The following is a 67,004-nucleotide window of genomic DNA, read 5'->3' on the forward strand; positions in this document are numbered from 1 at the left end:
CTCCCACCGTCTGCAGGTCAAGTTTCCAGGGATTTTACCCAATACATTTTGAGAAATTTAAAGTGGACATCAGCCAAAACGTCATTATGGCATTAATAACTTTCACCTTTGAAATATTATTTAAAAATATCCTCAAGAGGTGACAAAGAGTTTTCATCTCACTCATGTTCATGGTGACTCGCACTGTCTACAGGTCAAGGGGTCAATTCCTTGCCATAATACAAATAGAGCTATATTTTAATTTTGTTTTGGAAAAACATTTATATAATATTCCATTTCATGATACCTGTTTGTGTCCTATGTGAAAATGCAAACTTATTGTATCAAACGTCAATAATAAGTGATGTTTGTTTCCAGGCCTTTCTTTCTGCCCCTGGCACCTGTACCCTATTATGACGTCAGCTAAACGCGACCACTTCCGGGTCTGAAAGCAAATAATTGATCAATATTCCTCCCGTCACTTAAATATGTCTACTTGTTTTCACTCTATCTTTCTTACCTTGCGCCTCCACTTTCTACTCGGGGTCTATTTGACTCTAAAGTTTGTAAAGTGCGCCATCTTGTGATGCTAGTGCGAGTTCCGCGGTGTGTTTCCCTCTCTGGCCAATCAGCGGGAGGAATACTAACGCTTCACAAGATGAACCAATGATCGCCCACGTCTTTCACAACAACAATACCGTACCTTGCATTGTGAAGCGCATGAGAGTCAAACGGTGAAGGAGCTGCAGAAACAAGGCAAACAGGTAAAATGTCGCTGTGACGCGGTGCTACTGGAGTTTATCTGCATTTCTGTGGCATTTGGGGGATTTTCCCGCAGCCGGCAGGACGACTGTACTTGAATCTATGGGTGAATGACGTCGGAAGCTAACGGCTAGCCAAAGAGCTAATGACTAATGTAAAAGAATGACAGGCTTAACTGAGTGGCGCATAAAAGTTACCATGATATAAGTGCAATGGCTGCATGGCTGAACATTATATGTGTTCCCAACGTGTTGCTGTGTTGTAGCAGGATGAAGGTGGTCAACCTGAAGCAAGCCATCCTGCAGGCATGGAAGGAGCGGTGGAGTGACTACCAGTGGGCGATCAACATCAAGAAGAACTTCCCTAAGGGAGCTACATGGGACTATCTGAACCTCGCAGGTTAGTGAGGAGAACAGCTTGGTTTTATATATCCCATATGCACAAATCCAAATGAATAAGGTGCGATATTATCTGCCCTGAACAAGAGTGAGGACAAACTACACTATACAAACACGTTGGAACTTAGTAGAGAGCCACAAGTAAGGGATCCATATCTGAGGACTGACAGAAGTGCAATAGATGTCACATCAATCAAATCACAATATTTATGACAATCATGTGAAATGTATTTATGCCAAAGAAAATCTATGACTGAGACTTCAAGAGCAGCAATGACAGTTGAAATGTTAGCATATCTGAGTAGGCATATTGTATATCTCAACAATCTAGTGGTAATCTAAATCCACAATCGGCTTCCACCACAATTACAGTTTGTGATCCTGGATCTGCAATGATAAAGCCTGTGGACTCTGGGGAAGAAGTCACCTCATTAACATGTATTGATTAAGGATATGAATAGGGAGAGGAGGAGGAGAGAGAGAGAAGCCTATAGCAGAATAACTAAGAGATGGTTTTAGCTCTTACTAAAAACTTTATCAAAAAGAAAGGTTTTAAATCTACTCTTAAACCTAGAGAGGGTGTCTGCCACCCGAACTGAAACTGGGAGATGATTCTACTGGAGAGGAGCTTGATAGCTTGTTGCTCCTATATTTGAATTCTGAGAGGGCAGTGATCTAGTGGGGTTATTTTTTAATGCTGATTATTTGACACTTGTCTTTCTGTCACCTTTAATGTGACTATTTATGTTTCTATTCCAGAAGCCCTGATGGAGCAAGCGATGATCGGTCCCTCCCCTAATCCCCTTATTTTGTCTTACCTCAAATATGCTATAAGTTCACAGGTAAGGCAAAACATTATGTAGCTGTGTCAAACCGTTTTCATGTTATTTTGGCACTTGTGAACATGACCCACTCTCTCCCCAGATGGTGTCTTATTCCAGCGTCCTCTTAGCCATCAGCAAGGTAATTTATGCTTGATGAGAATGATAGTAGCGTGCACTTTACTCTAAAATACCAGACATTTTCCTTACATTTTCATTTTTGTTCTGTTAGTTTGATGATTTTTCTCGGGAGCTGTGTGTCACTTCACTTTTGGAGATCATGGACATGTTCTGCCACCGTCTCAGGTATGTGAAATTATCCATGGTGGTTGTTACTATTTAAAATTGCCAACAGGGAAATCTACTTTTTGTATGTTAGTTGACACGAATTCAGAACTAAACCTGTTTCAGTTGCACAAATGGTATTTTCATTACACTTTAAATTACATAATATTTTTACAAACACAGTAAAAACATAGTTGACTGAATACATGAAACATAAATTTGCATTTTTAAACTGATAAACAAATTCATAATATTCAGTCTAAAAACCTCTCATACTATGCAGTAGGGAATCTGCTTTGTCCTTGGTCAAACTGGAAAACCTGAAGTATCTAATTGCATAATAAACAGGTTGCATTGTATATACAGTACATGTAAATACACTGCTGAAAAAAGTTAAGGGAACACTTAATCATCCCAGTTAAGACAGGGCTCTGCCCCCCTCTGCAGTTGCTCCCTGTACAGTGTTGTGTTCAATGAACAGCGTTGCCATTTTACAAAATACTTTTATATTTTTAACCGACCACCTCTCCATTCTGACTCTGAAGCTGTCACGGGAAAGCAGAGGAATGCATCGGACTGTGTCGGGCTGTGCTGGGAGTGATGCTGTGGCTGCTGCACGGCTGCGCCTGGTACTGTGAGAGGCTGAGAGAACTGGGCCCCTCGGCCAGCACAGAGGCCAGTCTGAGAGCCTGCCAGGAGAGGCTTCACCGTCTGATGACCAGCAACAAGAACAGAGCCCTGGTCCACATTGCCCGGCTCGAGGAACAAGGTGACAGGATTGTATTCGAACACGATGTTCAAGATTCTCTCCCTGTCTCGACTTTACGAAATCAATCAGTAAACCTGCTACTTGTCCTCCACAGGATCCTGGAGCAGTGTAGAGCAAGCGATTCAGAAAGTGACAGATGGCCTCGGCAGCGTACCTAACCAGACACTGAGGACTAAACTAGAGGAGAGCTTGTCACTAGTGAAAGGGTGAAGATTCCAATCTCATTCCTTATTTGTGCATGATGGTTCTTTAAAGACCTTCCCAGTCAATCTTCCTCTTTCTAACTCTTCCGTGTCTCCTCAGTGTTCCCCTGATGTTGTCAGAGCAGAGTGACCCTCCGGTCCACGCGGCCTTTCCTTCAGTCCACGCATTCATCATGCTAGAAGGGACCATGAACTTGACGGGCGAGACGCAGCCGCTAGTGGAGCAGTTGATGATGATCAAGAGAATGCAGGTGAACATTTTAGTTTCAGATAAATGGATTGTTAAATCTACTGAACATCTTTTCAAGCTAGCAGATCACAATGATAAAGATGTATAAGAGATGAAAAAGAGTTATCATTATTATGTCAATTTTATCCGAGTGGACAGCTAATAGAGAAATATTAAAAGATCTAACATAAGAGAAGTTCAAAGCCGTGAGATCTGTGTTCAAAGTTCAAGTTCAAAGTGTTTCATTTGTCATATATACATTCCTGTACAATTAAATTCTTACTTTGCCTTCTGCTACAAAAAATGTGCTTTTAGAGTTATAAAAAGTAAAAAATGTAATATATATACATCAACATTACAGTATACATATGTGCAATCAAACATCCTTGAATAGACAGTAACGATGTCGTAAATTTGCCATAACACTTGGTAATGGAACTTATACAACCAAGTTTTCTCTGGGACATTGTTTCAATAGCATGTCACTGAAAACACTTCAAATAAATCTTCAAGGTGCGTTGTATATTTGCACAGTTTCCGCGCTTCACTGGCCAGATGAAAGGGTGCTGTCAGTTTTTTCCATATGTTTTACTTTATTAACTGCAGATGTCTCAAACTGTTTGTCCTCCTTAGCAAATTCCTACTCCTCATTTTGTCCTGGAGGTCTGGAAGGCTTGCTTCACCGGCCTCATCGAGTCACCAGAGGGCACAGAGGAGCTCAAATGGACTGCGTTCACATTCCTCAAGGTGAGATCTTTTCTGCTTGGTCTGTGACATTAACTAAATGGTAAAAATCAATAATAAATCGTTGAGGGGAAACATATCGTTTTACTTGATTCTGTTATAGCTTCTTTTTTTCTTTCCCTTAACTGTTTTTCTTTCTGTATGCAGTAATCGCTTTAGTGTACAAGGTGAAATAAGTTCAACTGATCAACTATCTGACCACACTTGTATGGGTGAACATTTCTTTTCTCTTCATCCCAGATCCCACAAGTTTTACTGCGACTAAAGAAGTATCCACAAGGTGATAAAGGACAGGTACAACAATTGAGTATCCTATAACTTTCCAACAAATGAACAAACTGACTTTATCAAAGGTTTTAACTACTGCCAAGTAAACATTCTAATAAAGCCATTACTCTTGGTATGTTTTTAATTGTAATACGTAATCCTTCACCCCCACTTTTCAATTTATTTTCCAGGACTTCATGGAGGATGTAAATATTGCATTTCAGTACTTACTCCAGCTCACTCCACTGCTGGACAAAGCTGACCAGAGATGCAAGTGAGCAATGTTGCTACAAGCATATTTACTGTCTGATGCGTTATCGTAAGACATTACCAGATTAGAAAGCTATCTTTAAAATGCCATCACCTGGACCCTTATGTTTCCATACCTCTTGTGCGTCTCTACATAGTTGTGACTGTCTCGGCATGCTGCTACAGGAGTGCAACAAGCTTGGGCTGCTGTCAGATTCGAATACAACCAACCTCACTGCCAAACGGTACGGTTTGCCATCTCAAAAGGAACACATATGATGCAGAGCATTTCAGGAACAGGACTTTCATCGAGAATTAAATGCACCAGAAATCCTGTTTTCTGACCTTTTTTTTCTTTGTTTTTGAACATGGATGGATTTATTCAGCATATTCACACAATATCACACCCTCCATATCCCCTCAACCCCTCCACTCTGCCTGTCTGTCTCTTGCCCTCTCTCTCTTTCTCTCCCTCTCTCCTCTTTCCCTCTCCCCTTGCACATTTGATTCAGGGCCGAGGACAGGGAGTTCTCCCCAAGGCCAAAGACAGCAGAAAATGCTAACATCCAGCCTAACCCAGGACTTATCCTGAGAGCTGAGCCCACTGTCACCAATATTCTCAAGGTAGAGAACTGCAACCTGATCTTAACTGTACAGGGAATCCATGATTTGTTACAGTGTTGATGTGGAGCATATAGTCTCTCTTACATTCAGCGTTTACACATAAACATACCCAAGATGATGGTAAGGATTTTGGGATCTGATGTTGATGCCAATATTCGGAGCACAAAGAAAAACTCAAGTACAAACAAATATATAAAACTTGGATGAGGAATGTCAGAAATAGTCATATCAGCCGATATTATTTGCAAACCGATATTGGTTGCGCTTTAATATATATATATATATATATATATATATATATACAATTTACCAAAGACACATGCTGATAACCTGTCAGTCGATGAAAGTGGTTCTTAAAGCATATTCTCTGGTCAATACATCTCGGGTAAAAATTACCGCTTAGCATAACCTGTTTATTCTTGTTCATTAGACTGTAGATGCAGACCACTCCAAGTCCCCTGAGGGCCTTTTAGGGGTCCTGGGACACATGCTGTCTGGGAAGAGCCTTGATCTCCTCTTGGCGGCAGCAGCAGCTACTGGGAAACTCAAATCGTTTGCCCGAAAGTTTATTAAGTGAGTAAATGCTAAACAGTTGACGTCCCCAGAATCATGAATCGCATAATCAGATGCCAAGTTACAGCTGTATTTGAATGGTTGTCAGATTTTTAATGTTTCATGTCATATTAATATTATATTTCTTTTGTCTTTTGTTTAAGGCTCAATGAGTTTCCCAAGCACATTAGTGGTGAAGGATGTAAGTTCAAACACTTGAGGGACATGTTTCAATGCGGGAATTCATTTCTTCATTGACCATTTGATGAATGAACCATATTAACCCTGTGGATTTACCCCTCCTCTCTCTCAGCTAAATCTGCGTCAGTACGGGCCCTGCTCTTTGACATCTCCTTCCTCATGCTCTGCCATGTGGTGCAGACATACGGCTCAGAGGTTAGTAAAGGATAAATTCAAGCTTGCTCTACGTTAAATCAGCCTGCTTTTTCAGTGCAAGACCACAAGATGTCCACAGAGTGCTGTGCATTACAGCCCTAACGTTATCTCCATTATTTTCAGGAACAACTGAATATTCTAGATTGATTGGGTCTGTGTCATTTGTCTGTCTTGGTAGATTCAGCCTTGTTTGATTCAAACTGTGCATGGCTGCCTCATGTTTCCCATCTGCAGGTGATCCTGTCAGACCCCAGTCCTTCAGGGGAGACCCCTTTCTTTGAAACCTGGCTGCAGACGTGTATGCCTGAAGAGGGCAAGACTCTGAACCCAGACCACCCTTGCTTCAGACCCGAGCCTGGAAAAGTGGAGAGCCTGGTGACCCTGCTGAACAACTCCTCAGAGATGAAACTAGTGTGAGTTGCAGACAAATGTAAAGTTAATTTGTACCACCGCTAACAAGGCCTAAGAATACCTGAAACAGAGAAGTGTCTCCCCTCCAAAGAACTGTTTCTATTTGTTTCAGTGAGAAATGGAAAATAAATTTCCACGTTTTTAAAACCGCAACACTTAAGGTTGTATGTTATATATGTATAATTCATAAATAAACATGTTATAAATTATTAAAAACGTGATTATATACTTGTAAGAACTTAAAAAATACGATTCCATCTGTGGACAAATCAGTTTTTCAATACTCAGGAATCAGATACAGGACAGTTATAACTTGCACTTCTTTGGTTTTTCATTTCAGTTATGTTTCTGTAATGGAAATTTCGTAAGCATGACAAGTCATCCTCTAAATATGGAAGTTCCTCTGACGTTTACTTATTATCACAGTCAGGTCAAATGGCACGAAATTTGCCTCAGCACTCCTGCGGCCATCCTGGAAGTACTGAATGCGTGGGAGAATGGGGTGCTGTCTGTTGAGGCAGTCCAGGTATGTCATACATATTTTTTATTTGCCTTCCTGTAACTGAGAAATCGTCTTTCCAGATGGTTGTTGCTAATCTTGTAAGCCCCCTGCCCATCCCACAATAGGAATGTCTAGGAATTTTACTTTTCAGACTTTTCCTTGTAATTTGACTCATTGATCAAGTGGGCATGATTCACAAATGTGGGTCATTGCAGCAACAGTGACATCACAAATTTCAGATGTTTCGTTTTTGTCATTCCTTCCCTATTCCATTCGTTTTTTTGTACTACATGTTTTAGTCAGAATCTTGTCTCCTTCCTTCCTCTTTTCTTTCTGCTGTCATCTCTCTCTCTCTGAGTGTAGAAGATCACTGACAACATTAAGGGGAAGGTGTGCAGTATGGCCATATGCGCTGTGGCCTGGCTGGTCGCCCACGTCAGGATGCTGGGGCGAGACGAGAGGGAGAAGCCGCAGACGATGATACGACAGCTTGTGACTCCGCTGTACGGGGAGAACACGCTGCAGTTTTACAATGAACGGTACAAGTCTGTCTGAAACACACACTAACTCCCCCTCGCATGTACGTGTTGCTTTAACTCTCGATGGAAATCGTGCCTGCGATCCCCATAATCAACACAAACAATCAATGTTTTGTTTTGTGCTTACATGCCCTGCCAAGAGAAGTACCTGAGTGATAAAGTCCACAACAATGGGCCTCATTTACAAACCTTTTACAACCATCTCAGGCAAAAGTTGGGATTTATAACAGCAAACTTGACGGGAGAACGTGTGCCCTTCCACGCAAACTCTGACTCGTGTGTACAAACAATTTGGAGATGGGGAAAGTGGCGATGCAGACGTGAGGTGGTGAACTGAAGCCAGATTAATGATCCACTTCATCACTCTGCTTTAGTTGTACTCACGTTCCATAAGAACCTTCATTCGAAAAAGATATAAAACAACAAATTACGTTCAGATAATAATAAACAGCGGAGTTACAGAGCCGAGTCATTCCTAGTTTTCAATAATATCCTCTAACCTTGTGCGTGTATCATCCATGACAAGTGTGTGTAAAATCACTGACTGTGCCATCAGGTGCACTGGAGATCACTCATACAAATAAAGAAAAACCACTGATGTGAGGTAATCGGTCAATTGCTCTAAATATATAAATACTGCAGTGACCCCCGTGTGTGTAATGCTGTGTGATGTTGAGGTGATGAAAATACAAACAGTTGATTCAACAAATTCTCCTACATTCTGACAGTGTGAAGCAAGTATTTGTTTAAGTCCACCTTTTAAATTGGATATTTTTTCTTATTCCAGGCTCCGTTCTCTCTATCGTCCTCACTGTCACTCACAGTATGAACAGCAGCAGCAGCAGAGTATCAGTGCATTTCCTTTATTAGTGAGATTACTGCTGTCTCATTAAATCGCTCTTCACCTCAGTAACAAACACATCGATGTCAGTGTCAGAGAGTTTCGCTTCCTATTCTCTTCGCTTCAAGACGTAACTACCCGTGGTGATTGCACCAGGTTCACCAGCTGTGACACTGCCTCCTCTCTCCCGGTTCATTTTGACATTTGATGTTTGATTGCTTTGCATGACGTCTGAAAAGCTGGCCTTTTGTGAACTTCTGCCCACGCGCATGTCTGGGTGCTTCGTAAGAATTCACATTGTCCCCCTCTGTCCATTATAACATGGAATAACGATTACATTATCTCCCCATGCTCTCACCAGCGTCATCATCATGAGTTCCATCATGGAGCACATGTGCGCCGATGTCTTCCAACAGACAGCTGCGACTCTGCGGCCCCCGATGGAGGGCCAGGAGCCGATACCCTACCGCAACCTGCTGCCCGCCAAAGAGCCCATCCACAAGGCCCTCAGCGTGCAGTTCCAGACGGTGCTGCGCAAAGGCTGGGTGGACAGCCGCGCCCTGCATCTGTTCGAGAGTCTTCTGAACATGGGAGGGGTCTTCTGGTTCACCAACAATCTGGTCAAGGTAAGAGGGTGAAGTAAAGGTGCTGATCTCTCAATGATCAACGTTAACAACTCCTGCTGTTTTTAAAGGCTTCAGATTTCATTATCTTCCAGTTGTTGTCATGATTAATCACTTTAATTTACTTATCCTTATCTGGGCTTGGACACCAATTTTGAAATCAACCTTCTGATCATTTAATCGATTAAATCAATTTGTTCAGCTCTGCTTTATTTACACACAATTCCATTTCTGACCAGTTACAGTACAACATCATGACGATGTCAGTATAATGAATGATTAATACCGTATTATGATTCTATACAGAACTCACTGTAGGTTTTACCTTGCCTTTTGCTCACACACTGGTTAATTTATTTTCATATCGTGACTGCTACCAACTGTCAGTCAATGGAATAACATGAAGCCATCAGGAGGAATGTGTGTTGTGTTCCCTGTCTCGCAGGACTGTGCATCCAATATGGGTGCTCATCAAAAAAAGTTGCATCCAAAGAAACCTTATGCACAGTCACTGCATCTTCTTTCAGGAACTGCTGAAGGAGACCCGTCAGGAGTGGGCCAATCGGGTGGTGGAGCTGCTCTACAGCATCTTCTGCCTGGACACTCAGCAGATCACCCTCACCCTGCTGGGTACCATACTGCCAAACCTGCTCACAGACTCCGCCCACTGGCACAGCCTGGCAGACCCACCTGGAAAAGCGCTCGCCAAGTAAGAGGAGCAGATGTCAATGGTGGCAATGGTTTTCGGTTTCTTGGCATCTGGTGTTAACTTAACTCTCCTGGTGACTCCTCAGGTTGTCCGTCTGGTGCGCACTCAGCTCCTTCTCCTCTCACCACAGAGGCTCGTTCTCAGCGCGTCAACGCAAAAGACAGCGAGAAGATATAGAGGTAAACTGTTAAATACTATTGTGAGCAGGTGAAAACCAGGCCCATTGTCTTAATGATCTCTGCCTGGCTGAAGTCTAAACACATTGTATTGTATTGTATTGTTTGACGCAGGATTACAACGGCCTCTTTCCCCTGGATGACACGCAACCATCTAAACTCATGCGCCTGCTTAGTTCCAACGAAGACGAGCCCGCAGCCCTTTCCAGTCCAGGTCAGTCTATAAACATCTGGTTTTTAATACACAGTTGTTAAATAAACCATGGGATCAGTCATCAGGGTCTCAGTCTGAGCTGAGGATTACACAAATACCAGATGGTTTTCAAAAGTGACTGTCTTCGCAAGATCCTGTTCCCAGCATGTTGCCTCTTGTGAGCACTTTGACCGAGATCAGAAAAGCTTGAATAAATCTTTATAAACAGATTTGCCTCAAGATTAAATTATCTGTTGAGCGTCTCGTACATCACCAAGTTCTAACTTGAGCACTGCAGGTTGATGGGAGGCTTTTGCTTGCAATATTAAACTACTAAGCAACAAGTTTGATATTGAGAGGAACAGAGGGATTGTATTGTGTCTAATACTTCTCATCCTGACCAACCTAAAGAACTTTCAGACTATCACCTTCTGGAATTTTAGCTGTTTCACTTTCAGATAATTTTAGATGCATTCAGTGTGAAAATCCGACAGAGTTCATCAGAAATCAGTGTGTTGCATGATTTGGAAAAAACCTATCTGACACTTTTTCTCTGTGAGCTCATGAACTTGTGAAAATCAGTGAGCTCCACCTTTTCCACGAAAAGACCAGTTACTTAGAAACATTATTAGAATGAAGAAAACCACGCTGTGTTTAAGGCATTATGCTTTTATTTTGGTTTATATATATTTTTTTGAAATCTGCCCCACATCTTTAAAAGAGATGTGGAACTGTGTTTAACATGTTTATTTTAGGAACAATAGAAGATTGCGTAAGACAGCAGTGGAGGGAAGCCTTGTAGACTTTCACAACCTGTAGACAAGATTATGTTTTGTCAACCAACCGCACAATACGAATCACTACAACTTCCCTGTTGACTTACTATAATATTGTGTATGTTTTATCTGAAATATCCACATGAAATGAAATCCTCTGTTTCTCGTGTCACCTGTTGCATCATAGGAGACCGGTCTATGAGCAGTTCCCTGTCGGCGTCCCAGCTCCACACCGTCAACATGAGGGACCCTCTGAACAGAGTCCTGGGTGAGAACTTTAGCCTTTGTGTCCACTCAACTTACAAGGAGAAAAGAACCACCATGTTTCTACTCTCGCTTGCCACCACCTTTAAGATTAAATAAAGGTGAGAAATGAAGTGTTGAAATTATCACCTTCAAAGTCACAAGTTTTAAAATCCTTCAAATCCGGAGTAAAGTAGGTAAGGTTGCGATTCCTCACATTCGATAATAAATCTGGTTTCACTTTTCTCTAGTAGAGACAGACAAATCTATGCCAAAGAGCACTGAAGTGTGCAGGTGCCTTGTGGTGACTCAGCACCTTTTTATGAGACCCTTCAGCTGTGTTTAGACATGAGTTCTATGGAACGTCTGGAAAAGTGATTCTGGAGTTTTCCTTTCACATGTGAAGGGTCAGACTTTCCCAACAGCAGCAACATTTCAGCAATATCTGCTGGGAAATATTTTTTTTAAGCACATGAACACTGGCATCAGCCCTTATCGCCAACAGATTTAGAATCTTGTCGTCTTTCCAAGTTCACATATTTGCCGACGTCTTCTACGTGTTTCATTATGTGATATTTGTATTCTTCATTTTTATTTGTCTGAAATTGTCCTCCCTGTATCCTCACATGGTTCACTCAAACTTGTACTAGGGCACTGGAAAATGTCCAAAGCAAACGACACAGATATTTATATTCTTATATGTATAGATTTCAGTGTATGATTGAAAGAGGTTTTTCCCCCTTAAATTTGTCACCCAGTTAAGTAACATTTATTTGATATACTATTGAGAATGGACTCTCCTCCTATGGTGGTCATATATGAAAATAACGTTTTATGTTATTTGAATGGAAGAGAACAAAGTGATTATTAGTCTAAATTCAGTAACTGCATGTTTTTTAATGTGATGTTTCCCTGCAGAATTTACAGTTGCACAACCGTTGCATGATATTATATAACAGGCTCTCAAGGAGTTTGCTGTTTTTGGCAGTGTTCTTTGCCAATTGCAAAACAAGTGTTGCTTAACATTCATTAATAGATTCTAGTTAGAAATCTCTGCAATAAGTTGAACTCAAAAAAATGAGCAATTACTTCAACAGTGTACACCAACTGTCCCTTCTCCTCAGCAAACCTATTCCTCCTCATTTCCTCCATCGTGGGCTCCAAGATGGCCGGACCGCACACACAGTTCGTGCAGAGTTTCATGGATGAATGTGTCGAGTCTCTGGAGCAGGGAAGCCGCGGCAGCATCCTGCAGTTCATGCCCTTTACTATGGTGAGTTATGAGCCATCGGATGGGTGGAGATAGGGAGGAAGAGGAGTGGCTGTTACATCAGACATTAGTGGGAAGGTTCTGCATCTCCTCCTCTAACTGAATGTTTCTTGTGCTTGTTGCAAACACCCTTTTCCGGCTAAGTGCTTAGGTTTAGAATGATACATCTTGATAGTGAGAGAGAAGAGCATTCATGCGATGAACTTCAAAAAACCTGGTTTTAAGAATCACTTTTTTTGTTCATCTTATTTTGTAACTAATGGCTTTCTGGCCCACAGTGCATTCTGGGAGAAAATAAGATGAGGGATATTTTAGTAGCAGAACAAGCCCATATAACTTAAAATATAAATTAAAAAAACTTAAAACGTTACATTACATTACTTTTCATTCAGCTGAAGCTTTTGTCCAAAGTGACTTACAGTAAGTGCATTCAACCATGAGGGTACAAACCCAGAAATACAATTTTCTTCCAGAAAGCGAAACTACAAGGTGCTACTAAAGTGCTTACTTTTTTTAACATTACACACAGAGTGATGAGAATAGAAATGGTTTTGATTTACTATCTAACTATCTAATAATGGTTGTTGGTCTTTTTGTGCTCCCAGGTTTCTGAGCTGGTGAAGCTGCCTGCTCTGGCCAAGCCTAAAGTTGTTCTGGCCATCACTGACCTGACTCTGCCCCTGGGAAGGAGAGTAGCTGCCAAAGCTATATCTGCCTTGTGAACAGACTGTTTAAATATAATTTAGTACTAAGTTAACATCCAGGTCCTGGACTCTGTCAGAGGGTAAAAAACTAATACTTCTTGTTTTGTATCTGGCAGAATCATCCATCGTAAGGGATTCTATTTGTTGGAAAATGTGTCTGTAACCATTTATCTGTAAACACTGTTTTTCTACTGTTTTTTTAATGTTGCTTTTCACACTTGTCTAAATAAGATTTAGACTGAAACCTAGACTTGATCTCCTCTGTTTTCTGTTTGACAGTATTTACTTAAAGAGTTTCATTAATGGTGTGTTTATTTATAAAAACATTGGGTGGGCACAAACCCTGAGTCAGTGGATTGGTCACACGCCAGCAAGGCTACCACATGACATTACTCACAAGGGCCAACAGACCATCACCTGACTGACAAAAGTGAGTGGTCAGCACCCAACCATCAGTTGCATCATTTCCTCAAGCAAATCGGTCTAGTTTGGTGGCAGAAATAACGACACTTGCGTATCTATTTCACTTTTAGTTGCACTTCTTGAGTAGTGTCATCTTTACTGGAATGTTATGTATAACTTCATTGATGATGCAGAATTTACCAGGATGACTCGGTGCTGGTGTCTGATGTTCCACTGCAGGTGGTCAATAGGAAACAAATCACTTTTCAGGAAGTTGTCTTTTTAGTTTTTTTTATTGAAAAGATCAGAACATACCATTTTTAAAATGTTTCACTCCAAAATAATTGTAATTAAAAGTGGTAACAACAGAACATATAACAAAATGTGCCCACATTCCCTAACATGAGTGTTAATAGTTGATAAAGTTCATACACATGTCTACACTTACTGTTTTCTTACACATTACTGATATTAAAATCTGTTATGAAGAGAAAGGGTAAGTAAAGTGGTTGAACTACTCAAATATATTGTTAGATTTGGTCTGAGACTTGATAGTGATTTAATTTTCAATGCTTTTGTGCAATCATGCGTTAAATTAAGTTAAATAAAGTGGGCGGGATAAACATAACGGAGCAAAACAAAGCTTTGTTATCAAAATGAATCCCCCAAATAAATAGTAAATATTCCACATTTGTAAATAAATACATATATAATTTTAGAATATAGGACAATATGATGAATAGGTGCAATATCCCCAGTACTTTGAGCGACCTGGTGGATATTACTTAAATATAAAATAAAATAGAATATTAAAAATAAATTATCTTTTTGTAAATAAATAAATAAAGCGCCATTTCAAAAAAATGGCAGTACTTTTGGAACAAAAGCCAAAAGCATTTAGACCACGACACCCGTTGGTCAGCTCTCCGCCTCGTCTTCGTGTTCCTGGTCCAGGTTCCTGAGGCAGCGGATGGCGTCCCTCCCAAACGACTGGAGCTGCACCAGAGTCAGATGCGCCGCCACCTGAACCTCGTATTCCCCGTGCAGACGTAAAGTAACCGTGGTCGGCGAAGGTGGCACCACCCCATTTTTCTGCAACATCTGTAAGGCACAAGGAAATGGCTTCACATAGGTGCTACAAATGCAGATCATTCATAAGGGCCGAAGGGGATTGATGGAGGCATGCTCCTACCTTGTTGATCTGAATGGTGAGGTCTCTGATGTCGGCCATTAGCTCAGTCACTTTGTTTTTGCTCTGCAGTCTTTCAGAAACCGCGCTCAGTAAGGCCCGGTGCAGCTGAAGTCCCTCAGACATGCGGGTCAAACAGGTATTCTAATGGAAGAAAAAAAAATCACAATACATCAGTCATGTTGTTTGTCCCACCTTATTACATCCAGAGAAATGCCTTTGTAGATTCTTACCAAAGTGAAGTTTTCTGACACGGCTCGGAGCACAGGAGCCGGGAGGATGCCAATGTTGGCTGCCATTATCTCAAGCTTGGCATTGTCTGTGGAGTTTAGCTCCAGAGTCTGCAGCAGAGAGATAACACAAAGATCTTATGGATGGTTTGCAGCTTGGCATGCAACTGCAAACATGTGCATCCTTAACACGCTTGTAGGCCTATTTGTTTGAAAAGCCCTGGATCCCACATGAAAAAGTGGTAGAGGTGCTGAGACTCTCTCCTAGGAACAACATTAAGAGTTGAGGCCATTTACGTATTATCAGCCAAATGTACTGTAAGAGAATATTCTACTATAACGATCATCAAACGTCATCATTTATACCTGTACAGTAGCTAAGGTATAAATTTGCATAAAATGTACACTGGTGTAATACAATTTTTTCAAAAGTGCAGTCCTAATGGTAAGTGGCTGAAGAGAACATAACACATTGTAAATGTAAATTACAGTGTCAATTAGATGTTTTATTATTTTGTAAGATTAAAAAGAAAAGATATTGTAAATATGGACAATACACAAAGGCTGAGATAGATAAATAGATAGATAGATAGATAGATAGATAGATAGATAGATAGATAGATAGATAGATAGATAGATAGATAGATAGATAGATAGATAGATGGATAGATGGATAGATGGATAGATGATAGATAGATAGATAGATAGATAGATAGATAGATAGATAGATAGATAGATAGATAGATAGATAGATAGATAGATAGATAGATAGATAGGTAGGTAGATAGATTACGAAACAGAATTTATCAGACAACTACAATGAAGAAACTCAACATACAATATTATATAATGAAAATTAAAAATAATATATGCATTTATCTATGTATAGGCAACTCTCCCTCGACTGAAGGGAGCATAAACCATATGGAGACTGTCTTATTACCCCCTTATTAAATCAAGGATGAGATAAATAGATCGATATATAGATAAGTAGATGGACAGGTAGGTAGATAGATAGAAAGATAGATAGATATATTATGACATAAAATATGTCAGACAACTAAGAAACTCAACATAATCACAGACCAAAACACTTAACAAACCAAAGAACTCAATATTATATGATGCCGATAAATATAATATATGTATTTATCTATGTATAGGCAACTCCCCTCGACTGAAGGGAGCATAAACCATATGGAGACTGTCTTATCAGCCCTGACAATAAATCACAGACCTCAGAGATCGATGCTGGTCCATAACTGCTCTAAGTCAAACAGTGAAGAATGGTGCAACAGCAGCTTCGGGTGATACGAGGACTGTCCCAGCTGATTTTATAACTTTCCAACATGCGCAGTGATAAAATAACACTGACACATGGTCAGACTCCAGGCCTTTCAGACCAGTAACGGAGGCTTGGTGCCGGCTAACAGTCCCAGCCATGCATCACACATTACACCGGCGTGTCTCTCACCTCTGTGTGGATGCAGGACTTGTGCGCGTCGGGCACGGCCAGCAGGATCTTGTGCGCCAGGCTGCAGCTCTGATGCACCAGCTTCTGGAAGTGAGGCCCCTCAACAAGTGCGTTCCCCCCCGGGAGAGCTGCGCTGCGGGCGAGCGAGGCCATGGCGAGGCAGCGGAGGGTGAAGGCTGCGAGAGGAGGAGGAGGAGATCAGGTCGATCAGGAAGGAACAAGAGAGCTCTTTGGCATCAGAACGAGCCCATCCGCGCGTACCCGGCACAATGTTTGGGAGTGTGTGTGTGTGTGTGTGTGTGTGTGTGTGTGTGTGTGTGTGTGTGTGTGTGTGTGTGTGTGTGTGAGTGTGTGTGTGAGTGAGAGAGAGAGAGAGGAGGAACAAAGCCCTGCTCTCTGCTCGCCTGCAGCAGCATGCCTCCCTCCAGGCTACAGAGCTGCGAGAGGAGTCAGTGAAATGTGAAACCTGACCCCAAAAACTAACTCCAGCAGTTAAACATAGCAAACAGGACCCTTTGAGCCCATGTGGATTAGAACCACCACCTGATATCTGCTCCTTCAGCTGCACCTCCGCGAGCCTCCTCTCCTCTCTGAGAGTGAGGAGGTGACTGAGGAGCAGCGTTCCTCCACCAGCGTGACCTCACTATACTCACCAATCAGGATGTTCATGGCCTCTGTCCGGGAATGATCTTTTAAGTATTGATCTCAAGTGAACACTGGTTAATACATAACGTTAAACATGTGTATATATAGCAGGCCGGTGTGGAGGGGTTTCCCTTTATGTGTTCATGGGACCAAGTGTCACTATGAGTAGTGAGACATTTCCATGAAATTCTACAAATTCTTTTTTTTTCACCACAAAACCAATTAACTGGGATTGGTGAGGAAATGTTCTTCGTCTGACACGTAAAGAAAAGAAAAGTTTATAAAAAAAATAAGTGCGATAGAGAGAAATCGAATACAGCTCTGAATTATGATGATAATAAAGAATATAGAGTTTAAGGATTTCATATATTTTTGAATTATAAGCAAGGGCAGAGAGCATAATACCTGAAATCTTAAAGAACTACTATTATTATTGTTGTTCTTGTTCTTGTTGTTCAGTCTCTGTTATGTAATGTTTTCAATTTAAGAGAACTGATATTCCTGTATTAGTGTTTTTCTTTTTCTATTTTGTCTAAATTCATGTTGCTCCGTGCCACAAAACTTCCTCAGAGTCAAAAGAGATTTGGAGGAAACAGGCATTTCCTCTGACAGCATTAAGAGTGAGATAGAAAGTGCTAAAAATGCTTTTTTTGAAATTGTGGGGTTTCTTCTTTTTTTTGGAGGGGTTTTTCCTTTATGGGAACTGTGTGATCATCCTGAATGGGCCTGGGCCATCATGATTCCTCCATGGAGAGCGGCCTGCAGAGTTGGCCTTTAAAATGTATAGATCGAAGAATGTGTCTTACACAGGCAAATATAGCAAAGACATTTTTGTGATTAATGTTGAAATATGAGTAAAGATGTGTGAGATTGTTGCAGCAATTAGACAGATCCAAACTACCTATACCTGCATGGGGTTGAGCATCTACAGTTCCATTTACGGATGATTATGGACCTTGATACACTCCTGTCTCGGAGGTCTACAGACAATTCCTTGGATATCATGGCTTGGTATGTGCTCCGACATGCACAGGCAACGGTGGGACCTTATATAGACAGGTGTGTGCCTCATGTTATCATTAGGGGGTATTGTGTGTAGAATTTTGAGGAAAACATGAATTTAATCCATTTTGGAATGAGGCTGTAACATAACAAAATGTGGAAAAAGTGAAGCGCTGTGAACACTTTTCGGATTGACTGTATGTAGGTGCCCACTGATTCAGGGATATAGCCTTCATGTACCTATACAGGTTCATTGTAATGGTCAGTGTTAAGATAAGACAATAAGGCTTGGTTGATACAAGCACGCCATCTAGTGGAAGTATATAATATGAAATATAGAGATTTAACCTCAGTTGTGTGGTTTTTTGCTCTTAGGAAAGTCTGACTCTTGTATTTCGTCAACAAAAGTCCCCAAAAAAACATAAATCACTGGTTGAACGCAAATTGCAAGAATTTTTCAGGAGTGCAGTAAAAGACAAAATAATTTGGTGTAGTAACATTTCAAACAGCCTTTTCAGTCAATCCTTCCCTCAAAGGAAGAGATTGACATCAATGAATTTCGCTTAACTTATATAAGTTAATAATATAGTTATCTTCTAGTGGTAAATATGAAACTACAGCCAGCTGTCATAGATTGTAAGAGAAGATGGATGACGCATTTCTCCACTTCCTCCCAAAAAATTAAGCTGAAATATCCCAGATATGAAAGCAATCCATCTCGTGATGATGGTGTAATTTGGAGCAATTGAGTCAGCAGCAACTAGGTCCTAATGAAACTTGCCTACATCAAACGCGAGTCAGTTTCATCCGTCATCATGATGTTTCACACTGTTTCTATGGCATCAAATAACAAATTTAAACCCAACTTACTGTACAAATAAGCATTAGAACAAATATCATTGTGGTAAGAAATACCTCAAAATTAACCAATGATTTTAAGAATTGGTATAGTAGTACATAGACATAAATATCAGTACTTTAAGTGTAGCACTATCTAGCCAGGTACGTTCGATTTATTGGTTCTGAGTAAGCGTTGATAAATGTTGGCAAACTGTCAATGTAGGTAGTAGTGCTTGCTAGGTATTTATCTAGTAAAAAAAAACAACTACCAGAAACAATACCTATTCAACACAACACTATTAAAACAATACAATCACTTTTAACAAAAACAAGCTTTGATAAGAAGATTAATACTAATAGGCTTCCACTTTCACATATGATTAGTCTACAAATGCTCTGCATGCAACAGGGAGCAGTTTCTTTTCCTGTCCAACTAGGGCTGGATACCACCACTGATTTCCCACATGGATTTGACTCCGATTCACAAGGTCTTGATTCAATTCGGTTCAATATCGATTCGGTTAAGGATATTTCTTTGTAGGAGACCAATATTGCTTGGATATGAAAGACATTCTCTGAGAACTGAAGCTGTAAACACTCATGATAACACATTTTGTTGGAAGATATGTTGTCCCAGTAATTATTGTGTTATATTATTGTCATCATTTTGAATATCGATATCGGATCATTCAGATGAAGATTAATTTCAATCAGAGAATAGTTTAAACCAAGACCAACGCTTTGTCCAACCAGCAATTCAGAAATCAGGAGAATCTGTGTCAATTAAATTATGTGATAATGTGATAGGCAGTAACAAATGGCACAGAATAAAGTTCACCAATTGGATGGGCAGACTTCTAGATCCAGGCCTGTCATCGCCGTGGCAAGAAAGTGAAATGGTGTATTCCTCCACACATTCAAACCACCTGTTACTTTACCCTCTCAACTTATCCATTAAATCCATACAAATACCATATGCCTGAGTTATGTAATCACCTCATCGGTCACTCATGTTCCTCCCCTTTAGCAGGTTGCATTGCCTCATGCTCTGACACGAGGCCCCTTGATCAGGCACTGTAGCTATGTTACATCTGGCCATGCTCGATAGGTTGTGAAGTGAAGCTGTCAAATCTGATCCCTGAAATCCACACTGGTTTGATCTCCAGTCAATCCTGCACATGAAAGGAGGCCATTATTCACTGCTGAGGCCTCGCTCTACGGCTTGATTTTCAATGACCCATTTGGAAAGCAACCACACAGATTATTTGATGTATCGTGTAACACAGTGTCACCTTTAGATCTGCCCGGTACAATGCAAGAGAAAAGTATGTGGTGCATGAACAGCAGTACATTTAATGTTATATATATTTTATTCTGTGGAAGCCTTGTGGTGTAAAGTATTTAAAATATGGCTCAGTGTAATGAACAATGCTCGTCTCTTAAACACACATAAAAAAAATGGACCCACAGGTCAATCTGTACGGATTTAAAGGTCCAGTGTGTAGAATTCAGTGACATCTAGTGGCAAAGTTGCATGTTGCACTTCACCTTCCCCTTTCAAGCATGAACCCTTAAACCCTTAAAGAAAACAACAATTTCTACAATTGGGGTGATTAAACACAAGGTTTATTTTATATTAAATGTCTACCAATAGATCCCTTTCATCTAAATCTTACCCTCTGGACCTTAAAGATGTTAAGATGGGGTTTACTGGGCATACTCTCTACCAACCCTTTTTCATAATTCTCTCATATTGTTAGACTACCCAGGAAGTCATGAACAGACATGGATTCACAAAACTGGAAATATGGGTTGGGTTTTGGGGTTAATCCTGGGTCTACCGAACTCCTCGCAAAGTAAAATAGCATTCACAAATTATGTTAAATTCTTTCTAGGTTTATCACATACATATTGTTCATCTGTATGTTCTTAGCAAATCAATTTAAAGGATTCAGCCCAATTTAACTGGAATTATTAGGACGTAGATCAATACTGTGAACAGAGACATCTGAAATATCGAATATGTTTTCACTTAACAAACACTGAGTTCCACTGATTGATAATTATCTGATAAGGCCAGAATTTTTTTTAGATGACAGAAATTGTTGTCCTTGGGTCAGGTCAGATTGGTTGTGTCCAAGGATTTCACATGTAGTGAAAGTGTCATGATGAGCTGTTCAGTTTCTCGGAAGATGGTTGAACTGAGGGCAGGGCTCTTTCTCAAAGGGAGGAAGTTTCATGAGAAGTGCATTACATTACTCAACAAATGATTTCATAACAAATGGCAATGCCCTCCCTCCCCCTGTGTATGCCTCTGCCAAACAGTTCAATCACAGTCCCTCCAGATATTCCTGACATATCACATTCACAATAATATGGGGTCAGTGTGACCTTTGACGCTTGATCACTGAAATCGAATCAGCTCATCTTTGAGTCCAAGTGCCAACTGGGAAACACTTGTGGCAACTGTGACAGCGGCCTTTGAACAGTGTGGCATCGAGGACTTCCGGGTTGAGTCAGAGAGAGGTCACGCTGTGGGACAGCTTCCGCATTTCTTCCGCATTTATGTGCACTATCTAAACGTTTACCCTCATTTTCACATTGTTAATCAGTCAAAACGTTAAAACGCCTATTTCCTGAATCGAGTCGGCTGATAAGCGATGCAGAGGAAGAAGCAAGAGGTACAAGAAGCCTCCTCTCCAGCTCAGGTAGCAACAATGGCTAACGTGGAGGACTCGCTAACCCTCGCTAGCCTCGTACAAGAGCTGGACAAACACAGGGCAAGCTTGGCGGCAGAACTAAAAAAGGACCTCATGTCACGGCTTATGCAGACAGCTATCGGAAAGGACATCTTCCCTGAACCACCAGAGCTGGACAGGGTGCACCGCACACCCATCCCGAAGCCCGCGGCGGGACAGTGTCCCCAAGCCATCCTGGTCAGATTCCTCCGGTATCAGGACAAGGAGCATGTGCTCCGCTGGGCAAGGTTGCAGAGGGATGACATCAAGTTCAACGGTAACAAGATCTTGTTTTTCCCCGACATGAGTGCGAATCGGCCAAGCAACGAGCGACATTCAGGGACATTAAAGCTAAACTTTACTGCTGGAATCGTTTTCTCCCTGCGCTACCCGGCTCGTCTTTGCATCACTGTCAATGGCAGCAAACATCTCTTCGATACTCCAGCTGCGGCAGAAGGGTTCTATGAAACGGCTAAAGGGAGCTCTCCAACCAGTGGGGAAGCTTAACAGATGCCAGCGGAAAGGTTTGAATACACTAACGTTAAACAGGGTAGGTGATAGCTGAGGCTGAGCTCTCATAATTAATCTGCCTGACTGTCAATGTTTTTGCATTAAGTTAAAGGAGACTGTTGTGTTTAAGTACTCTGAAAATGTTTGAGTGAATTTGGGTAAATATAGAGTGAAGTTTAACTTCACATGATGTTTCATTATAGTTTGCACGTGTCATGTATGGTTTCAATATTGGGAGCAAATCCCAGCTGCTTTTTATGTTAGATACAGGGACACACTCTACTCCATTGTTGGAAGTGCAATTGTTTTGTAGACCTGCGGCTCGCTTCAATCGAAGGACGAGCACAGGCTTTGGAAACACCAGCAGACTATGCTAATGCTGCTGAGCGTTTCTTCTTTTTGTTTTTTTTGTTTTGGGTTGGGGAACATGGGTGGGCAAGTTGGTCTTACTCTTGGGATACAAATGTCGTGAATACCCACGGTTTTGAGTACAGCTGGCTTCATATACTTCTTTTTATTTGGTTACATTTCTCTCAAGTGTCATTTGGCAGGCCTATATATGAGTGAAGAGACTACTTCTAATAAGACAGATAAGATTTAAGTTAAATTCATTTCATGGAATGTGAGAGGATTAAATGGCCCTGTTAAGAGAACAAAAGTCTTTCAACATCTTAAACTCCTCAGCGCTGACATCGTCTTCCTCCAAGAAACCCACCTCAAGATAAACGATCATATAAGGCTCCGACGACCGTGGGTAGGACAGGTATTTCACTCAGTTTTTGACTCAAAGGCCAGAGGAGCAGCTATTTTAATTTCAAAAAAGATTCAGTTCATACCAGAAAGTATAGTACCTGACTCTAATGGACGCTTTATCATTGTCTCGGGCAGACTGTTTCACCTACCTGTTATATTAGTCTGTGTCTACGCTCCTAATTTTGATGACAGTCAGTTCGTGGCCACACTTTTATCTTCACTTCCCAATATGGATACGCACTATTTGATTTTAGGAGGAGACCTAAATTGTATAATGAACACTCAGCTAGATCGCTCAAGCCCTAGAGTGACCAGTTTATCAAAAATGGCGACAACACTGCAATCTTTCATGGGAGATTATGGAAGCTGTGACCCCTGGAGATCCTTGCATAAAGATACTAGAGTCTATTCTTTTTATTCTCACGTGCACCATGTCTACTCAAGGATAGATTATTTTTTTATTGATAAAGTACTATTACCATCTGTACCTGCTATTGAATACTCAGCGATAGTCATATCAGACCACTCTCCGGTCTTACTAGATTTCAGATTTGACTCCCCTTCGGCAGGAACTCCACAATGGAGACTCAATACATCGCTGCTGTCCAGTGATGCTTTTTGCTCTTCCATGAAAGAAGCTATTGAAAACTTTCTATGTTTTAACCGCTCTGAAGAGGTTAGCCCAGTCCCTACTTTGGGAAAGCCTCAAACCTACAATCAGAGGACAAATAATTTCTTATTCCTCTCATTCTAATAAGCTGCGCAAAAAAACCCAAACTGACGTAATGGATAAACTATCCGAATGTGATAGGCAATATGCAATAAATCCCACCCCAGAGCTGTACCAACGAAAAGTTAACCTCCAAACTCAGTTTGATCTCTCTTCGACGGGAAAAGCAGAATATAATATACTAAGATCTAAAGGCAGGTGGTATGAGTATGGCGACAAGGCAAGCCAGCTGCAGGCTCTCCAGTTCAAACATCAAGCAGCAAACTGACCTAATGTCATTCCTTAAATTAGAAAAAATCAAATTTTCACTCTGAGGTTCAACTGAGAAATTTTATACTACATGGCAACCTCTTATCTCATATTTTGACAATATAGCTACAACTCCTACGGTGTAGGGGTGAACAACATATCATGTTATGCTGTTTTGTTTTGTTGTGTTCTGTTTGTTTTTTTTTCTGTCCAGCTGTGCTCTTACATTAATGTGAACGTACAAATGTAAGGTGTTGATAAGATATTCTGTTTGAAAAGGGAAGACCAACTGGGGTGGGGGGTGGGATAATGTTATGTATGTTTTCTACTTGTTGGTTTGTTTGTGTGTATGTTTTGTTTATTTGGTAAAAAAAAAACAAAAAAAAAACATGCATCTATTTGTAAAGGTCATGTAACATGATATGATATGTTTCAATAAACAGATTTATTAAAAAAAAAAAAAAGAACAGTGTGGCATCAAAGGCTGCTGAGCAGAAGCCTTTGATGCCTTTGATGCCTTTGATGCCTTTGATGCCTTTGATGCCGAGATTGCCTTTGATGGCGAGATTGACATTTTTCAAGTGGAAAATCAACGTTTGATATTTTTATATCTGTTGTTGATCTTACTGAGTTAAAAAGCTGTTAAATACTTCAATATATAAGGGTTAACAGCTAGGTTAGAGTAAAAGCTAACAGCTAAAGCTCCTGTATTAGTTTGTGGCAGGTTCAGTCATGACCGAGCAGCTCAGCACCACCAAGCTGCCCAGCTCCACCTCGGAGGGCATTGTGGGCCTGGACGAGCCCAAGAAGATGACCAGGGAGGACTGGAGGGTAAAGAAGGAGCTGGAGGAGCAGAGGAAGCTGGGAAACGCTCCAGCTGAGGTGGACGAGGAGGGAAAGGACATCAACCCTCACATCCCACAGTACATTTCATCAGTGCCATGGTACATCGACCCGTCTAACAGGCCCACTTTAAAGCATCAGAGAGGACAGGAAGAAAAATCGGTGCCATACTCAACCATCGGAGAGTGGTATAAGAGAGGAGTGGAGGAGAAGGCTGTGACCACTAAATTTGGTAAAGGAGCTTGTGAAAACTGTGGTGCCGTGACACATAAAAAGAAAGACTGCTTGAAGCGTCCCAGAAAAGTTGGGGCGAGGTTTACGGGCTCAAGAATAGCTCCAGATGAACACTCTCAGGTCCTGCTCCTTTTGGACTACGAGGGGAAGAGGGATCGCTGGAATGGTTACGACCCAGACGACCACCAGCGCATTGTGGACGAGTACGCCACACTAGACCTGGCCAAAAGGACTCTGAAGGCACGGAAACTTCTGGATGAGTTGGCGTCTGGAAAACTGGACCAAACTGAGGGGGAGAAAGGCAGCAAGGATGAGGATGAAAATAAATATGCAGAGGACATTGACATGCCTGGTCAGAACTTTGACTCCAAAAGAAGAATTACTGTCAGAAATCTGCGTATCAGAGAAGACACAGCTAACTACCTGAGGAATCTGGATCCAAACTCAGCCTACTATGATCCAAAGACTAGAGTTATGAGAGAGAACCCATACTCCAACACTGGCATAAACCCTGATGAGGTGGGGTATGCTGGAGACAACCTTGCTCGCTACACTGGGGCCACAATCACCATGGCTCAAACGCAATTGTTTGCCTGGGAGGCCTACGAGAGAGGATCGGAGGTTCATCTACAGGCCGACCCCACCAAGCTGGAGCTTCTCCATCTCTCCTTCAAAGACAAAAAAGAGTACTTTAAGGAGCAACAGCGGGATAGCATCTTGGAGAAGTATGGAGGTCAAGAACACTTGGACGCTCCACCACGGGAGCTGCTGTTGGCCCAGACAGAGGACTACGTGGAGTACTCTCGTCACGGCGCTGTACTGAAAGGACTAGAGAAGGCTGTTGTCCGCTCCAAGTACGAGGAGGACGTGATCATCAACAACCACATGTGTATTTGGGGCACTTACTGGAAGGACGGCTACTGGGGCTTCAAGTGTTGTCACTCCATGGTCAAACAAAGTTACTGCACAGGAGAGGCTGGAATTACTGTGAGCAACACAGACTGTGTTCCGTTTGAAGAGGATCTCACTGAACCACAGGAGAAAGAACAGCCCAAGACTCTGCTGGAGATGCATCGTGATAACGTGACGAAAGAGAAAAAGAAGAGCAAAAAGAACAAGAAGCGCGGCTCTGACAAGAGCGATTCAGAGGATGAAGAGAAGAAGAAGGAGAAGTTGAAGAAGGCCCTCGAAGCAGAGGACAAACACAGAAAGCACATAGATGCACTGATGCAGATAGATGAGAGGAAGAGGCCGTACTCCAGCCTGCAGGAAGTGAAGGCGCCCACCGAGGAGGAGCTGGAGGCCTTCCGCATGAAGCGCTGCCGGACGGATGATCCCATGGCATCCTTACTTGTAATGTAACCATCTCCTCTTCCTGCTGACTCTCCCCATGGGATTAATGCATTTTTATAAATAAAATATATATATTTGAAAAAAAAAAAAGTGACAACTGGTCAAAATGTAACATCATGTTCAATAAGCCAAGAACCTCATTTGTCAGGCTGCCATTTTTTAGCTTTCACCAGCAAAAGAAATTCCCTAAAGGCATTCATGATAAATCATGTTCCAAAGAATGGGGCGGATGGATCCAAAAAACCTAATGTCTTTGTCTACCGGGTAAAAAAGTAGAATGAAACGAAATCTTGAACATTTTCAGTTTGTGTACATAATGGTCACAAAATCCATCTATTAACACATTTCAGTTGTTCGAAATGAAAACACTATTCACCTCAAGTACAACTAAACACTGGTAATGACCGTTTACACAGGCACCAGTTTATGGGTGTGGCACAGACTTTGTGATAATTTGCTTATTTACAATCTTGAATTACAACCAACACCTAAATGTTAAAGTCCCTTGGTCAGTTTCTGTATTTTAAATTAATCTTGACGCTGTGGATCGATTATACTTACCCTTAATATTTAGGTTAAATTGATGCTTTTTATAAATTATATTTATACTTCATATTTAGCAATTATTATAAAACAGTACTGTTTACAGTGACCACTCTGTGTTGTGCTTCTGCCTTTAACTTGTCGTTCATGACTGTAAATTTCTTGAATGTACAAAAGTGTGTTTGACAATTACATATTGGTTTTGTCGTAATATAAACACGTAAAGGTGAACGCATTTGTTTTCCTCACACTTACACACTTACCACAACAGGGGGAGCTGTGTAACACAGCAAACTGAGTCTAGGAGCTTGACACAGGGTTTTCTCCTTGGACACCACTAATCATCAGTCTTTCTTCTCTGGATAACCTCCTGCAGGACACACACAAACACACACACACACACACACACACACACACACACACACACACACACACACACACACACACACACACACACACACACACACACACACACACACACACACACACACACACACACACACACACACACACACACACACACACACACACACACACACACACACACACACACACACAAAGGAGACTATCTTAGAATATTGACCCTCACACAAAGGATGTCCTTGTCACCCTCCTCAGATGCTGCATCTTAGGTGTCCCCTTTTTAAACTAACAGAGGAAATTGACAGGCGCCCACACAGGCCCTCGCTGGGAGGTCCCCATGTGATCTCAGAGCTTGGAAACATTTTCACCTGCAACCCAATGCTGAACAGGGCCGTGCTCTGCAGGATTGGATGTGTCACCTTATCCCCCACTTTGTGTCCCATTACCCAGCAGTTGTAATGCTCACACCAGTGTAACGTGTCCGGGGTAGCAGGCGGGGCAAGCCGAGCTGTCCTGAAATTTAAATTAACCCGCAGGGACGTTTATGTGTGTGCTGGCCGGACAGAGGTGTTTCATTACCAGTGCCCTCAGTCCTGGCATGCACACACACCTGTCGTACACACAGGTGAACAAAAGAATGTGCTCACTCACATACATTCGCTGAAAGAAATACACACACACACACACATAAACACACATCTTTTACTCGGTTTATGTTTATCTCCTCTTGTGGCAAGGCTGCCTTAACAGTGGCTGGTTTCAAAGCTACTGTGAGGCTCTGTTATCAGCGAGTGTGTGTGTGTGTCTGTGTGTGTCTGTGAGTCTGTGTGTGTCAGGAAATGTCAGAGAGAGAGGCTTACCATCTGTTTTTCAGTACTGTTGAACCTCCTGCTTGTCACGAGAGGCCGTACCCGTCCTCAAGAGCAACTCTGTCAAGATCAATATCATGATTTTCTGTAAAACAAACTCATGGTGCATGGACTCTGTTTAGCAGGTATACGACCTACAAGAAAGAAAAAGCCAACCAGGGGCTTGCTCCAGCTATGTATTTACCATAAAAACCTGACATTGGTGTTAATCTTAAAAGTTAACCCTCAGCAAGGAAGGGAAGAACCATATTTCCCAAAATGTCAAACCGTCCGGCTTCCTTTCGAATAAGGGGTCGTCCGAAAATGAGGTGGAACTCACTTTGGTCGCCGGCGTAACTTCTCTGGACTCTGAGTGAGCAGCCGCAGGGCAGTAAGAGCCCGAGCAAGGGTAAGCCAGGCAGCAGGGAGGAGGGCAGCTGATCCCCCCCGGCGTTCTCCCCCTAATCTCTACCCGAGAAGTGGGTCACAACCGTGGATGGGTGCATTCCCAGACTTTCTGCTCAAGTGCTTTTTATGGCCGTCATAAATCATTCAGAGGTCTCGCTCTGTTCTGGGGGGGGGGGAACCCTTGTTGACAAACCATTTCCCACATCTTAAGCCTCGGATTTCCTTATTCAAAAGTGCAGCAGGCTATCCTTACCTTTGCTCCCAGGAAAAGAAGCACATCTTCAGAGCACTACAGTCTCGTCTGGATTAGATTAAGTCCACACTCGGATACGTCTCCCTTTTTCGATTTATCTCACTTTGTATTGATGTTCTCATCTCAAGAGAAGCAAATGTATCCTCGTCTTTGACCGCGGTCAGGTGAAATAGGAGATTCCCATCACTTGCATCTCTTTTTAAATGGTCCATAGATGTGATTTTGAAATCCTATGGGAGTGAATGCATCAGACAAAATGGCTCCCAGAGGAACCTTGTGGTTATTAAAGACACAGGAGAGGATGAAAATCAGTGAGAGAGGGCTCTCTCTAGATAACCAGGTATGATCATGAGGGATTCCTCTGTGTTGGCTTAATTACTCCGGGTGAAGAGGTGAGAGTAATGAGTGTTTAGTAAAGGGCTTTTCCTACCCGATTATGAAAAACCTGTTTTGATTAGAAGTCTCTCTCCCTCCCTCTTTGACAGTCGATAGTTGCGGCGTTACTGTCAACATTTGCATATTGGGCTAATGAGTAATTCCAGAGCTGTGGCGTGTTTCTGGTATCAGGTTGGCATTAAATGCAAACGCCTTTGTAAAGTGTACTTTCATCCAGCAGATAGCAGGACTCTTCCAACCCTCCATTCACTAAGAGCGTTCCATATAACTGCATTTGTATTGTATAAATCATTCAAGGCTCCTACAGGTTATGAGAGTGCGATAGCAGCAGTTTCCCGTCAGATGCTCTTAACACACGGAGAGAGCTCTAATAAAGAGACTTACTCAGCATGGCGCTCTGGTGCAGTACCTACATAACATCACAGAATAACCAGCAAGTCCTTCATCATTTGCTAAAAGTTGGACTGATTCAAATTCATTTTTTTTTTCTGTGATAGATTTGAGTGAGTTCAGAATGAAAAAAAGTCCAAAACAACAATTTAAAAGGAAAACATCATTTTACTCATGGTATACTGGCGAATACTGTAAGAACTGAACGGAATACAGATCACAAAGTTCCTCATTCTGGCGCTGCTGTTACCCTCCATTCATATGGCTGTTTGCCTCCCGAATTGTCTGTGATTGAAAGAGGTGCATCAGGGTGCATGCACCACTGGATAAATCCCATTTGTATCCCATATTTGTAGTTCACCATAAACCCACAGCTGCTTTTTCTTCTCCCTCTGAGTACTGGACCATCAACTCGGCCAACAAAAACTCCTAATGGGCAGCTGGAAGATGAATTATTCATCTGGGCTGGGTTGCATCGGCCTGGTTTTCCTGTGCAGGCATACGTCTCCTCGCCCACCTTGACTCTGTGACAGCAGCTGAGCACAACCGCCTGCGACTGATGACGACTGTGTAATTGCAGGTTGTAGCTCCATCCTGTTTGGGGTGGGTTAAAGTTCCAGGTGTGACTCCATCCACCCTATACCACAGTACTAATGGTGGAAGACTCCTCTGACTTGCCAGGCAAGCTGGGCAATGACTTAAGATACTCCAGGTGCCTGCGGGCGTCCTCCTGGTTAGCCCGGACATAGTAGACCAGGTAGGAGATGACCATGGAGAACCAGCCAAACATTACCACCAGCATGGCCACATCTGTAGTCCTCTTCATCACCACACATAGATCTATGTCCGGTGCTAACAAGAAGGCAAGTCCTTGAACTCCTATGTCCTTGGGATCCGAAGTCTGGCACACGATGCCAGTCAGTGACGCAGGCTCCAGGTCGACACGAGGCATGGCCATCTGCAAGTTGCAGTCACAGTGCCATGGATTGTTTGTGAGATTGGCGCGAGACCTCAGGCCCTCAAAGGCCTCAGGGATAAACTTTACTAACTTGTTGGAGGACAGGTCCAGGAAATGTAGTGAGGAGCCCAGGCCTCGGAAAGCCCCTGGTTCTAGGTGGCTCAATTCATTGTGTGAAAGATCCAGTTCAACCAAATAAGGCAAACCCGCAAATGCATTTGCTGGGACTGTAGTGAAGAGGTTGAAGTCCAAATAGATGCGCCGCGTGTCATTGGGGATGTCCTGAGGAATCTCCGTGAGCTGCAGATTGCTGCAGCGCACCGTCTTGCCACTGCTCTCGCTCTCAGAGCAGTAGCAGCTCTTGGAGCAACTGGTGGCGGCGTGGTGGAAGCAGAAGGTCATTAGCACCAGGCTGTGCAGCAGCAAACACATGACCACCGAGTGGCGCAGTAACCAGCCTGCACGTAGGGACATTGTGGTAAGCGGGCATGCTCCAGGAAAGACCACCTGGCTGCTCGGAGTGAAGTCCACATCAACCTCCCCAGTGGCTGTTGAGTCTGTGACATAAAAACAACAAAGAGCAATTAGCCATACTGAGAAGACCAATACCAAGAAAAAAAATAAAAGCACTTTTTCTTTATAAAACATGGGTTTTTAACAATTTTCTTCAGAGGCCATATTGTTATCTAACGTATAAATGGGGGGGTACAGTAGCTTGTGTAATTGCTACGAGGAGGCAGCCGGAATGCTCCATGCTCATTTCAGCATATTGCTGGCACAGAAACAACTTGCACTTGTGTTGTACTTCCGAGAAAAGTCTAAAGATCAAACATTCCCTTCACACCAGCACAATAAACGAGCTAGGAAAATCCTTTGGTGTCACTGGGGCTCTTTTATAATTGACATCCCTGCAGTGCTGGGCTATTTCAGTACGCAGAGCCCGATATTAACATAGTGATGTGACACTACAAGGAACAAAATGTACCGAACGGAAAATAAAATCGGCAAACATTATTAATTGAGTTGTATATATTGTGTTTCCACGAAAATTTACAACTTCCCTAGCTGGTCAGGCTCTGCAATGTCTAATCCATAAGGTAATTTACCTTTCACACAAAGGTATAAGCTTGACTGTGAGTCCTGTAAATTACACTTTTTATTTTGTACGTCGGCCTTTGAAAATGTTACTTCTACCAACCCGAACACACTTCATTAATAGCTGATCAGGGCTACCGCCTATCCCGTTACTAATCCTCTTAAGGAAAAAAAAGTCCTCAAGTCAGTGTAGCATCAGTGTTGGCCACCCAATCCCTTTGTCGGGGGGGAAATGCTAATGCCTTAAACAGCGCCTGGGCCGACAGAACAGACAATGTGATGGCCTGTCTTCTTCTGAGACAAAAAAAAAGGAATCGTGCAGTTCGAGCAAAACTCTTAATTTCTTCAAAATGGCTGGAGACTGTGCAAGGATCCCTTACCAAGATTAAAAAATGAAATCGATCTCTAAGTACCTCTAAGTATCACATGACACTGGGGGCAGGTGGAAAGGGGGGGTAGAGGATGAAGGGGACCGAGTGTAGTATCAATAGTGGTTTGTCTATAAGTGTGTAAGGGGGGGGAGCTGGTCCGTGACACACAGCTAATAACACTCATTGTGTTTAAGAGATTCCTGCCAGATCCCTGATAACAAGCCATGGAGGCGGGGGTTGATCGGCCAATGAACAAGAGCTAGAGATGTTGATCCATGTTTCTTCATCAAGGCCAGGCCACTTCCAAAAGGTTTCCCTCGGCGGGGTGCACGGGAAAGCAACACAGCATGACTGATGCAGCGTAACACACAAGGAAATAAAAGATCCTGTTTCGGCTTGGGTAATGTAATGCCCCCTGTACAAGGCTGCACTTTTCCTGTCAAATCCGACGCCAGCCTGGTATTTTGGAGAGAGAAAATGGGGGAGCAGCAGCAGTCAAGGGCTGGTGACATGGGAGGAGGGAGGAGGGGAACGCATGTGGGCAAGGAGGGAAATTGGACACAGGGGCACATGGGTTGTGAGAGAAGGACTGATATAGAGAGGATTGGAGCAGAGGGCTTACATTACGATGACAGCACGGAGAACAGTGTGTGACATCAGAGAGATATTGAGGAAAGGGGCAAATAGTGGGCTGATGAAAGAGTAAAGATAAACACACAGGAGAGGGTGGGAACCTAATGATCAACAGGGTGGGGCACCATGTGGGATTCCAAGTTTTACAAAAACCTACTTCTCAAATACTCATTTGACTCTGCCTCTACCCTCATAACAAATATAATTCCCTTCCGGGCCTTATTATAAATCAATGGCCTTAAATCAAGTGAGGTCTGTGCAGTGTTCTTAAAGTCGTTGCCTGGTGATAAATAACTCCTGCGTTTAATTTACACAATAAATACAGCACTCGGGCAACCAAAGGTCAGCCTGCCACTCCATAAATTCACCACGCCGGCAAGTCCCTGCAACCAATGAAATGAGGAGCAGTAATTTGGACCGAAAGCCAAACAACATCAAGCATTCCAAAATGCAAAACTACTTTATTATGTTTAACAACATTTTTTTGGGATATAATGCCTTTAAGAATCTGACCCTTCCATGACATCACGCCACATGCAGCCCGACAGCAAATGCATGAATGGTAAAGAAGCTGCGGTTTCGTATTATCAATGGGGAGGTGTGGTTGACAGAAAGGGAAACAGGGGAAATAAACCATTCATGTGTTTACTTTGAAATGTTGGCCTTTTAATTCAACTGTTATCATATCCCATTGCTTTTTAGCTCCATGCAAATTCCTCTGCTGATCCTTTTATACTCAATGTGTCAATCTCAATCACTGGAGATACCCTTTTTTATTCCTTGGAGCTAATCCCTGTTCTGGGCAGATCTCTATCGTGCCTTGACACGACCTCTCTCTCTCTCTCTGACACACACACAGAAAATAATCTTGTTGAGTTTACCTAGAGAGCAGTATGCAAGCATGCACTGTAAGAGAAAAGCAGTCAGTAATTTGATCTCATGGTCATTGTCATCAGTGTAAACATCCTTTCCTACCCTCAATGTGCACCCAGATAGAAAATTTGAATTAATCCTACTGTTTTCAAACTTAGAATATGATTTTCCTTCTTGATAAGACAAACTGAGCACATTTAAGATAAAGAATGAAAGCCTAACACTGGGTTAGGTATCATTTCCTATGTTGAAATTGCAATACTTCTCTTTAGCAACAAGCATCTGGTGAAAATGAACTCATAAGACACGATGCCTTGTGCAGGGGGGATGACACTATACCCGTGTTGAGTTCACATTTCATGCTGAAGTTGTTTTCAGCACCAATCGCATTCAAAACACCCGAGAAAAAAACAAACAAAGCACTTCCATCGAAAAAACGAGGAGGTGCGTATTCAATATCGCAAAGTAAACGTCTTATACTCACGTCTTTGCAGCTTTCCCTCTCCTTCTCATGATGCGTCCATCAAGCGAGTGTCCACGACAAGACGGTCCGGCAGATCAACTCCCTCCACAGCCCCGCCAGTGTTCTGCTTCTCTTCCATTCGGCTCCTCTCCTGCGAGCTGCTCCAACTTGTTCCCGAGGAGCCGCTCCGGCAGCAGGCAGCAGGCACCACGACGCGCCGCTGGAAATGCCCCTGCAGCTCCGGGAGGAACTCGCTGCAGCTGCTTAGTTTCCACGCAACCACAAAACCAGGCGGTGGAGCCAAATATGAAGGAGCTGTGTCACCGATGGAGGCATCTCACTCACTCAGTCCGATCCTGGATCTGCCAAGTCATAATAATAATAATAATAATAATAGTAATATTAATTATAATATTAATATGAATACTAATAATACGTTTAAAATGGCGTTACGCACAGAGGGAATGTTAATGATTGGATATTATCCGTCTTTGCCGCAAAGATCCGAGTGTTTGGTGGAAAGACATTAATGCAAATGTGTAATATATGACAGGTTCTCTTCGTTCGTGATCCTCCGCTGATTGACGTGAGTGAAGTGGATTAATGCGCATGCAGCAGGTGCCGGTTAAAGTGAGGAGTACCCCTCCCTTCCTCTCACGCGCACGCGCAAGCAAACGCACACACATGGACGCGCAACGACCCTTAATGGGACTTTGCATTGACTTCCACCTAATCCTCAGAAATAAAGTGTAGACTCATCCATCATCTCACGTGTAATATTTATTTATCATATTCATCATGTCACCTTAAAACATAACTATCATATTTATAATACACTGTTATACTAATATATTATTTATCATACTTCCATATCAGTGGTACTGGTGTTATATGCTCTTTGCAATCTTCCCCTCAACTGTTAACTCATATTTTATTGAATAATTTGCTCGTATTCATATTTTACACTAAGTATTCATATTTTATTATATAGTTGGATACATGTATTATTTGCATTCTACTTTTGTATCTTCACAACAGGTACAATTGATGATAGGATGACATTTCCGTAATTCCTTTGTACTTGCACACTAACAATAAAGTTCTTGAATATTACATCTTGAATTAGAACTGGACTTTGGTCCCAATGAACCTTATCCTTAACCTTAAAAATTACCAACTCATGCCTTACTATCCACCATTCACATTGCAACCCTAACCATAACCAACTCATGCCTTACTAACCACCATTCACATCTCAACCCTAACCATAACCAACCAACTCATGCCTCACTAACGACAGCTTACATCTTAACCATAACCATAACCAGGACCTTACAAAGTGTTGCCTCATTATGGTTGAGCCTTGGTCCACATGAGGTCTACTAGGCCTGATAAAGTCGGTGTTTATTCTGGGAAAGGTCCTGAAGAGGTGACAGAAATGAGTGGGTACACACACATAAACCCACTTACACACAGGAATGATCTCATACACGGTGTAATGGTGTAATGCTGGTGCATGTAGCAGTCGGGTGGGACATTAATTGTGTTTGATCTGCAGTTTGTTGTTTCAGACATGAAGCCTGGCTGCTGCAGGGCGGTGGATCGTTGGCCGTCTCCTGGTTCTCTTCCTGCCTGCTGCCAGCCGATAAGGGAGCCCAGTCAAATCCACTATGAAAACAGACGTGCATGGGTGCCGGCCTGGGAGAGTCTGCCAAGCGTCCAGTCATGAGGTATTAATGGAATTAAAATCAATAAAGTGGGTTACTCCACCCAAACTCCCTCCACGCTGCTCTTCTGCAGCTATGACTCTTTCATTCTTTCCTTCTTTCCTTCTTTCCTTCTTTCCTTCTTTCCTTCTTTCCTTCTTTCCTTCTTTCCTTCTTTCCTTCTTTCTTTCTTTCTTTCTTTCTTTCTTTCTTTCCTTCGTTCTTTCGTTCTTTCTTTCTTTCTTAGCCTATAAAAAACTGCAGGTTCTCCAGAGACCATATAGACAGACCTTTAATGCTTACACAGAACTGTGTCAGTGCTAAACCCTTTAATATTTCAGTTTTATATTATGCTTACATAGACACTTTTTAGATCATTAGAGTTTCTCACAACAGAACTTGGACTGGGTTGTGAATGTCAGCATAGGAATACTTGGCAAAATAAGTTGAGGATAAATGGTCGTACTGTTTCTGTGCTATTTGTGGTATATCCCAGGGTAGAATAATATACAGGACATAGTCATATCTGGGTTATTGAGCTACTAGGTGTTATGTTTATTCTCTGAACAGTTACATTTCTAATTAAGTTAAGATTGCACTCGGGGCTTGTACTTCTCATGCCTCACCGGACTCTGTTATAAAGCTGCTACAGTGAAGAGACTTACTGCAATGTCATCATTGGAACTGTGTATTTTCTAAAACTGGCAATAAAATGCAGCTCATGAAAATCACTATCTTTAATGTTGGTGTCTGTATGACTTGCTATAGTGCCAATAAATGATTGGATATAAAAACACAGTGACACAATAGAGAGTCTCAGACCGAATGAGAAACACATACAACATGGTGTTCACTGTTGTAGCCCCGAGGTAGCTGCTCTTGTCAATTAGAAGAAGATCAGATAGGTGGAAGAGCATATGACAGTGGAAAAGCAGAAAATGGGATTAAGTTCCTCATCGACAGAGGAGAGTGCACTGGCAGTCAGTCTTCCCAAGCTTTATCAGATTACTTCAAATGCTCCACTGTGGTTGGCAGCTAGACGGTGTGCTGTATGCATTAACAACCAGGCATTAGTCCTGTTAAACTACACTTTCAAGTTTCTCTCTTCCCCTTCTACTCCATTTATCTCCAGACTGGAAAGTTTCCTGTGCTTTTTGTTGCCTTCATACACATTTACAGTGTCTGCAAACCAACCATTAATCCATGAGGCCAAATGCTAAGTGGAAATTTTGCTGAGGAAATGCTCAAAGTTTAAATGTGTCCTCAACAGGGTGGGAATGTTTGCCTTCCGTGTGCTCTGCAGCTGCAGTGGAACAAAAGCCCTCATGTTAATGAGACCTCTCCCTTTCATTGGCATTTTCATATTTGTCTTTACCGGCTCACACAAACACACAATAACAAACTCATGTACAGCAGCACACACACAAACTCACACTCCCTGTCTCTGGCTTCTAGCTCATTGCAGAGCCAGATCAAAGCCCTGCCTTGTCTTTATGAATACAGCACTACCTTGCTTTATTTATTTATATCCCGCCTGGCCTGTCTTGAACCTTTTAATCAAAAAGCTGTGAGGAAAGGTGTATTAAAAGGATGTTCCGGCCACCGCCAGTAATAAGAGGTGTCACCTCACCTCATATTCCCTGTGAGGAGCCTTGTCTTTGAAGCCTGATATCACTAATATTAAGGAAACAATGGACCAGCAATATGAAAGTGTTGTAGATGTTCATTGATCCTGGCTGATCCCCCCACTGGTAGTGCTCTGGCTAGCAAAGTGTCGTCAAAAAGCAGATTAAAAATGAATTTGTGGTCCACAGGCTTGGTCCAGATGGCAGATGGTGATTGTTCTTCATAATTAATCAGGGATTCTCCCACAAAGATTGCAGCTAAGTGAATTTTCACAAGTACTTTCCAATTTAAGGGTCTGGAACATACTGTAAATGTTATTATTCCTCCCACTATCTAGAAATGATGCCGAAATATCTCGGATACTAACGCTGCCTAAATGACAGAAATTGACTTTTTGGTTTGTTCCATGTCCCATCTGCTAACATGGAGGAGGCAGGATTTGTGAACTTTCCTGGAGCCAGCCAACAGATAGCGAACAAGACACTTTGGCTTAATTTTTTGGTCTCAGTCATGTTTTCGATTTGTATATACAGTCTATATACTGGACCCTATAGGGTCATGAGATGAAAGGGGTTATGGGATTAAACAAAAATCAGATTAAAAGTTTTATTTAAAAAAAAAATTTATTTCTTTCCATTTTTTGCCCAGGCTCAGGCCTACAAGCTAAATGCTGAAATCGACAAGCTAACAAACCTGCTGATGTTTATGATGATCCTAATCTTAGTTCCGCGTGTTACTGAGGTAACATTTGCTAAGTAGCACTACAGTATTTTCCTGTGAGAATGGTTAAAATGACTACACCTGTTTTCACACATGAACTCCAGGAAATGTTCAAACACAATTATCTTGTCATTTTCCAAAGTTTAGCCTTTTTTGCTATCAAGAACGCATCAGGAGATTGTCTGGGTCAGACGTCTCCACAACAACAGGAAATATCCTGAAAATTCAGATGAGGGGTCGCACATGGCCACAGCATGCCGGAACCATGACATAACGTATAAATTCTGCCGTGGAAATCACATGTTTTGTCTATAGCCTGTTTTCAGGAGGTTTTGATGCACTGAGGGAAGTTGTTGCACTGTTTTCTCAGAGATCACCAGACCAACAGGCAACATATCGATGTCTGAACGTGACTGATATATGGACAGGATCAGTTTATGTGTCCGGTAGTTTCTATTGATTATCTCAGTCAATACTGTTCTGGTCTTGGCACTCTGCTGGTAGAGTAAAATCCAATCCAGTCGCGTGCCCCCCCCCCCCCCCTCCACACAAATCAATATAAGGTAGGACCTTGCAAAAGAACCCTTTTTTTTCCTAAGTGTAAAAAAGCACTTACTCTGCATTCTATCAATATTATTTCTTCCATTTGCAGCAAATTCCTAGCTGCTATTTTCATGAAGCAGCTCACGCTAACATTTCTCAGCAAAGTGTGAGCAATCAACGAAGTGGCGTCGGTGATTGTGGAGAAAAGCATCTTTAAATGTTAAGCTGTTAGAGTCGCCCGCAGTTCCTGCCAACACAGGATAGAAGTGGTTGAAATTGTTTCCCAGTGCCCTTTTAAAGTAATTAATAATTGTTAGTGCTTCATTGTGTCTCTCAGACGTGTTCACAATGACAGCCGGGGAGGGGTGTTCCCCTCAAAGGTCAGGGCATGGGCGTCCGAGGATGCAAAAATATGATGGTTTACTGTCTTTTGCACTCTATTGCAGTACAGATGCTCAACTGTACATATTTCTATTTTTCTTACCTTGATAGTTTTTGTAACTCTTGAAAGCAAGGTTCATGTGGAAAGGCAAAGAAGGATTTTTATTGTACAGGACTGTACATCAGATAATAAACGCTTTGAACTTGACCCTAAAAGAAGAGTGAGTGCATAAAAATTGGTCTTTCAGTGACGCAGATATTGGAGGTTTCCCTTTAATGTTCACCTAAACACGCTTGAGTATCTGCAAAGTTTATAGCATGAACAGTACAAAACTCCATGTGTCACAATTTGAAGAATATTGACAACGTTTTTAATTGTATGTTAGTTATGCTTCTCATTTCTATTTGTGCTTTGAACATCTGCTCGTGTACGCCCCATATAGACTGAGTGATTCAGAATTGTTAACAGTTTGCTGCCGGTCATTGCTGCTGACACATGGCTGTATATTTCCGGAGCTAAATACAGGCATAGAACATGACCATCATTATTTCATTTTTTATGGGTGTAGGAACATTACGCCCTACATGCTCCACTTGTTGTCAGGACAAGTGATTGCCAGGAAATAATAACTCACAAACACCGAAGCAAATTCACTTGAGCAAACGCCTCATTCTCCACAGGATGCAACATTTGACCCATGATATACCAATTTTATAGATCATATGTGAATCTACATGTTGAACTGGGACACAGAGGACTCAAGTGCTGAGACACAAGGTTAAGTTACAAAACTGTACTTGGAAAAAGGAAGTCAACCTCTGAGGCAAAAGACGAGGTTGGAATTCAAAGCTAGGTCACAGATGGAGACAAGGTTGCCACATCCTTCGGAGGCTGCGTTTGAGGACCGACTGTGTAACAGCAACGCAACTAGACTGTCCCCTTTCGAAAGATACTTTGAATGCGGCCAACAAATGTGTCCTTCCATCCCAGAGAAACAAAGGCTACTAAGGGTGGAGCTTTACTGGCCCAAACTATCCCAGAATTCATTGTAATTCAGGGACCATTTTGAACCGTGTTTCAAGAGGTAATGGCGCCGGAAACTGATGAGATGGCAGCGTGTGCCGACGCTAAAGACAAGATGCATGGTTCATATTGATGTACATCATCACAACAAGCATGCATGAAGACAGATACAGGAATCCAGCTGATTATTAGCGCAATGCCTAAAACTGTCACTTACTGACAAAATGGTCCAGATTAAGGCATCGTGCGGCAAAATTAAATGCGATAATTATCAAACATCTGGTAAGGCTGAAGGCGGGGTAATCAATGGGGAGCGGAAAAACAGACAATGGCAGGAAGTAAAACAATCTTAAATGAGAGGGTAAGTGACAAAATAAAACAGGAAGTAACTAAAAATAAATGTTTTTGTTTGGGTATTTATCAAGCAAAGGAAGCTCAGATTTGATATGTGATACATCATCCTAGCAATCAGAGCTCCGTTTTTGTCGTCCCACATTACAGCGTGTTTCTTCACACTCCTCTGGATCTGATATATCTCTGGTTAATCTTTGGTGCTCCTCAGGGGGGTGGAAAGACGCATGTTGACAATCTTCCTCCAAGCTCCAAATCCTGGAACGAGCTCAGACGAACCTGTCACGTGCGCAGTCGCAAGCAGCAACCTGTCCCTCTAATATCTGTGAAGCAGCACTGTCCTTGCATGAGTCTGGGCATCAAGCTGCAACAAACAGACCATCAGCAGATCTGTGACACGTCAAGTTTCTTTCTTCCAAAACAGCCAAGCTCAGGCCTCAGAAAACTCAACTGCCATATATAAATAAATAAACATGAAAAGCATGTGGCACTGAGAGACTCAGTCTCCGTCTACTTTGCTAACGTTTCTCAACAGCTTCAGATAAATGACTATTTTTGGATTTTAGGTATCCACTATTCCCTGATTCAGACTGAGTATCAATACTAGATAAGAGGAAGTCTGTGAGTGAGTGTTTTATATGGGCGAAGTCGTAATGGCACAGTTGCAAACAAAAGTAGATGTACTGTTGTAATGTTATAAAGGAATAATTTGGCATATTGGGAAATATGCTTATTTTCTGAATCGATGAAATATTTGTCTGGTAAATATGAGGCTGCCGCTCTTCCTCTCCACCACACTAAGCACATTTTGTATCTGATTGTTTTTCGGGAATAGAATCCGACAGCATATTTTATTTTGAAGATAGAATATCCGACTCCCTGTTTGTCGTGTATGAAAAAAAAGGATGAAATCTGTAGCCACACTCTTCTGTATTTATTAACAGAGATAAATCCTCTTTTTTCCAGCTTCAAAAATCCCACTGCAATGTGTGTTCTCACCTCCATTCATGTGTGCAGCTGTGGGTGTATTTGTGTGTGTACTGCGCACTGCATCCAGCTCAAGCTCTTCAGCCCTATTATTATCATGCCAAGGTCAGAGGAGTGGGAAACATAGCAGAGGAAGACAGATAAGAAGGATAGAATGGTTAGAGAAATCAGATTACTGCATTTCCACTGACTGATAGCCAGCGGAGCCGAAATGTAAAAGCCCAAGTTATGTCAGAATTGAATACGATCCTCTGTTGTTTCTCCGTCGTGCCTGAACCCTGCACCGCTGAATCCCTTTACATCAGCCTCACGCGGCCGTAAGACGCGAAGCAGAGCTCTGCGTGATGATACACAGCTGCAGGAACACATCAGCTGACGGCCATAAAGAACAACCACACACGTCTGGGGAGATAAACCCATTAACCACTAAATAGCTTTTAGGCGACTCTCATGTACAGTGTGTATGCATGTGTGACCTGGAGGAAATGAGGGAGAGAGAGAGAGAGAGAGCGAGAGAGAGAGAGAGAGAGAGAGAGAGAGAGAGAGAGAGAGAGAGAGAGAGAGAGAGAGAGAGAGAGAGAGAGAGAGAGAGACAGAGAGAGAGAGACAGAGAGAGAGAGAGAGAAAGAAGGGATGGGTATTGATAAATTAAGCCAAAAAGAAATTGAAACACACGCACTTCCAAAAAACATTACAGAACGCGTTCTCGCAAGGCAATTTTTCACATTTGGTGCCTATGAGGAAATACTGATGAAATTGTGATTCTTTCCCTTTTTCATCTCTTGCCTGTTCTCCTCTTTCGTCTCTTCAGCTGAGGAATGTGAAGAGGAAGAAAAGACACAATAACACAACAACCATTAAAACAATCTCTTACCTATGTTGCTTTGTTAGTTCCCGGCAACAGAACTGGGATCTCAGCAGAGGTGTGCTTCTTGGGATTTTAATTTGGATGACACAATAGTTTGCTTCTGTTTTTAAAATGAATGTTGTATTCCCCACCTTTCTTTTTACTTCTTGTATTCCTATATCTACTTTGCCATGAATCGTAACTTCGAAGCAATACATTTGCACCTGTGGAAAATAATAATATATTTCTGATTTCATTTTTATGAATATGCATCTTGAACTGTCTGAGTGAATAGTTTCTTGTTAATAAAGAGGTATATGCATTATGAGGCTTTTTTTTGTTCTCATCATTATTAATTTTCTGATAAAGACAGTGCTCATCTGTTCAAGGCAAATTGAAATATTAAAATATAATTACAAATATCTATGGATAATTCGTATGCCTTTTACATACCATCCAAACTATCTGCACAACAAAGCCCATGATTGCAATGCTACGGTCTATTTGAAATCCAACAAACAAGTTTATAACCCATGATAAAAATTCATTATCAAGGTCAATCAATATAATGCAAACTCATCGCATATTTGCAAACATGTCCATCTCCAGATTTTTCTCATGTGACAGCAGCAGCTGCCACCTGCTGTACTTACATACTTTGGGTGTCCTCTAGATGAACGACCTGACTTCTAAGAAGTGCTAAATTATTTACCATTTTTGCATGAGTAGCTTCAAGATGAGTTATAAACAATATTGCAGTTTCTCTTAGCTTCATGAATCCTGGATGGATTATGCAGCCGTGGATATCACAGCTTCTCTGATCTCTGAAAATCCTGAAGGATTATACAGCTGACATACGAGGCTTCAAAGAATATAGGAGAGCTTTAAAAACTGCGACTCAGCAACTTGTGTGATGTGCCATCAAAGACTAACTGAATTAGACCTGTGCAGTTTCGCGATGTAATGAAATTAAAAGGGACGTACCTGAGACCAGACATTAGATTGTTGATATTTGTCGTAAGCCACAAATTATATCCTTAAATGAAGTATCAGGGCTCTCTTGGTTGAAACATGCTGCATGTGACACTTTGTGCACCATTAAGATTCATCTTTCTCTCGGTCATATACCATAAAAACTGTAAATCTCATAACATCAAATAAAGAAGATTCTTATGGTTAAATTTGGAGAATACTAGACAACAATCCACTTACCTTAATGCTGTTGAATATTATATGTGCCACAATCCAGTCAATAATTTGATATATATATAATATATAATAAGCTGGATTAGTTGCACCTAGAAAAGCTTGAGACGCTCTTAAGAGATAAGTGTGTTTTATGTACAGGACCCACACTACTGTATGTACTAGTACTGCCATATAAGCCAGTAGCCAGTCAGATTAACTCTTAGCCTCAGCGTACCCTCAGGTTTGACACCTGATGACGCCAGGGTACAACTGAAGATTATTATTTCATCATAACAACCAGTCTGACAGAGCTTAAATATGATGGTTACCTCTATCCCCCCCTCTCTCTTCTCTCCCCTCTATGCCACCCATCTCCGCTCACCCCAACGGGTCGAGGCAGACGTTTTTTTCTTTCCACAGTTGCAAAGTAATTGCACCTTGTGGGAAATGATAGTGTTTCTTTATAAATTTTATACTAATAAGTTTTATTATTATTATTGTTAGTATTTTTTGTGCGGCAATGCAATGCATGCACATATATTATTATTCCCCATACTTCTTATCGTTGTTATTATTCATCGTTCTTCTGCCACCAAAAATACATCAGAACATGCATCTCGGTCGGGAATGGTGTGGTCTGACTTTTATCTCATTTTTTAAATTGCGAAAAACAGCGGGACATTTTTTAAGGCAGCCAATGGGAGCCTTCATCCAAGAAACGAGTGACAGTGTCAGTGGTCATAGATCAAAGGAGTCTTTGATGTCTCCGACAGTTGCAAAGGTTAAAGTATTGATTTCCCCTTTTTCAAACGGGACACCAGCCAGTCTGTCTCTCTCTCTCTCTCAAACTGACACAGTCTCTGGACCCGGCAGGAGGTACACTGCACACATTCCACATTTCTAGGGAGGAATTTTGTGGATATTATTAATGAGCTGCTTATTGAGTGATGTATCGTGCATGGAGTGATGCAAATGAAAAAGTGTGTTTGAAGTTATAGTAGGCTACAGACTTTTAGGCATTCAAATCAATATCCTCCCCTCTAACACAAACACAAACACCTTTTTTGTAGTTCCATAAACGTGTCTTTGCTTGACCTCCATTGACCTCGACAAATAACAATCAAGAAATCGATTAATATCAAAAGCTCGTATCCGCATTGGTCAGTTATTGACAAATTAGGCCTTAATGGACAGTTTTATGTCCTTTCCTTTGTGGATATATTTCCATAGTAGCTGATTGGCCGCGAGTCACAACAAGGGCGGGCTCATACCTTGTCTGCCGTCGCTGATTGGTTGTTTTCACGGCTGGAGGAAGACGGGTCTACGTTCCTCATTGGACAGAATCATCAGACGTACCTTCGCTGGATTGGTCCTTGCACTTGGCGCGAGAGGTTTCCCTCAAAGTTTTGAATTTTCAAACCAGTTTCTTGATTCTCCACCGACCTGCAGGCGGCTTGTATTCGGAGTTAGCACCGAGTCGGCGACACAAGTATTTTAATAAGCGTTTGTCGGTAAAAACAGGAAGAATGGCCGACCCACTGAAGGTAACTGTACAAGCCTTGTTTGTATTTGCTGCTCGCACACCGTGAAGCTAGCTAACAACAGCTAACAGCTAGTTCGAGTGCTAGCTCTAGTGCTCGCCGAACGATGAACTCCATGCTAACGGATAAAGTTAGCTAGCCGAAGTCGTTCACTAGCTGAAAGCATGCAATTAATTACTGTTGTCGCTGTTTTAGAGAAGCAAGTACAGATCATGCATCATTTGGACCAGTTTGTAAACACCACCGAGCGAAGGCGTTGTTGACACGCAGTAGAAATCCAAGTACATAATACAAACCTGTGGCGTTAGCTAACTAGCTGCTTAATGCAAATAATTAGCTTTGACCATGTGTGTCTGGGAGAAGACTCTTCTTTCCTCAATGCACACATGGAGAAATGGTGTTACTGTAATGTAGTTATAACAAGCGAAACACAAACCTAATTATATTTCCCCTTCTGTTGTGGCAGTGAGCAACTCGATGCATCAGATCCCAGTAGACTGTACACAGATTACTTCTAATGGCCTGAGTTTTCCTCCATGTCAACATTAACATTTTAAGATTAAAATAATTGAAAGGAGACTGTTTGAGCATCATCTGACACTGCAGATGTTGTTTTGTAACACAGACAGAATAAAACATCAGGAAATTCACTTTGCATTTCACTCTGTCGCTTGCAGCAAACCTTCGCTGAGAACAAGCCGCTGGAAAAGACAAAGAAAGATCCCAAGAGGATGTCGGTGGAGAGGATCTATCAGAAGAAGACGCAGCTGGAGCACATCCTGCTCCGGCCGGACTCCTACATCGGCTCAGTGGAGCCCGTCACCCAAGTAAGAAGTCGCACAGCAACCACACCTGTGTCTGTTGAAAGTGAAGAGCGTCTCTAGCTAACTTCTATTGATTTTAAGACCTCCAGTATATCTCACTTGAGCTAATGTAACTTACGCACTGGCTGCAAAGTTGCATGATGTATAATAACAAGATTAAAGCCTCAAAGGTTCATATATGAAATTGATGCATCTTTGTCCCTTTTTTCTTCTTTAGCAAATGTGGGTGTATGATGAGGATGTTGGAATGAACTGCCGTGATGTCGTGTTTGTTCCTGGTCTTTACAAGATTTTTGATGAGATCCTTGGTGAGTGAACAGCTCTCATACTTTTAGATGGTGCACATTCTTATAAGACCACATTTTTGCCATCCCAATGTGGACCTACTATGATGAATCTATTTGTTTTCATATTCTTCCTACAGTTAATGCAGCTGACAATAAGCAGAGGGACAAGAGCATGTCCTGCATCAAAGTCAATATTGACGTGTGAGTAATATGAAACCGTGCACCCAGAATATTTAATATTCTTACCCCAGTGTCTCCTGCAGTCCAAGTTGTAAAAAAACTACTCTCTGTGTATTCCTAGAAGAATATATTGAAATATGTTTGTATGTTTTCCCTCTTAGTGAAAACAACACCATCAGTGTGTGGAATAATGGGAAGGGTATTCCTGTGGTGCAGCACAAGGTGGAGAAGGTCTTTGTGCCTGCTCTCATCTTCGGACAGCTCCTCACCTCCAGTAACTATGACGACGACGAGAAGAAAGTCACTGGTGAGACGAAAATACAATGTTTGAAGAACCTGGGTTTTATTTAAGTAGTTTGGTTCATCTTGTCTATTGGTCATGATGGCATTTATCTACCATTGACCTTTCTCAGGTCTTGGCCTGTGATAACAATGCTAGACAACTACATTACAATTTACAAAAACAATAATATCTGAAACATCTATTAGTAAGTTCAAATTACAACAAATTCTCCCTGAATGTATTATGAGGTGGCCGGAGGTCCTTCAATTCACAATGGTTGGGTCTTGTCTTTTTATGCACTTCACCTTGATTAGACCAGTTTCTGGTCAAGGTGAAAACATTTAACTTAAGCAATTCTACTAACTTTATCGATAAGTGGCTTGAGAATGACAAGTGTTGGTAAATGCCAGTTCCCGAAAGTAAATTGCACTGTGTCAAAAGTCCTTTTACCATGAGACAGTGCGGATCAACGTGGTGGAGTCTTAACAGACATAAATGTGTTTACTTTTAGATAAAATAATATTTTAGATTTTGATATGTGTTTGCATTGCACATTTTAATAGTTGATAGCTGTAGACACATCAAATTATACTCATATTGGCTCCATTAAAGTGCAGATCCAGAATTTTGTTTGTCATAATGGAGGGCTTGAAAAACTGAACATCAGGTAGTTAACAGAATTTAGAGTCACATATAAAGCTTACCACCCCCAGGTTTTGTGTTTTATCAGTAGAAGAACCTTTTCCAAACCAGCATCCTAACCCTCATCTCTTCAACAACACTTGTTTTTTAGGTGGACGTAATGGATATGGTGCAAAGCTTTGCAATATCTTCAGCACAAAGTTCACTGTGGAGACTGCCTGTAAACAGTCAAAGAAATATTTCAAGCAGGTGAGGAGGAGACAAAACTATGTTTACCCCTTTTCTCTTCATCTTAATCTACAAGTGGAAAATGTCATTTTTACTTTATGTCCGTTTTTCTACAGACTTGGTACGACAACATGGGCAGGACAGCAGATGCTAAAATCACACCCTTTGAAGGAGAAGAATACACATGTATCACCTTCAAGCCAGATCTACCTAAGTTCAAGATGAGCAGCTTGGACAAAGATACAGTGGCACTGATGACCAGGAGGGCCTACGACATCGCTGGAGCCGCTAAGGGTGTCCGTGTGTACTTCAATGGCAAGAAGCTGCCAGTAAGTTATTTGACACTTTCAGTTTTTTAGAAAGTATTCAGACTACTATATATTATTTGGGGCATTTATGAAATCTCTTTTAACATCTTCAGTTGTTACACAGCTTTGATGTCCGATGTATTTTATATGATACAAATGGCAATAACCAAATCCCTCTCTCTACCATTTCTTACTGTCCATCGATTGAGTTTGTTTATGTGCTAGGGACAGGGCTCATTAATCAACACACTAAATACTTTCAATTAGCCAGAGTTGGCTGTATGAGCTAATCTTCATCCATTGTCCCTAGCCAGTTTTTACAAGGCAATCTGAACAAAATGTTCTATTTTACAAATGACGATGGATAATTCCTGTGCATTATAGATACCATCCAAACCAACTATACAACAAATCCATAATTAAAACACCAGATCCCCTAAAAATAGAATAAAAAATCCAATGCCACACTTAGAATACAAATCCTCAAATATACATGACTAAACAACATGAGATCAATTTGAATGATCACAAGTTTGGTTTGCTTTAAGCCACATCTTAAGTTTATATGCAAAGGTTCCATTAGCTCTTTGGATTTTGCTGATGATCACATAACGCTTGTATATGAATTGTTCTCCAGGTTACGGGCTTCCGAAGCTACGTGGACATGTATGTGAAGGACAAGGTGGATGAGCTTGGTGTGCCCCTCGTCATCCTCCACGAGTCTGTGGATGAGCGCTGGGAGGTCTGTCTCACCATGAGTGAGAAAGGTTTCCAGCAAGTCAGCTTTGTCAACAGTATTGCCACGACCAAGGTATTGCTACATTCTAGTGCGTTAACAGTGTGTTTGTGTGTTGCAGAGTGATTGATACATGAGTCCGGGTTACGACCCTCATGCCATACCATCATTTAATTTTTTTTAAGTGATCTATTGGAATACTGATTGTCAATTCTGATTTGATGTATTTCGTCAGCCCTGATAAAATTCCATTCTTAATGCAGCTATGAAGCATTTTATGGCTGACTGAACTAGTAGACCAGGGTTCTCTGGCATCTAAGTACAAGTTTGGCTTCTCTCTCGGCCACTTAGCGTCACTGTGATTAAGACTTATGACATGTATTCTGTAAAAGGGATCTAATGTTTGTCCTTTGGACCTCAGGGAGGGAGGCACGTCGACTATGTGGCTGACCAGGTGGTCAAGAAGCTTATTGATGTGGTGAAGAAAAAGAACAAAGCTGGGGTGGCCGTCAAGCCTTTTCAGGTACAGTCATCATATATATATATATTTATTGTATAACGAAGCTGGAAGTGATTATCGTTATTATATTGAGATAATAAAATATTCAGTTTAACAAAAGATATGACCCTGTATTCTTCTCTCCTTTTCCATGCAGGTGAAGAACCACATGTGGCTGTTTGTTAACTGCCTGATTGAGAACCCCACCTTTGACTCTCAGACCAAAGAGAACATGACATTGCAGCAGAAGAGCTTTGGATCCAACTGTAATCTCAGTGACAAGTTCATCAAACAGGTGCTAATAAAAAAACAATGTTTTATTGTTTACCTCAATGGTGTATTTCTTCAGATTGCTAATTACCCTTCATTTCTGTTCCCAACAGGCCACATCCTGTGGGATTGTGGAAAGTATAATGAACTGGGTGAAGTTCAAAGCTCTATCGCAGCTCAATAAGAAATGCTCAGCTGTCAAGCACACCAAAGTCAAAGGGGTGCCAAAACTAGATGATGCTAATGATGCAGGTACTGTCTACCAAACCCATTCTTTCCTCTTTAAACAGTTTGGCCATTTCAAAAGACAGATGATCGGTAATAACCATGTTTTCTGGCAGGTGGGAAGAACTCCATTAGCTGCACACTGATCCTAACTGAGGGAGACTCGGCCAAGACACTGGCTGTGTCTGGGCTCGGAGTTATCGGCAGGGACCGCTATGGCGTCTTTCCACTGAGGGGAAAAATGCTTAATGTCCGGGAGGCCACTCACAAACAGGTGAGGCCCAGCAGAATTGTGTTAGCTATTAGATGGCAGCATACTGTTTTTGCAGATCCATACAGATTCTTAAATCATGTCGTGGAACACCACTGTAATAGGTTCAATCAAAGAAAACCACATTTAGCTGATAATTTGAATTGGATATTTTGAGGTAAAGGAGAAATATGTCTTATTTTCCTGAATAGTAATTGGTAATCATCTAATTCTTTCAGTTAACCCAACAGCTGAGAGTGAAAATTGTTTTACTCTTCCCTCGCAGATTATGGAGAACGCCGAGATAAACAGCATCATTAAGATCATCGGCCTTCAGTACAAGAAGAACTACAGCGACCCAGAATCCCTCAAGACTCTGCGTTATGGCAAGATCATGATCATGACAGATCAGGTGTGCTTTCATCGCGTACCGATGTGTCTGATTTACTTAACCAATATTTGTTCTATTTATTGAAAACCTATTTTATGACCAATGTTTAGTGGTTAAGTTTATTATTTGTATTTATTACATTTATATGAATGGACTGTCTTCCTGTGACAGGATCAAGATGGCTCCCACATTAAGGGCTTGCTGATCAACTTCATCCACCATAACTGGCCGTCTTTGCTGCGCCATAACTTCCTGGAAGAGTTCATCACCCCCATCATCAAGGTACCAAAATTCACTGGATGGGTTGGTTTAAAATCTTGGTTGTAGAGGCCAGTAAATCATAGGGATAAATAGTTTGGTTGTATGACTTGTTCTGCTCTAATCACTTTATTATGATAATAAATATTGTAATTATATTATTCAAAGTTGAAAAGTAATGTGGAGATGTACCAGATAACTGAATTATTGTAGATTTTCCGCCCTCATAGTCTTTCTATATGTATTCTGCTTGAATTTACAACAATACTGCCATCTGGTGGCAAAAGCCTGCAACACTCTAATTGTTGGTTTTTGTCTGTCTAAAATGTTGACTTAAGAAAATACGAAGACAAAGTGCTTGAAGAGGTCTTTTATTTCTCTCTCTAGGTGACTCTCAAGAAAAATCAGCAGTCTTTCTACAGTATCCCTGAGTTCAATGAGTGGAAGGATAGTCAGGCCAACCACAAATCTTGGAGAATCAAATACTACAAAGGTTTGTTACAAACCCCTGTGTGGTAGTAAGATAGACAAGTAAGCAGTCTAACACTTTACACCTGACTATTGTCATGGTTATAGTTCTGTGTATTAATAATTCTTCATCTAAGAAGCGATCTGACCCTGTGGACTTTGTCAACTCAGGTTTGGGAACCAGCACATCGCAGGAAGCCAAGGAGTACTTCTGTGATATGAAGAAACACCGTATCCCATTCAAGTACGCTGGTCCTGAAGACGATGAAGCTATCACCCTTGTAAGATGTTACACAGCTCTTCCTCATTTTCATAGTTTGATTTGCGTCTTGGGCATCACCACAATCTCGGCAAACATTTTTGATATCACGTAATGTACACCCACATGATACAATTTAATACATCACAAATTTCTTGCGAGGATACAATTAGTGTTGGCAATGTAAATAATTCAATTCTTGTGTCTTTTTCTTAGGCCTTTAGCAAAAAGAAAATAGAAGAGCGGAAAGAGTGGCTGACCAATTTCATGAACGACAGGCGCCAGCGCAGAGAGCACAACCTGCCTGAGGTAACGTCCCAGCCACTGTCAACTATTATGTGATTTTTAGTTCTGTTTTAAGTGAAGATTTACTGTATGTTTTGCTGTCTCTTCTCAGGACTACCTGTACGGTCAGACCACAAAGTCCCTCTCCTATAACGAGTTTATCAACAAGGAGCTGGTACATTTCTCCAACGCTGACAACGAGAGGTCACTTCCCTGCCTGGTGGATGGTGCGTGAAATGATCATGTCCACCTTAAACAAAGAAATATAACTCATTAGAAATATTGAAAGTCTAACGTGTGTGTGTGTGTGTGTGTGTGTCAGGTCTAAAGCCTGGCCAGAGGAAGGTGTTGTTCTCTTGCTTCAAGAGAAACGACAAGCGTGAAGTCAAGGTGGCCCAGTTGGCTGGCTCAGTTGCTGAGATGTCGGCGTACCACCACGGAGAGGTGAGATAACTTCACACTTTAATGAACTTGTGACTAGGGTTGCAAAATTCCGGGAATATTCAAAGTTGGAAACTTTCCATGGGAATTAACGGGAATATACAGGAATATACGGAAATAAACTGGAAATGTTGTGGGTAATTTATACTTACTGTATTTACCTTGTCATATACAGACATAAATATAAACATTTTGTTTTGTCATAGGCTGATTTGAGCCCTGAGGAAACTTTCACTTGACTATATGCCTCTGCATCGTTGTGTCATTCTTAACATAAGTATTTGCAAATGTACACAGCCTTTCCTTCTACATTGGATGGGGTGAAATGTCTCCACACATGAGTGCACGTGGCATTGTTCTGTAGAATAAGATGAACGAAAAAAGTTTGTAAAAAACACTAATGCAATGCCAGAGATATAAATAGTTAGCCAAACAATTGGAATTGTCTGTAAACATATTTTGCAATTGATGGATAAATTAATGGAAATAGGCTAGATGAACAGATGAACAATCCTCAATCAGCATTCTAATATATTTTCCCCAGTAATATCATCAAAACTTACCTGACTAGTCCTGCACACTACAGCAGGCCTCAATAGCCCTGCTGTAGTGTGCTGGATGCTGGGAATTATCTGTGCATGTGATGGAAGAATGCACAGTGGAGGGTTGAAATCCAACGTGCAGCGTGTGCTCCATTCCATACATCTTTAAAATACAGTTTTGAATGATGTTTTTATTGCTCGGAAAGTTTCCGCCCCTTTGCAACCCTACTTGTGACTCAGTTTACACCACAGACGACTTTTGTCAACTAGCTTTCTTTAGCTGTTCAGACATGTCCTGCGGATAAAGTCAGGAGAATTGGATACAGAGTTTACCCACAGTCCTCCTTTCACACGTACACACCACAGTGGGAGGTTCTCAGCACAGATGCTTTCACAACAGCCACAAATCCTCTGCATTATTCAGGCGAGAGGTGGGGATTTTCTTGTCAACACACAGACACCGGTGTCGGCTCTTATCGCCACAAACTCGCAAGACATTTTTGTCTGTGTTTTCTTTGTGTATCACACTTCTTTTTCACACAGAGGTATTTGTTTTCTGTCTTTGTGTCTGTTGCTGCTAGAAGCCTCATTAACCTCCCCCGCTCGCTTATTTAAGTTCATTTAGTTTCCCTGTTTCTAATGATGTACTTCTTCACAACTCTTATTTCTAGATCTCTCTGATGATGACCATTGTTGGTTTGGCCCAGAACTTTGTGGGAAGCAACAACATGAACCTGTTGATGCCTCAGGGTCAGTTTGGAACCAGGTTGCACGGTGGCAAGGACTCTGCCAGCCCTCGTTACATCTTCACCATGCTCAGGTCAGCCGCCTCCTCGCATCTACAAAAGAGTCTGAATCCTTTGGCCTCCGCCCGCAACCTACCTGGTTTCAGAATGTACAGGAGTTTATTTCATGGTTTCTTTAGTCTGATTAACATAAGAATCCTTCCACCGTTATGTCCCTCTAGCCCTCTGGCCCGCCTTGTGTTCCCACCTGTGGACGACAACCTACTCAAGTACAACTTTGATGACAACCAGCGCGTGGAGCCAGAGTGGTACATTCCCATCATCCCTACTGTGCTGGTGAATGGATCCGACGGTATCGGCACAGGTTGGGCCAGCAAGATCCCGAACTTCAACATAAGAGAGATCGTCACCAACATCCACCGAATGCTCAACGGCGAGGAGCCGCTGCCCATGGTGAGGACAGGAAGTGGCTGTTGTCGCTCTCTAAAACAATTTTCTGATGTATAAAACAGATGATGAGGGGGATTCTTTTTGCATAGCTTCCACACTACAAAGGCTTCAAAGGCACAATTGAGCAGTTGGTGGACAACCAGTACCTGAACAACGGCGAGGTCGCCATCATTGATTCCACCACCATCGAGATATCTGAATTGCCCGTCAAAACTTGGACACAGGTCAGTCTTTTTTAAAAGTTCATCATTCTTAAGTATGTTCCTGTTCCATCATGGACATATTTATTCAGCAGTTAGGGCTTTGATTACCGCTATGTCATTCTGTGTTCCTTAGAACTACAAGGAGAACGTTCTGGAGCCAATGTTGAATGGCACAGAGAAGGTTCCTCCTCTGATCACCGACTACAAGGAGTACCACACCGACACCACTGTGCGCTTTGTGGTCAAGATGGCAGAAGAGAAGCTGGTTGAGGCGGAAGCTGCCGGCCTCCACAAAGTCTTCAAACTGCAGAGTCCCTTCACCTGCAATTCTATGGTAATGCCTGCCACATGTGCACAGCTTATATTCCCAGAGGAGTGAAAAAGTATTATTGCTATCAAATTTCACGCACTTCTGAAAAACATCCCGTTTTCAAATTGTTCTTTTTCTCCTTTTTTTTATAGGTTCTGTTTGACCATGTTGGCAGCCTGAAGAAGTACGAGTCTGTGCAGGATATTCTCAAGGACTTCTTTGAGTTGAGGATGAAGTACTATTCGCTGAGAAAGGACTGGTTGGTCGGCATGCTGGGGGCAGAGAGCGCCAGACTCACCAATCAGGCCCGCTTCATCCTGGAGAAAGTCGAGGGCACCCTGGTCATTGGTTAGTGGCATGTTGCAAGTTTTTGTTTAAAGTACACCAAGTGGCAATTTAACTCAAAGACATGTTCTAAGGAAGCCTCAATTTAGAGGATAATTTTTGCCAATATTGTTGAGACCTATTGTTTGTGTGTCAACACTGTTTACCTCCTTGTAGAGAACAAGCCAAAGAAGGAGCTGATCCGCATGCTGAAGGAGATGGGCTACGACTCAGACCCAGTCAAAGCTTGGAAAGAGGCTCAAGAGAAGGTGAGTCACTTTGATCCAACTGGTTTTCAGTGAGGAATGTTGAATACTCTGCCCCCACTTGTGCAAAACCAATTATTTATTTGTTGTCATGCTTTTAGAATGATGAGCAGCTGGAGGAGGGAGAGGAGGAGGAAGGAGAAGAGAAGGAAGACCCCGGTGCGCCGGATTACAACTACCTACTCAGCATGCCCATGTGGTTCCTGAGCAAAGAGAAGAAAGAGGAGCTGTGCAAACAGAGGGATGCTAAGGTCTGATGTTCAGCTCTGCCACAAGCTCACTGATGGTCAAAATCTAGACTTTTACATTGGAATCTATTTTCTAAACTTTGCCAGTTTTTCACTCAACTGCTGTTCTACAGATTACAGAGCTGAACACCCTGAAGAAGAAGTCACCAGCAGACTTGTGGAAGGAAGACCTTGCTGCTTTCTCTGAGGAACTAGTGGTATTGACTCTTAATTTTTCTCTTGGTTTCTTGTCTCATAATGTGGCTAATTGACATATCATTATATCCATATTGAGTGTTGATCTAAGCTAGGTCTGATTACGTTCAGTGTTGTCAGCGTCACACTTTCCCCTCCTTAATCTTCTTCTGCTCTTGTTCTTCCTTATTCTCAGCGCGTTGAGGCAAAAGAAAAGGAGGGTAACGCCATGCCTGCCACAAAGGGGACTGGAAAAGGCAAAGCCGTGAAGGTGAAGCAGGAGACTCTGCCCACTCCCCAGGGCCGCCGCGTCATCCCACGGGTTACCAGTACCATGAAAGCTGAGGCCTGCAAGAAGGCCGGTCGCCAGAGGGTCAAGGTAGGTCTCCTAAAATTTCTTGTCTCTTGAAGATCCTTATTTGTGAATTGGGGTGGTAGTTGAATCATCCAAAGTCGTCTGTATCTTGTAAGATGTTGCTTGACTTTGTTTCTGTGATCGCAGAGTGAAGATGTTGTGGTGAAGATGGAGTTTGGCGGAGATGCAGAGAACGCAGAGCCAGGAGAGGAGCTTGGCTTGGCTGCACGACTCGGCAAGAAAGCTAAAACTCAGCCAAAAGTAAAAGGTGGAGAAAATGTTAACCTACAATGTTTTGAGTTTTAGTTCAGAAGCCATCACGGACCATGTGACATTCTGTTTGCACCAGCTCTGATGTAAAACCTGTGGTCTTGTTTTTTTTGTTTTTTTTTTTGAAACCCAGTAAAATATTACACTTTCATCTCAAAGTATTGTTTAGCTGGATTGCGTTTATATTATATATAACCAAAAAAAACCCTATTTCTCTTCAGCCCCATCAAAGCTAGGCAAGCAGACCACCATTCAGTTCAAGCCTTCCGCCAAGAAGCCCAAGAAGAACCCGTGGTCGGATGACGAGTCTCAAGGTCTGTCCAGCGGTGACATGGAGACAGAGGAGGTGGTGGTCGCCAGGGAACGCGTCGAGCGTAAAACTAAATGTGAGTCTGACCCCAAGCCCCCTCATCAGTAAGAGTTAAGACGAGTGTATTGAGACATTTCTCATCATATGAAAAGGCTCTGCTTGCTCCTGCACCCTGAATACTCAGCAGATTGTTTTAAGTGCTTCCCTTACCCAGACCATGACACTGATGTGAACATTCCAGACTTTGAATTACAACACAGATAGAACTCATTTCCTGAGTTCCTCCTCTCTTATCTCAATCTACTTCTAACTTAATGACTGATCTATTATGAGGTAGACTCTTGTATAACCCCCCCCCCCAACAAAATTGGATTAAATAAAAACAATACATACATTTGTAAAATCAACCCTTTCTGTTTCTTACCTCTTCAGCTACAGTAAAGTACAGCGTCTCTGACAGTGAAGATGACTTTGCTGACTTGGGGAAGAAGGATGCTCCAAAAAGGAAAGCGTTAAGCAGTGATGATGATGACAGCTTCGCCCCAGACAACAGCACCGCGGCCGACAGCGATATGGACTCTCCAGCGCCACCACCCAAAGTCCCAGAACCCGCGTGAGTATGAAACAACAGCCTCGAACAATAAAGCTTCTTTCACATTGAGTGTCTTTCTGTTTATTTACCTCATATTTCCTCATTTCTATGCAGAAAGAAAGTGACAAAGGCCAAATCAACTGTGAAAAAGGCAGAGACCAAGTCGAGCTGTAAGTATTTTCCCAGCAGACCTGTGTGATGAGTCTGATAAAATGTTGAGCCTGATATTCAACTGTTTTCTCCTTGTGGGTCTGTTCAGCTCAGTCCGATGATCAGGCGCCTGCCTCCAAGGCTCCAGTTCAACGCAAAACCAAAGAGGCTGCGCCCAAGAAAGCTCCAGCTGCCAAGAAACCAGCTGCTCCCAGGAAGAAGGCTGCAGGTATTCATGTTTATTTCTCTAAAAGTGACAATTCACATTGAATAGTCCAACATGTAAATGTGCCAGATTTAGCCATGCGGGCTAGTTTATAACTGCAGGTTGAATAAACATACAAATTACACATTAACACCTGTATGACAAACAGAATTACATGCAGAGACTTTGCATGAATGAAGAACAAATGACATGAAAACATTTACAAAGGATTGCGGATTGTACAAAACTGCAAATGATTGGTTAAACAAAAATGTGAAGTTAGAAAGTGGAAAAAGGTAACAAAAAAAACAAACACGTGTGTAACCTAAGTATGAGGAGCTTAGTGCTGCTTATATCATACAGGATAAAGAGCAAATGTATAGTTTTAATAAATAGAAAATATTTATTTTTAACATAAAATTGTAGTTACAGTAACGACACTCACAAAAGTTAAATCTGTAATATGTGTGATGTATTTCTAGAAATCGTATAGATTAGACACTTTAGGTGAGTGTTGCATCCTTGGCTATTTGCCATATTTGACTGGTTTGTTTTTCTTGTTCATGTCTCTTAGATGCGAAGCAGCCGTCGATCCTGGACGCTCTCTCTAAGTCCAAACCTTCCTCCAAAACTGCCGCCAAGCCCATCTCTTCGTTTGACTCCAGTGAATCGGAAGCTGATGTCAAAGTTACAAAGGCGAAGCCCGCCCTCAAGCGGAAACAAGTCATCAGTGACGACTCCGACAGCGGCTCCGACAACCTCATGTCCCGCCTCAAGGCCAAAATGACCGCCGGCAGCATGGTCAGCTTTCACTCTGAATTCAGATTTTTCCATGGAAGTCTCTAGAGACTTATGTATGACCTATGTAGGGATTTTCAAGTCTCTTAACACCTTGTTTGTGCCTGAATAATTTTCTCTGGTATAGAAAACAAAAACGAAGAAATGGGATGATGACAGCTTCCAGGTTTCAGATGAGGAGGCGGCAGAAGCTCCCACAGCACCGCGGGAGATGCCGTCACGTGCCCGCAAGCCTGTCGCAACCTACATGCTGGACTCCGACTCAGATGAAGACTTTTAAATCTTGCCTCCAAGTTAAACTTATTTTTTTATTCAAGTTTAAAGAAAAGTTTTTTTGTAACTTTAACATGTACGTTATGCCATGTGTTTAAAACGGCTTCACTTTAATCAATGGTGTACAGTGTGGTGAATGTACACCCTGTCTGTCCACCCGGGGCCTGAATACGTCCTGTAGAGGCTCAAGTTTCTGAGCTGTTGCACAGCAAAGAAAACGAGTTCTAAAAACATATTTGTTTGTGTTGTCTGTTTACCTGGTTCTGTGTGTTGGTCAAGTTTAAAGCCTAAAAATGTATTACTTGAAAGTTCCTCTGTTTGTAATCCCATGATGTTTCGTCCTGTAAATATTTCAATGGCTGTTCGTTTTTATAAGTAGAATAAATAAAGCTAACGTGTTTGTACTGATTTGTGTTCTCGTGGAATTTCAATTTGCATGAAAATCTTGCTCGACCGCTAACGTCTCATGAACCATGTCGCCGATTGTGTCTGTACAAGTCAGGCTCTCTTGAGTAAGAGAGGGTGGAGCATTTGTGACATGTAGATTCACTGGGGAATGGGTCACTTGGAAATATGAATGGGTGAGTGTCATTTTATTTTAAAAGTTAGCGACTGACTTTATAGCTTGTTGTCATTACCAAGTCCTGTTTGATCATTGACAGTTGAAGTGATAAGTTATCGGTATATTAAGCCATAATTAAAGTTAATCAGTTGTGATTATGACAGAATGGTGTTTACAGTAAATGCAGTGGTTTTAATGAAGCTGATCAGTGTAGTCTTTGATTCACTGGGAAGTTGTGACTGAACAAATCCTAAACTCAGGATCACTGAGCTCAAAAACTGCCGGACATGTTGTGACGCCAGTGATTGCCAACGTTAATCAGAGCTTTCTTCAGTCGTTTTTTTTACATTTTCTCCTGTGAGCCCCTGTGACCAGGGCAACCAGTGGTACAGCTTAGAACAGATCCTTCCTGCCATTTAGGAAGCGCTTTGAAAATGCTCATCAAGATTTAGCCTTTCTCTGGGTAAACATCACTTTTGTGTGGGACTCTGGTGGGGGGGAGGAATTTCCTTAAACCGCCGCCGCCCTGTCAATTATAAGCACCGGCAAAACCTCGATCCCGGGCCATTTGGAGAGAGTGAGAGCAGCACAAGTCAGGCTGGACATGAGCTTAGCGTCTGGACTGGATGTGACTTCATTCCTTCGAGTCATACCTGTGTGGCAGGAGATAAAGGAGAAGAGACCCAGACAGGATTTTTAAGCCTTATCAGAGGTTTAGTTTTACAGGTGTCACTGAAACACCTTTTGCTGAACCTGTTCTGTCGTCTGATCGCATCTGAGTCGAGTTACAGACTCAACCAGCCGGTGTTTTTTCTAAAGGCTGCAGCTTGTAAGTGACTGAGACTGAATTCATCTTGCTTAAGCCCTCACAACTCCAAATTAAAACCCACACTCAGGGGTAGAGTAAAGGCCAGTGTTGCTGTTTTATTCATTGAATTGCTGTTATTGCAGGTTGTATAATCATGTTTTACTTTTGGTTCCAGGTCTTTTGGAATCTGAGTCGCTATCACGGATTCAGACGCTGGAGCCGGGGACCAAACTTTGACCTGCAGATCATTCTCGGTTTGAGTCATGAAATTGGGATAACAGGTCAGTGCAGTTTCTGTTTTCAGCCAGACGCAGCTTTCCCTCCGAGAAGGACAGGTGGATAAATCCCCGGCCTCCCAAGGAACCGTACCCAGGACACTGCTGCAATCATGGGGGAATGGGGCTACTTGGGCGGACTCTTCGACACCCTCCAGGCCCACTCGCCCATGCTTGGCCGTTTCTGGCTCTTGCTCATGCTCGTGTTCAGGATTCTGATCCTGGGAACCGTCGCCAGTGACTTGTTCGATGACGAGCAGGAGGAGTTTGCCTGCAACACCCTCCAGCCGGGCTGCAAGCAGGTGTGCTACGACATGGCCTTCCCCATCTCCCAGTACCGATTCTGGGTGTTCCACATTGTCCTCATCGCCACGCCATCTCTGGTCTTCCTCATGTACGCCATGCACCACCACAACAAGAGGGCAGGACGCTCCCAATCCAGCGTAACCAGCAGCCAGCAGCAGAGAGAGGACCGGCGCATACGGAGGCTCTACATCGTCAACGTGGCCTTTCGCTTAGTGGCAGAAATTGGCTTCCTGGTGGGCCAGTGGAAGCTGTACGGCTTCAAGGTGGAGGCCCAGTTCCCCTGCAGCCGCTTCCCCTGCCCCTACACAGTGGACTGCTTCACCTCCCGCCCTGCAGAGAAAACCATCTTCCTCTGCTTCTACTTTGCCGTGGGGGTGCTATCAGCCGTTGCCAGCTGTGCCGAGTTTCTCTACGGCTCCGTGAAGTGGTTTTGCACGGGCAAGAAGCCCTACCCCACAGAGCGGACCTGCGACTGCCAGAACTGCGAGAACCTCAAGAACTGCAAGCAAGAGGAGAAGGAGGAGGAGGAGGAGCTGGCCAAAGGAAGGACGGGGTCACAGAGTGCACCCGGCAGCATGAGGCTGAAGGGGGGGTCGCAGAGGAGCGGTCGAAAGGTCTCCAGCATCGGCCACAAGCACAGAGGCGGCAAACATGTGAGCTGCAGGACATTCATGGTGTGAAAGAGAGAGAGAGAGAGAGAGAGACATGGTGCTGCGGTCGTGTACGGTCGTCTTTCTCTTTGTTAATTTATTGTTAAGTATCTTTCTAATTCCTGTAATTCAATGCATTTCACTCTTAAAGAGCTGAGTAGTGGTTTATTATGTGACCCGTCATGAGGAAATGCTCGAGAGACAAGACTGATGATAAGACGGATGCGTGCCAGATAGTTTTGTCTTGTTTTGCTTCCGGACGACAGACGACAGAGCAGAGCACAATGACTTGATCTTTGTTTTAAAGAGAACTGATTGCACATCCCTGTATCACATCCTGTGTGATGGGGGAAAAAACCCTGAAGCAGTATGTAGAGAACACTGTGTCATTCTAGTGGTTTTGCACATTGAAGTCAGAATTTATAATGACATTAACTGTCTCTGAAACCTGGAAACCACATTTTTAAGGAAATATGTTTATTCACTTTCCTGCAGCAGCCACAGTTGGTCAGCTTGAAAGACTGAAGGTAGGAAATATAATGAGAATGTCTGAACTCTTCATGTGGATTCATGAGGTGATAGAGAGACTTTGAGTTAAACTGAACTATGACTATAAACATTTGTGCACTCATTTTAATAAGGTTTTATGTTTGTCTATCTACCTTTATTAATGTAAGATCGACTATGCTTGATATTTTGGTACAACTGTATAATAATGCACCATATATAATAAAGGGTTTAAGCTAATTGTTATCATTAATAGTTAAAAATGTATTTGATAAAACTTAAAAGATCAGTCATAAGCCATAATTAAAATCAACTTTTGCATTACCAGGTTGTGAAAAGTGCCTTCATGACTTAACCTTTGATCGGACCGACACCTTCAGGAAAACAGCGTTAAAAAATAAGTCTGAGTAATTTTAACAATTTCTTTAACCCTGACGTTACAATGGCTTGTATCTGGTCTATAAATCAATAATAACAATATATCATGAACATTATTTTATTACTTTGTGATAACCTGCAAACCTCTCATAAATGGTTTATCAAAAGCAGTTTATTACGATGGTTATTCACTTTTCAGTCAATCACATTTAAATGGCTGATTCATGTTTGTAATATTTTCTGTTGTAAGTAACACATGTAACCATGTTTGAATGTATGAACAAATATTGATTTCTTCTCTACTGTGAAGTTCACGTTCCCACAATTCAGTTGTCAGCTAAAATGATTTCATGCAACGGCTGATAGAAATACGATTTATCCTTCGGTTTTAATTATTTTAAATTCAAGGAGGAATTGCACTGTGATGTCTGTCTGCTCTAAACTGCTTTGTCATGTGCTTCAGTGTAAATGAAAAAACCAGAACCTGTTGTGGAGGAGGTTTTAATGTCTCCTGGTGACTGTGCAGATCTGAATATAGAGTTTAGAAGACTGTTTTCACATTCATCTGTTGAACAGGGGAAATCTTTAACCTCATTTTATTACAAACATTATATATGATTTACAACACAATGTATCTTTGTATGCAGCTGGAACATATTGTATTTAGCACTTAAACTGTATATTAAACAATTTGCTGCAGATTCCTAGAGTTTGTATTTTTCAATATGTGAATATTTTTCTACAACTGAGTAAATTCAACTTCTTGTGGTTGACCATCCATCCATCCATTATCTATGCCAATGATCTGACGTATAGACATTAATATACAATCATTCACTTTCACATTCACATACATGTCAATTATTTTGTTTCTCATCTGTTTTTGAATTCCTTTAGTTGGCGTTATGATGTGTTGCTCTTTGAGATCTTTTAGACTACTTCACTTTGTCAGACAGGTTCTATTAAAGTGATTTCTTGATTCAACAAGTCTGGCAGTAATCAGGCGTGGGTGTGGCTAGTGAAATTGAACTCTGCTTTTCCAAAAAATGTGGTTAAGCACAGTTCATTCATGATTTATCAAGGAGGGGCAATCACTTTTTCACATAGGGCCAAGTAGGTTTGGATAGCTTTTTTCCCTTAATAAATGAAATCATCATTAAAAAACTGCATTTTTTATTTACTCGAGTTATCTTTGTCTAATATTAAAATTTGTTTGATCTGAATCATTTAAGTGTGACAAATATGCAAAAAAAATCCGGAAGGGGGCAAATACTTTTTCACAGCACTGTATTTAGAGTCTCAAATTAACTTAAACCTAACAACATGAATACAAAATACACACATCAAATTTAAAGCACTTGGGTGTGTAGTAGAAAGCTTTTATGACTTCAAGATATATACGAAAGATAAAGTACAAAACTAAAAATTACATGTATCATTAAATACTGAAGTGAAATAAACAATATCAAATCCAAAATAACAATCCAAGCGGAGTGTTTTCATATCTCTAAAAATTGAGAAATATTTTAACATTTTATATAAAGCTTGTACTTGTACCCCGAAAAGAAGATTCTTGAATTGTGTGTCCTTCTGTTTTCGGGCCTTTTCCTTTGCACAGTCGCAGGTTTATTCAGGCTCTTTTTCTTTTGGCTTTTGAATATGTTATGTAAGCTTTATGTAGGTTACCGTGATCCTGTTGTCACGTTGCACCAAATCTCCATAATCCCTCCTTTATAAGTTTTCATCTCCCAAAGCAAATCAACCTCCTGCAGAACAACCGTCGTATCACGTGCACCAAACATGAAAATACATCATAAAACCACAACATCATAGTCCGGTATAGCACGTAACCCTGCGTGTGGGTGCACTTGGTGGACAGTAGGTGGCGGCAGAGGAGCAGGAAATGACGCTGGCTTGAATAATGAAGCTGTCATCCTCTGCGAGATGACTTCATCCGCTGCCACATTATTCCTCTGACAGCGTCCACTCGCAGCTCTACGTGACTGGGAAGGAGCTGAATCTGTTGCTTTCTGATGATCACTTCCTGATTTACGACACAAGGGAAACGTGATCGACCTTTGAGAGCTCCAGAGGTCACTTGATCCAAGTGACTCATCAGAACACAAAGTCATCTGAATACCCTGCAAACAGGTTTATTTCTGACTCACACACACACACACGTACACACGCACAAACACACACACACACACACACACACACACACACACACCTCCTGCTGTTCCCTGGACGCATCATATATGCAGATTGCATAGCGGTGCAGGCTCTTTGATGTGCATAGAACAGAATTCTAGATGTGTTTTATATAACCGCTCCAGAGGGAAGGAAGGCGGAGTCGAAGAGGATTAGCATCAAAACTTTTCCCCATTTCCTTTCGTGTGCCTGCCTCTCTACCTCCTCAAGTCGGCCTTGTCAAACTGGAAGTCTGCCTGTTTCTCTCTCTGTCTATATCTTCTTCTCCCCAGACGTTCTCTCTCTTTTTCTTTCTCTTTTTCTTCTTCTCTTTTTTTCCAAGCCTTCTCCATTCTTCGCTCCATCTTTCCTGAATCCGGGGAGGCCTCGCCGCTGGAGTCTGTCGCACAGAAAATGTAGGTCATCTGTTTTCAGAGACTCCCTTCACACCAACACCAGGGGAGGGGGGGGGGGGGGTGATAACATCTTTCTGTGCTGCACACACACACACACACACACACACACACACACACACACACACACACACACACAGTCATGTCTTAATGACTTCAGAAGACATTCTATTGCATTCCATTGATTTCCGTGAAACGTACTCAAACCTTAACCATAGTTTCTACGTACCAAAATCTAACCTCAACCCAAACCTAAACTTAACTTTAACTAAACCTTAACCTGAAGCTAAAGCTAAACATTACCCTAAACCTAACTTTTATCTAAACCTAAACTGAAGCTAAAGCAAAACTCAACCTTAATCAACTTTAAGCTCGAACCTGACCTAACCTAAATCCTAACCTTAACTTTATACCACAAACCTTAAACTAACCTTAACCTTAACCCAAGCTTAACCTATTAAACCTTACTACTTTTTATCCCCATAAGGAAGACAAGTCACCATAAAGTTACTGTAGCAAACAGATTTAGGTCCCCACAATGTCAGTAATACCTGGACCACAAACACACAGGCAGCTCCAGCAATGTCTCATTCAAGGTGAAGGGAGTAGAGAGAGAAAGTGGTGTTTGTGTGCGCGCGTGTGTGTGTGTGTGTGTGTGTGTGTGTGGGTGGGTGTGCGTGTGTGAGTGCCTGTTAGTGCGTGTTTGTGTGGTCCGCTCCACTGGGGCTCTGTCAACACTCACCTGAGCCGACTGACAGCCCCACATGCCGCCTCTCTGAGTATCTCACCTTCTGCTGAGTCACACAGGGACAGCTCTAAGAAGACTGTGTGTTTTTCAAGATGCATCATTCCTGTAGTTTGCTCCAAACAGATTAACAACTCACTCTGCTGCATTACGCTTTGATTTGGTTTATTCACGGCTCAGTGCCCAGTCCGTCTCAACAGCTTGTTTACTGGCCTGACTCCGGCTAAACTTGTGACCCAATAGTGTTGACTCGAATCAACGTGAGGATACACTAAACATCATTTAAGAAGTAAAAGATGATAGTGAAAACAGTTCAGTGAAAGTACCCTCTTCCTTTACTTGAGTTCATATTAAAAAACACAATAAATTATATACAGTTATGAGCTGATGTTGATTAATGTTCATAGAAAAAGTGTCTCGATAACACAAAGCTTGTTTATGTATCTGCGGACCTGCTGTGGTGGAACGCCGCGATAATTTGCAAACTCAATTTTATGCTTATTTTGGAAAAAGCCAGTTGTGCTGTCAGTGATTTCCAGTTAATTGTCAGAGTGCCAATTGAACACTTTTTCCATTTTCCCTGTAATTGGTTCCACATTAAATGGTCATTTATAGAAAGCGTCCTGAGAAACTGAAGCAAACATCATCGGTTTCCTCCCAGAAAAATGAAAAGGGAAACGATGGAGCATGTTAAAAAGCCAATTCAAATAAAAAGTCCAGTATGAGCATTGGTCCACGCACTGATAGCTTTCATTCTGTTTCACTTTCCATGAGTGGCTATCAGATGTTAAGATGCTCTCCCTGATGTCTCCAAACTCCCGTCCTTATATCTTGATGTGATGATTTATTTACTTATTAACAGGGACAAATAACCTGTCGGGTATGGAGGACCATACATGACTTAAGTATAAATAAATAAATAAATAAATGTATACAGAAATACAGAAATAAATAAATAAATGCATAAATAAAAAAGGAAATTAATTATTTAATACAGAAATAAATAAATACATACGTAAATAAGATCAGAAATGTCTAAATAAATGTCTTAAATATAAATATAAGTTCTTATTTACGTATTTATTTATTTATTTCTGTATTAATTAATTTATTACCTTTTTTATTTATGCATTCATTTATTTATTTCTGTATTTATTTATACATTTATTTATTTATAGTTAAGTCATGTATGGCTCCATAGTCGGGGGTAAAAAATAAGACGTAAACCCCAATTTACACCTAGTCCTTACATCACTCTTGGGTCAGAAGTGCATTTAGAAAAAAAAACTGGGCCGGCTACTCACAGGTCGAAGGAGGCGTGGGCTGGATGTCAGTGTCACTGTCAGTCACGTCGTTGGGCCATATGTAAAATGAAGAGCGACGCAGAACCGCAAGGCGCCTGTGCTGCTGAGGGCTCTTTAGAATCCCCTGAAGTGGGCATCAGTGGGGTGGAGGACAACGGTGGTCCCGAGCCCAAAAGAGGAGAGGGTAGAGACCCGACTCTGAGTGGTAATGTTCATTTAGAGGGTTAGTGAATGTTTGAATAAGTTAAAGCTGTGTAACAACCATGAATATCTCCGTAGGTCTGACAAAGAATCTCCAACGAATTAAAAGGAGGACTGGAGTCAGTGGGTTCCATCCTGGGGGAAATTTGTGTGCATCAGAGGAAAACACCAGTGTATCACAAAAGTCTGGAGGACCCTCCGGGGACCATAAATGTCAAAATTAAATTTAATGTCAATTCATAAATAAGCGGTTTAGATATCTCTGTCTATGCCAAAGCTGTGACCTGACATATATCATACCATGTCAACACGTGTATGGATGCTGTGTGTGAGTGGAGGTGTACACGCTGCAGGGGATCGTCCTTTATGACCATCTGTGGCGCTGACGATGACATATGTGTTTCTGCGACCTCTGACCCCCGACACCCCCCCGCTCGCCACAGATCCGGTTGTGTGTTGCCGGACGGCACAGCGGCTTGTATCTCTGTCTTCCTCCCTGGAAGCCGCTGAAGCGTGGCCCGGGCAAGTTTATGGCGTCGGCGAGGAGCCAGGGGTCAGCGCACATCACACCTCGCCACTCCATCTCATTTTCCCCCCGTTAGCCATCCATCTGTACCACCACCACCCCCCCGACAGCCCCCTCCCGTGCC

The 67,004-nt window shown here is 41.9% G+C and overlaps 6 protein-coding genes across 8 annotated transcripts; 4 read left to right on the forward strand and 2 right to left on the reverse strand.

The window, feature by feature from the left end:
- Positions 1–677: 677 nt before the first annotated feature.
- On the forward strand, positions 678–13,510 carry med24 (mediator complex subunit 24). Of its 3 annotated transcripts, none has more exons than XM_061094739.1 (26): positions 678–743; positions 1,007–1,140; positions 1,899–1,981; positions 2,064–2,102; positions 2,193–2,266; positions 2,791–3,014; positions 3,109–3,220; positions 3,318–3,468; positions 4,080–4,193; positions 4,431–4,484; positions 4,649–4,731; positions 4,865–4,951; positions 5,219–5,330; positions 5,761–5,903; positions 6,047–6,084; positions 6,196–6,278; positions 6,513–6,691; positions 7,116–7,215; positions 7,555–7,730; positions 8,933–9,197; positions 9,722–9,903; positions 9,989–10,082; positions 10,194–10,293; positions 11,236–11,316; positions 12,416–12,564; positions 13,167–13,510. In XM_061094739.1, the coding sequence occupies exons 2-26, from the start codon at positions 1,011–1,013 to the stop codon at positions 13,281–13,283; spliced, it is 2,970 nt and encodes a 989-aa protein (XP_060950722.1). In that variant the 5' UTR covers positions 678–743; positions 1,007–1,010; the 3' UTR covers positions 13,284–13,510. The 3 variants fall into 3 exon arrangements, with proteins under 3 accessions (XP_060950722.1, XP_060950724.1, XP_060950723.1); XM_061094741.1 differs by having other exon boundaries at positions 5,231–5,330; XM_061094740.1 differs by having other exon boundaries at positions 685–743; positions 1,010–1,140.
- Positions 13,511–14,585: 1,075 nt separating this feature from the next.
- Positions 14,586–17,133, reverse strand: csf3a (colony stimulating factor 3 (granulocyte) a). Its single transcript, XM_061095598.1, has 5 exons — positions 17,104–17,133; positions 16,561–16,736; positions 15,090–15,197; positions 14,860–15,000; positions 14,586–14,789 (listed from the first exon to the last, which is right to left on the reverse strand). Exons 2-5 carry the CDS (start codon positions 16,711–16,713, stop codon positions 14,586–14,588), a joined length of 606 nt encoding a protein of 201 aa, XP_060951581.1. The 5' UTR covers positions 16,714–16,736; positions 17,104–17,133.
- A 7,626-nt stretch (positions 17,134–24,759) lies between these two features.
- Positions 24,760–26,466, forward strand: LOC133028258 (pre-mRNA-splicing factor SLU7-like). Its single transcript, XM_061095454.1, has one exon. It carries the CDS (start codon positions 24,760–24,762, stop codon positions 26,464–26,466), a length of 1,707 nt encoding a protein of 568 aa, XP_060951437.1.
- Positions 26,467–29,835: 3,369 nt separating this feature from the next.
- Positions 29,836–34,296, reverse strand: lrrc3ca (leucine rich repeat containing 3Ca). The gene is made up of 2 exons (XM_061095190.1): positions 34,073–34,296; positions 29,836–31,173 (listed from the first exon to the last, which is right to left on the reverse strand). The coding sequence occupies exon 2, from the start codon at positions 31,088–31,090 to the stop codon at positions 30,296–30,298; it is 795 nt and encodes a 264-aa protein (XP_060951173.1). The 5' UTR covers positions 31,091–31,173; positions 34,073–34,296; the 3' UTR covers positions 29,836–30,295.
- A 10,615-nt stretch (positions 34,297–44,911) lies between these two features.
- On the forward strand, positions 44,912–58,423 carry top2a (DNA topoisomerase II alpha). Its single transcript, XM_061094846.1, has 35 exons — positions 44,912–44,968; positions 45,643–45,792; positions 46,007–46,097; positions 46,214–46,277; positions 46,418–46,563; positions 47,333–47,430; positions 47,526–47,738; positions 48,355–48,528; positions 48,875–48,976; positions 49,110–49,247; positions 49,336–49,474; positions 49,564–49,721; positions 49,984–50,109; positions 50,260–50,370; positions 50,734–50,839; positions 50,986–51,095; positions 51,290–51,382; positions 51,471–51,585; positions 51,681–51,802; positions 53,013–53,161; positions 53,309–53,540; positions 53,627–53,761; positions 53,874–54,074; positions 54,203–54,398; positions 54,552–54,643; positions 54,742–54,891; positions 55,002–55,085; positions 55,259–55,441; positions 55,565–55,685; positions 55,909–56,073; positions 56,430–56,610; positions 56,704–56,759; positions 56,849–56,968; positions 57,519–57,745; positions 57,870–58,423. Exons 1-35 carry the CDS (start codon positions 44,951–44,953, stop codon positions 58,020–58,022), a joined length of 4,719 nt encoding a protein of 1,572 aa, XP_060950829.1. The 5' UTR covers positions 44,912–44,950; the 3' UTR covers positions 58,023–58,423.
- Positions 58,424–59,773: 1,350 nt separating this feature from the next.
- On the forward strand, positions 59,774–60,646 carry LOC133028342 (gap junction delta-3 protein-like). Its single transcript, XM_061095538.1, has one exon. The coding sequence runs from the start codon at positions 59,774–59,776 to the stop codon at positions 60,644–60,646; it is 873 nt and encodes a 290-aa protein (XP_060951521.1).
- The last annotated feature ends 6,358 nt before the right edge of the window (positions 60,647–67,004 follow it).

The sequence above is a fragment of the Limanda limanda genome, chromosome 21 (assembly GCF_963576545.1).
Source record: "Limanda limanda chromosome 21, fLimLim1.1, whole genome shotgun sequence".
Taxonomy (NCBI): Eukaryota; Metazoa; Chordata; class Actinopteri; order Pleuronectiformes; family Pleuronectidae; genus Limanda; species Limanda limanda.

Coding starts and splice junctions, on each gene's coding strand:
- med24 (XM_061094739.1), top strand. CDS start 1,011: ATGAAGGTGGTCAACCTGAAGCAAGCCATCCTGCAGGCATGGAAGGAG. Junction 4,732..4,864: donor AAAGCTGACCAGAGATGCAA/GTGAGCAATGTT, acceptor GTCTCTACATAG/TTGTGACTGTCTCGGCATGC. Junction 7,731..8,932: donor CTGCAGTTTTACAATGAACG/GTACAAGTCTGT, acceptor TGCTCTCACCAG/CGTCATCATCATGAGTTCCA.
- csf3a (XM_061095598.1), bottom strand. CDS start 16,713: ATGGCCTCGCTCGCCCGCAGCGCAGCTCTCCCGGGGGGGAACGCACTT. Junction 15,001..15,089: donor TGTCAGAAAACTTCACTTTG/GTAAGAATCTAC, acceptor TTCTTCCATTAG/AATACCTGTTTGACCCGCAT. Junction 14,790..14,859: donor TCACCATTCAGATCAACAAG/GTAGGAGCATGC, acceptor ACCTATGTGAAG/CCATTTCCTTGTGCCTTACA.
- LOC133028258 (XM_061095454.1), top strand. CDS start 24,760: ATGACCGAGCAGCTCAGCACCACCAAGCTGCCCAGCTCCACCTCGGAG.
- lrrc3ca (XM_061095190.1), bottom strand. CDS start 31,090: ATGTCCCTACGTGCAGGCTGGTTACTGCGCCACTCGGTGGTCATGTGT.
- top2a (XM_061094846.1), top strand. Junction 45,793..46,006: donor CAGTGGAGCCCGTCACCCAA/GTAAGAAGTCGC, acceptor TTTCTTCTTTAG/CAAATGTGGGTGTATGATGA. Junction 49,722..49,983: donor GGGAGGCCACTCACAAACAG/GTGAGGCCCAGC, acceptor CTTCCCTCGCAG/ATTATGGAGAACGCCGAGAT.
- LOC133028342 (XM_061095538.1), top strand. CDS start 59,774: ATGGGGGAATGGGGCTACTTGGGCGGACTCTTCGACACCCTCCAGGCC.